General features: G+C 41.2%; 1 non-coding gene across 1 annotated transcript; it reads left to right on the top strand.

The window, feature by feature from the left end:
- The first annotated feature begins 39,569 nt into the window (after positions 1-39,569).
- LOC149834897 (small nucleolar RNA R71) lies at positions 39,570-39,672 on the top strand. Its single transcript, XR_016432863.1, has one exon. It is a non-coding gene; the product is annotated as a small nucleolar RNA R71 (small nucleolar RNA).
- The last annotated feature ends 32,417 nt before the right edge of the window (positions 39,673-72,089 follow it).

The following is a 72,089-nucleotide window of genomic DNA, read 5'->3' as shown; positions in this document are numbered from 1 at the left end:
TGAGGCCATCGTGGACTCTATCAGGTCCAAAGTAAAATACATGTCACTCAAGGCTGTACCATCACTGTCATTCCACAGTGAGCATAATTCCTGAAGGGGTCTGCCAGTCTTACAATTACTTGGACAGAATCTGCATGCCATTTAGGCAGCCCGTGCTTTCAGCACTACGGGAGTATGTACCCGACCCCATTCAGTCTTCCCCAACACAGTCATTACTGAGGGGGTACCCCTAACACGATCTTCAACCGCGGGGTATGTGCGACCTTAAGTCTTATTCATATGCATGCAGAACACCGCTCTTTGGCACTTCGGCCACCACGAGCATCACACCTCTTTGGGTGGAAACAACACACTCTGGTTCTTCGGCCCTTACGAGTCTGGTTGTGTAACCGTTCTCAATGAGCATGCATATGACTCGATCTTAATAGATCGGCTACTCGGCGTATTTTTACGCAACGAGTCCAAACCTAACCAAGGCGCAACCTCTACTCTGGCTCAGCGGCCCTTACGAGCAAGGTGCCCTTGTAGGCACAAGGATACGAGCCGATCTGGCATCGTTCCATCAACGGACATCATTATGCCGTTCCATTGGTTCCGGCAGCTCTTCTGCCGACCATTTTGTCAGCACCTCCCCTGCTCTACCGGCAGTGGTGCGACGAACCCTTCTACGTTGTAGAGGGCAAACCATGAACTGGGTAGCACTCTGCTATATGTCAGAGTATCCTGCTACGTTCTTTCTGAGCTATTCTTAGCTTCTTCAGAAATTTCAGCAGCACTTCCTCTCTTTTACGGAGAAAGCGTGCGTTTCTTTTATCCATTTCAGCGGCATCTCCCCTCTTTGGTAGGAAATCGCCACGCTTAATTCGGGGAAATGGATGCGCACCGTTGTGCGTACTTTGCATCCATCAAGGTTGCAGGAACCCTTGGCCATAGCCAGGCCATACGAAATTGACTTAGTCATTACGTAAAGAGCATTTTGCCAAAAACCGAAGCCTTTCCAATAGGGGCTTCATTCGTCAAGCAGAATCTTGAACGAGGAGCGGTCAAGGAATCACATGGGCGATTTGGAGTTTGATCTCCATTTGAACGCTCATTTATGCGCTATATATGTAGTATAAGCAGAAGCCTGTGCTTTATACAGCGGCGGCGTAAAGAAATGCATATACTATTGTTTAGGGTGTGTAACTGAACGAAATATTCTACATATATAACAAAGCAGAAGCCTTGGCATCGTTCGACGCGACAGCGTAAGTAAAGACATTGCAGAAAGCAGGAGCCTTGGCATCGTTCGACGCGACGGCGTAAGTAAATGCATAATCGGAAGTGCAGAAAACAGGGAGCCTTGGCATCATACGACGCGACGGCAAAGGTAAATTACATAGCCTGTGCGATATAAGACGCGTCGGCAGAATCAGCAGATATACACCTAGATCCGCATCCAACGATAGTTACGAGGCGAGTGGGTGAACACCGAAGTGTCCTAAAGGGCTCAACCAAGAACTAAAGCGAGATACCATTTTGAAGAACGCATATACTGCGTGTTTGAACATAGATATATCCGACGATAGTTACGAGACGAGCGGGTGAACACCGAAGTGTCCAAAAAGGGCTCAATCAAGAACTAAAGCAAGATACTGCTTCAGAAAGTATATTCTATATACAAACAGTCAAATACTTGAGAGAGATGGATCAACGAAGCGAACTTACTTCAAATCGTGGAAGAAACGGCTCCGGGTTGCTTCTTTGGCTTCGAGCCTTCCTTCGAGAGGTCAGACTAAGTCAGATGAAGCTGACTTAGTTGGGAAAGAGGTAGAGTAGGTCAAGCTACTCAACCTAAGTGGTTTGAACCAAACAGGGTTCGATCCAAGTCAACTGGGTTCAGCAGGTTCGAACTCAGCTCAAGTAGGCTAAGTCTGGGTTCAGAAATCCAAACCGGAATCTGGACCAAAAAGGACTTTGACTTTGACTTTAAACCCAACTAGGTTCAAGTCAAGTCAACTGGGTTTGGACCAGGTCAAGTGGGTTCAGACCCAGGTCAGGTGGGTTAGGACCAGGTCAGGCAGGCTCAGGCTAAGTCAGGCAGGCTCAGACCAGGTCAGGTGGGCTCAGGTGGGCTAGGCTAGGTAGGGGAGGTTTAGGAGAGAGAGAGAAGGCAAGAGAGAGAGGGGGGGTCGATTTTTATGAGAAGAGAGAGAGTGGGGAGGGCTATTTATAGCCCAAGTCCACCTCCTCTTGGGTTTTTTCCATGCCCATACTACCCCCTTGGCTTCTTTTTAATTCCAAGAGGTTCCTTGGTGTGGGGCCCACTTGGATATTCCATGGGATATTTTTGTGGGTCCCACCAGATATTTTCTGAGGAATATTTCTGTGGGTCCCACCAATATTTCCGTGGGTCCCGCAAGAATTTCGGGTTTCCGGCGATTTTTTCTGAAAAATTCTGAGTACGCCATTTTCTTCGTATTGACGTAACTAAGAAAGTTGGCTCGTACGAATCTATTGATTTCGTTTAGTTAGGAAGTTATGGCTTCCCGAGTATTTGAGCATATATTCGCAATTCGACGAATATCCTAAGTATAACTGGCTCGCAGGAATTGATTCGTTTCGCATTTCTGAGAAGAAATGTTATTTTTACCGGTAAATGCCTCATGAATTTTATTCAGATATTTTCTGAAAAATTGCGGGTCTTACAATGATCGAAGTATATAACCCGTTGGGTTCACGCACCAAATGTATCCGGTGTGTGAAAAATTTGGATATTGAGATAGCAGGGCAACACTTGCCTACTGACGCCATCCTGATCGATATGATACAGTACGATGTCATTCTGGGAATGAATTGGTTGGCTCAGAATAATGCCAAGATTCTGTGCCGCGAGGGTAGAGTGATTCTATCTCGACCCGGATTGCCTAAGATGGAGTACCGGTTATCCAAACCAGTTCCACAGAAAAGGCTCATATCAGCACTTAAGGTACAAAAATACCTTAGGAAGGGTTGTGTGGCCTTCCTGTTGAGTCTCTCGGTGGAAAAATCCAATGACCAACCCCTTGAGAGTTTGGAAGTGGTGCGGGAGTTTCCCGATGTGTTTCCTGAGGAATTGCCAGGACTTCCGCCACTTCGTGAGGTTGAATTTGGAATTCAATCCTTACCTGGAACAGCGCCGATATCCAAAGCCCCGTATCGAATGGCGTCAGCTGAACTCAGTGAGTTGAAGTGTCAGTTGGAAGAACTGATGGAACAAGGGTTCATCCGTCCGAGTGTGTCACCGTGGGGAGCCCCAGTGCTGTTTGTAAAGAAGAAGGATGGATCCCTTCGGTTATGCATCGATTATCGGATGCTTAACCAGGCAACTGTTAAAAATAAGTACCCGTTGCCTCGGATTGAGGACTTATTCGATCAACTCAGAACAGCGAGGGTGTTCTCCAAAATCGACCTCAGGTCTGGGTACCATCAACTCAGAGTAAAGGAAGAGGATATACCCAAGACAGCCTTCAGAACGAGATACGGCCATTATGAGTTCGTAGTAATGCCCTTCGGACTCACTAATGCGCCTGCTGCCTTTATGGATCTAATGAACCGGATATTCAAACCATATTTGGATAGCTTTGTCATCGTCTTTATTGATGACATTCTCATATATTCTGAGAACAAGGAACAACACGTGGAGCACTTGAAAATCATCTTGAAAACCCTTCAAGATAACCAACTCTATGCTAAGTTTTCAAAATGTGAATTCTGGCTAGACAAAGTGATGTTCCTTGGTCATGTGATCTCAAAAGATGGAATCGCAGTGGATCCTGCGAAGGTGGAAGCTGTGATGGACTGGAAGCAGCCAAAAAATATCACTGAGGTCCGTAGCTTCCTTGGACTTGCCGGATATTATCGGAAGTTCATACAAGACTTCTCCCGAATCGCCGTACCGATGACGAAATTGCTGAAAAAGGGAGTCAAGTTTGAATGGACTGACCAGTGTAAGGAGTGCTTTGAGGTTCTCAAACAGAGGCTTACCACTGCCCCTGTCCTTACCTTACCTTCTGGTCAGGGAGGCTTCGTGGCATATACCGATGCCTCAGGAACGGGTCTGGGTTGTGTGTTGATGCAGCATGGAAAAGTAATCGCCTATGCGTCACGACAGTTGAGAGTCCATGAGAAAAACTATCCAACCCACGACTTGGAGCTTGCCGCGGTAGTGTTCGCGCTTAAAATCTGGCGACACTACCTGTATGGAGAGAAATTTGAGGTCTTGTCGGACCATAAAAGCCTAAAATACCTCTTTTCTCAAAAAGAACTCAATATGCGGCAACGACGATGGCTGAAATTCCTCAAAGACTATGAATTCACGCTTTCCTATCACCCTGGAAAGGCGAATGTTGTAGCAGATGCCCTTAGTCGCAAGACTGTTGGCACTCTGGCCAGCCTAACCGGACAATGGAAGTTGATGGAGGATTTCGTCAAGTGGAAGCCATTTTTGGCTGATTCTGGCAGAATCCAAATGTCATGTTTGACGATCCACATTGAGTTCCTCGATCGCATCGTAGCCGAACAGTTCAAGGATCCCCAGTACTTGGAATTGAAAGCTCGTGCTGAAAAAGATGATACTTTCTTCCATTTGAAAGAAGATGGAGGAATATGGATGGAAGAAAGGATTTGGGTTCCAAATAACCCTGAGCTAAGACAGGAAGTACTCCAGGAGGCCCATAGTAGCAAATATACTATCCACCCTGGGGGTACGAAGATGTTCCGAGATTTGCAGAGAAAGTACTGGTGGAGGGGTATGAAACGTGATGTGGCTACGTTTGTCTCGAAGTGTTTGATCTGCTAGCAAGTTAAGATCGAACATCAGCGCCCTGGTGGAAAGATGCAACGGATCGAGATTCCAGAATGGAAATGGGAAGGCATTACGATGGATTTCATCGTTGGATTGCCTCGATCCAAGAGACAACATGATTCAATATGGGTGATCGTGGACAGACTCACCAAGTCTGCTCACTTCCTGCCAATCAACACTCGATACTCAACTGAACGATTGGCGGAGATCTACATTCGGGAAATCATTAGACTCCATGGAGTGCCGATTTCGATCATATCCGATCGTGACCCGAAGTTCACCTCTCACTTTTGGGAGCAGCTTCAGAAAGCCCTGGGGACGAAACTCAAGTTCAGTACAGCATTCCATCCCCAAACAGATGGGCAATCAGAACGAACCATACAGACTCTTGAAGATATGCTAAGAGCCTGTATGCTGGAATGGAAAGGTGATTGGGATTCCCACCTAGCGTTGGCTGAATTTGCTTATAATAATATCCACCACGCTAGCATTGGGATGGCGCCGTATGAAGCCTTGTATGGACGACCCTGTAGATCACCAATCCATTGGGGTGAAGTGGGTGAGCGAACCTTGGACTCGCCCATTGTGTTGCAGCATTATACTGAGCAAGTCCACATGATCAGAAAGAAGCTACTGACTGCTCAGAGTCGACAGAAGAGCTACGCCGATCAGCGGTGTAGGGAACTCACTTTTGCGGTTGAAGATAAGGTTTTTATCAAGGTCTCTCCAACCAAGAGTGTGTTTCGTTTTGGAAAGAAGGGGAAGCTCAGCCCCAGATTCGTTGGTCCCTTCGAAGTTTTGAGCCGAATCGGAGAGACTGCCTACCGAGTAGCATTGCCACCACAATACGCGCAAATACATGATGTATTTCACGTATCAATGCTTCGAAAGTACGTTCATGATCCTTCTCACGTCATTCAACATGAAGACATTGACATCCGAGAAGATATGACGGTAGAAGAAAGGCCAGTGGAGATCATGGACCGACGGGAGCAAGTGCTAAGAACAAAGGTCATTCCACTCGTTAAAGTGAGGTGGCAGCATCATGGAATCGATGATTGCACTTGGGAGCCCGAATCGGATATGCGGGATAAATATCCTGAACTCTTCACCTTGTACTCTTAGCTGAATTTCGCGAACGAAATTCCTTTAAGGGGGTAATGATGTAAGACCCGCAATTTTTCAGAAAATATCTGAATAAAATTCATGAGGCATTTACCGGTAAAAAAAATAGCATTTCTTCTCAGAATGCGAAACGAATCAATTCCTGCGAACCAGTTATACTTAGGATATTCGTCGAATCGCGAATATATGCTCAAACACTCTGGAAGCCATAACTTCCTACCTGAATGAAATCAAAGGATTCCTGCGAGCCAACTTTCTTAGTTACGTCAATACGAAGGGAATGGCGTACTTAGAATTTTTCGGAAAAAAATCGCCGGAAACCCAAAATTCTTGCGGAACCCACGGAAATATTGGTGGGACCCACAGAAATATTCCTCAGAAAATATCTGGTGGGACCCACAAAATATCCCATGGAAATATCTAGGTGGGCCCCACACCAAGGAACCTCTTGGAATTAAAAAGAAGCCAAGGGGGTAGAAGGGGCATGAGAAAATCCAAGAGGAGGTGGGCTTGGGCTATAAATAGCCCTCCCCACTCTCTCTCTTCTCATAAAAATCGACCCCCCCTCTCTCTCTTGCCTTCTCTCTCTCTCCTAAACCTCCCCTACCTAGCCTAGCCCACCTGAGCCCACCTGACCTGGTCTGAGCCTGCCTGACTTAGCCTGAGCCTGCCTGACCTGGTCCTAACCCACCTGACCTGGGTCTGAACCCACTTGACCTGGTCCAAACCCAGTTGACTTGACTTGAACCTAGTTGGGTTTAAAGTCAAAGTCAAAGTCCTTTTTAGTCCTGATTCCGGTTTGGGTTTCTGAACCCAGACTTAGCCTACTTGAGCTGAGTTCGAACCTGCTGAACCCAATTGACTTGGATTGAACCCTGTTTGGTTCAAACCACTTAGGTTGAGTAGCTTGACCTGCTCTACCTCTTTCTCAACTAAGTCAGCTTCATCTAACTTAGTCTGACCTCTCGAAGGAAGGATCGAAGCCAAAGAAGCAACCTGGAGCCGTTTCTTCCACGATTTGAAGTAAGTTCGCTTCGTTGATCCATCTCTCTCAAGTATTTGATTGTTTGTATATAGAATATACTTTCTGAAGTAGTATCTTGCTTTAGTTCTTGGTTGAGCCCTCTAGGACGCTTCGGTGTTCACGCGCTCGCCTCGTAACTATCGTCGGATATATATGTTCGAATGCGCAGTATATGCGTTCTTCAAAAATAGTATCTCACCCTAGTTCTTGGTTGAGCCCTCTAGGACACTTCGGTGTTCACTCGCTCGCCTCGTAACTATCGTTGGATACAGATCTAGGTGTATATCTGCTGATACTGCCGACGCGTCTTATATCGCACAGGCTATGTAATTTACCTTTGTCGTCGCGTCGTATGATGCCAAGGCTCCCTGCTTTCTGCACTTCCGATTACTGCACTTCCGATTATGCATTTACTTACGCCGTCGCGTCGAACGATGCCAAGGCTCCTGCTTTCTGCAATGTATTTACTTACACCGTCGCGTCGAACGATGCCAAGGCTTCTGCTTTGTTATATATGTAGAATATTTCGTTCAGTTACACACCCTGAACAATAGTATATGCATTTCTTTACGCCGCCGCTGTATAAAGCACAGGCTTCTGCTTATACTACATATATAGCGCATAAATGAGCGTTCAAATGGAGATCAACTCCAAATCGCCCATGCGATTCCTTGACCGCTCCTCGTTCAAGATTCTGCTTGACGAATGAATCCCCTATTGGAAAGGATTCGCTTTTTGGCAAAATGCTCTTTACGTAAAGACTAAGTTAATTACGTATGGCCTGGCTATGGCCAAGGGTTCCTGCAACCTTGATGGATGCAAAGTACGCACAACGGTGCGCATCCATTTCCCCGAATTAAGCGTGGCGATTTCCTACCAAAGAGGGGAGATGCCGCTGAAATGGATAAAAGAAACGCACGCTTTCTCCGTAAAAGAGAGGAAGTGCTGCTGAAATTTCTGAAGAAGCTAAGAATAGCTCAGAAAGAACGTAGCAGGATACTCTGACATATAGCAGAGTGCTACCCAGTTCATGGTTTGCCCTCTACAACGTAGAAGGGTTCGTCGCACCACTGCCGGTAGAGCAGGGGAGGTGCTGACAAAATGGTCGGCAGAAGAGCTGCCGGAACCAATGGAACGGCATAATGATGTCCGTTGATGGAACGATGCCAGATCGGCTCGTATCCTTGTGCCTACAAGGGCACCTTGCTCGTAAGGGCCGCTGAGCCAGAGTAGAGGTTGCGCCTTGGTTAGGTTTGGACTCGTTGCGTAAAAATACGCCGAGTAGCCGATCTATTAAGATCGAGTCATATGCATGCTCATTGAGAACGGTTACACAACCAGACTCGTAAGGGCCGAAGAGCCAGAGTGTGTTGTTTTCACCCAAAGAAGTGTGATGCTCGTGGTGGCCGAAGTGCCAAAGAGCGGTGTTCTGCATGCATATGAATAAGACTTAAGGTCGCACCTACCCCGCAGTTGAAGATCGTGTTAGGGGTACCCCCTCAGTAATGACTGTGTTGGGGAAGACTGAATGGGGTCGGGTACATACTCCCGTAGTGCTGAAAGCACGGGCTGCCTAAATGGCATGCAGATTCTGTCCAAGTAATTGTAAGACTGGCAGACCCCTTCAGGAATTATGCTCACTGTGGAATGACAGTGATGGTACAGCCTTGAGTGACATGTATTTTACTTTGGACCTGATAGAGTCCACGATGGCCTCAGTCACTCATGGGTTTTGGGGTCGTGGTTATCCTTAAGATCTAAGGATTGAACCCAACTACTGCAAGTAGAGGATGCATCTGAATATGGGCCTAGTAGGATTCTCCCAGTTGAAACACACTGCCCTACTATGGATAGGGTCAACAGGCCTCTGGGGTATCTAAAATACATAGAATAATCAACCCCCAGAACGTCGCGTTGATGCCCGGACAATAGCTCTACCTGCGTACCAAAGGCGGGAGCGGTTAATTATCAAACAATGCATTAGTTCTAGGTACAGCGATGCTTTGAATGTATGAGTGGATGACGTGTTGAGTCAGTCCTGCATAACCTTTGTGAAGGTGTCATGTTCGGTATACTACTGGACCGACTGGGCGAAGACCCGTGTTGTATCCGCACGACTAAGCGAAGCTCGAGGAGTTGTCCTTAGATGCGTGGGATACGGATGTGCCAAGTATGAAGACTTGAGCTAGACATCACTTTGAGACCCGAAAGAGGTCATGGCTAAGTCGTGGAGACTTATGCGGCTATTCAAATCACAGCCCTGAAAAGGCTTGCTCTAAGTCATGAAGACTCGAGCGGATGTTCAACTCATAGCCCTGAGGAGGCTCCTGCGATATACGCTAAGTCTTGGAGGCTTGAGCGTCGTTATTGCGCATTGCGACCCTGAGTGGTCATTATCGTACTTGAGTTGAATGGTTACATGATTGCATGCTTACCAGACCATCAGTGGTTCTGACCCCGTTTTATGGGGATTTCAGGTGTTGGACCTGCGTGGCGATATGCGGAGCAAGGCGGCATCGAGTTCCAGGGTTTCTCTAGACAGAGTTGTACTGCTTCCTTTTTATTGAACCTACACTGCTTTCCTAAGCAGTAGTGTTGTAATAAACATATGTTTTCGATAAAATAGAACACTTTGGTGGTCAATGAGTTGCTTGGCCACATACCTGCAACGTGCTCAGAGTTTTCTAAAACTGACGACTCATTATCGTCTGATTCCGCTGCTAAAAGCTTTTCTAAGTTCCGCTGCAAAGAAAAAAAAAAAATTCATGAAAATTTTAACTTAGCTTTGTTTTGGAAATCCGGGGCGTTACAAAACCTGAGCCTCCCATGATGAGGTATTTCATTTTCCGCCCAATCAGGATAAGGGTACAAACTTGAGCCTCCTTTGATGAGGTATTTCATTTTCCGCCCAATCAGGATAAGGGTACAAACCTGAGCCTCCTTTGATGAGGTATTTCATTTTCCGCCCAATCAGGATAAGGGTACAAACCTGAGCCTCCTTTGATGAGGTATTTCATTTTTCGCCCAATCAAGATAAGGGTACAAACCTGAGCCTCCTTTGATGAGGTATTTCATTTTCTGCCCAATCAGGATAAGGGTACAAACCTAAGCCTCCTTTGATGAGGTATTTCATTTTCCGCCCAATCAGGATAAGGGTACAAACCTGAGCCTCCTTTGATGAGGTATTTCATTTTCCGCCCAATCAGGATAAGGGTACAAACCTGAGCCTCCTTTGATGAGGTATTTCATTTTCTGCACAATCAGGATAAGGGTATAAACCTGAGCCTCCTTTGATGAGGTATTTTATTTTCCGCCCAATCAGGATAAGGGTACAAACATGAGCCTCCTTTGATGATGTATTTCATTCCCCGGTCAGGTTAAGGGTTAAACCTGAGCTTCGTTTCTACACGAGGTATTTTCTGTCCCATCCAGGTTAAGGGCAAAAACTTGAATCTCACTTCTTTTGAGGTAAAATTTTTCTTCTTTATTCTCCATTTCATATCTACCATTTTCATCAGGGCTAAATCTCTTCATATCCAGTCAGATCCTTCTAACTGGGGTATTTTTATAGCCCAAATTTGGTGTGTTTTCTTTGCCACTAAGCTCGTCTTCAAGCCGGCTTAGTAGCAAAGAGGGGCATCTGTAAACACCCCAAATTTTCCTCATCTATTCTTAAAAATCCCTCCTCGTGTAGTGCCAACCCTGTAGGTCAGTGTAGAAGTCAAACCCCGAGTCAGTTTCAAAAAATCAACATTTTACCCATTTTTATTAGGAAAATTACCATTTTACCCCTAGGTCATCCCGGACCCTAGTCAGTTGGAGTCAACTAAGCTCATTGGTCAGTTCAGGACAGTTAAAATATCAGTCATCTCAAGCTCATCTGAGCTCACAATGAACAGACCATTTTCATTTCTGACCATTCCTGCCAAAATGGGATCATTTCTTCAAAAATGAGCTCATTTCTCACTCGAATCCAAGCCAATTGTCTCCAAGTCAGTCATTCCCAGTCAGTCATGTTCCCCAGAGTCTAACTTGAGCTCACCAGGAGTTCAAGTGCTCCAATTTCAGTTCAAAACCATTTCTAAGTGTTCAGGAGCTCATTTTAGTCCATTTTAGCTCTTTCTGCTGAAATTGAGTTGAGTTCAGTTAATTGAGCTAGTGTTCAAGCTTTGATTTTAGTTCATATCAGTATTACTGACCTTCGTTTTAGCTCAAACCCAGCTCAGGTTCGTAATTCACTTCGCTGCAGTGATCATTCCGTACCGGTTCTCTAGAAATGGCAACTTTTCTTGAAAATTCAATCGGAAAGGTCAGTTGAGTCAGCATCATTGTCAGCTCATTGGAGTTCTGAAACTCTAAATCCCAGCTCAATCCAGCTCATTTCAGTTTAATTCAGCTCGAACCCCAATTTTCAGTGTCACTCTAACCCAATAGAGTCTCGAAAACCATTTCTTGAGCTATTTTGTAAATTTTATCAATTTTAATGCTTTTTAAACTGGTACAAGTGTCAATCGGGGTCTGACATCCAAAATTCTTTATTAAGGGTTGGCATTTCGCATAGCATTTCATGTCATTTCTCATCATTTCATATCATTTCTCAGCATTTCATAACATTTCATCACATTTCATTTCATTTTCGAAGTCCAGAACTCCAGCTTTATAAATTTCAATCCAGATTGAGTTTTAAAAGTTTTCAGAAATCAATTTCAAACCTCGGGTTTCCAAAATTGACATTTTCACCCCGGGAGTCTAAATTTGGATTTCTTTCAAAATCAAATTTTCAAGTTTTACACAGGATTTGCTTCGCAATGAGCTATTGAACTTCAAAATCTGAGCTCGTTTCAAAAACTGCCAAAAATAGCTCATTTCGTTTGGAAATATTTTCTCGAGAAAAACAATCTGGATTTCTTTCAAAATTACATTTTTAAATTCTACATTGGATTTTCTTTGCAACGGGGTATTGAACTTCAAAATCCGAGCTTGTTTCAAAAACTGCCAAAAATAGCTCGTTTTGTCTGAAAATAGATTTGGAAGCATTTTCTCAACAAAAACAATTTGGATTTCTTCCAAAATTAAATTTTTAAATTCTACATTAGATTTGCTTCGCAACGAGGTATTGAACTTCAAAATCCGAGCTCGTTTCAAAAACTGCCAAAAATAGCTCGTTTCATCTGGAAAGTTTCTGAAAAGATTATTTTACCCCTTTAATCGTCAAAATGAATTTCAAAAGTGGAATTTGGACCCGCTCTGAGATGGCCCATCCATTTGCATTTTCTGTTTTAATTTATAAAAAAAGAAAAAAAAATTTACCTTTTTCTTTATTTTTTTGTTTGTTTTATTTTTTTTTATTATTTTATTTTCCTAAGGTGGGACCCACAAGGGGTTCGACCACCCTAGCCCTCAATCCAGCCCATTTCCTTTCTTTCTTCCTCCATTTTCTTTTTTATTTTTATTTTTATTTTTTTTACTTTCCTTTTTTCTTTCTTTTCTTTCTTTTCTTTCTTTTCTTTCTTTCTTCTTTCTTTTTCTTTCTTTCTTTCTTTCCTCCTTTCCTTCCTCTCCCAGCCACTCACGTATACCCTATCCAGCCCCTTCTCTTCCTCTTTCCCTCTCCTTTTCCTCCCTTTCTTTCCTTTTCTTTCTCCCCTCTTCTTTCCTTTTCCTTTTCCTTCTTCCCTTCCTTACTCCTTTCTTCCTCCAAAGCCATACGGCTGTAGCCTTGGGCATTACACAGCCTTCTTCATTAATCAATGGTAACTTAGGGAAATATATCATCTTTCCTAAGTTACCAATCAAAAACAAAAGGAAAAAAAAGAACGGCTGGCCTCCCAAGCTCAATTCACGTCTCTCTCTTTCTCTCTCTCTCTCTCCCTTGAACTCTCTCCTTCTCTCTTGGCTGTTGCAGCCACAATAGCCATCCTTCTTGTAGCAGCTCCTCACCATTGCTGCAACATCCACAGCAACTTCTCCACCTCTCCTTCCTTGACAGCACCACCTACACTTGATGCAGCCCATCTTTCACCACAGCAGCAGCTAGGCCTCCAACAACAGCCCTCCTTCAGCAGCATCTGGCTTCACCTGCAACACCTCTAACACATATCCAGCCTTCCTTTTCACGCCCAACAGCCCTTGCCACCATTGCTACATCCCAACCGGTCCAGCCTTCACCTCCAACACAACAACCATCAACCATTGTTCCAGCCAATAGCCTCCATAGCAAACAACCTTGCAGCTCCACCTTTTCCAACGTTGAAGTATCTCCAGCGGGTGCCTACAACACCATTGAAGCAGTACCTCCAACCACTTCACTTGTTGCAGTTCATCTTCAACCATTGGCAGCCTCCAACAAGGATAAGTTGCTTCAGCCCAAGCAGCTGACTCCTCCGTTTGCATTCATTCCAACTGATGCTTAGAATACCATGTGAAACTAATTAAAACTGGATTTACGTTGTTTTGCAGGAACATTCAAAAAGAAGACTTAGCTTTTATTTTTTATTTCAATTCAATGTAACCTCAAATGTAATAATTTGGAATAAGAGTTACTTTTCTGCTTAGAATAGGGTTGCATTGCATATAGTTTAATTTATGCAAATTTCAATATGTGATGTATGATTCATGCACATTATTTCAAATTCACTATGGTTTACACGAATGGCACGTGCACAAGCTCTTATGGAGTTTATAAACTCGGTGGGATTCGTATTTATGGCCATAGTCAGAATACGAAGAAAACCAAGATTTATGATCTTTATATCAGCCACATTCAGCCTACACTCTTAGGCTAACTTCAAAAATGCACTGCATTTCTCAAAGTTTCAAAAGGATTTCCCAATTCCTCAATGAAATTCCCTTTTCAAATTCATATTCATTCATTCATATCATTCAAATTACATTATTTTCAAACTCATTTTCCAATTTCAATTTCAGAAAATTCAATTTTCTCAAGAATTTCCAAGTCTTTCTTAGGATCTGATTTTCTCAAAATCCCAAGTTTTCAGAAATCGATTTTCTCATATTTTCCAGTTTTCCTGAGAATTCATTTTCCATTTCAAAAGTCATTTTCCAATAAATTTCTTAGATTTTCTCAAGATTCTCAAATCCATTTTCTTATAAAAGCAATTCCAAGTTTCCAATCTCAAAACCAATTTTCTCAGATTTTCAAGTTTTCTTGAGAAATCACTTTTCAATGCAAATTTCTGATTTCCAATGAAATTCAATGATTTTCCCAAAAACTCCAATTTCAAGCACTTTTCCAATCATTTTCCAAATGCATTTCAATTTTCCAAAGCAAACATCATAGTTTCTCAAACTTGCATTTTTTAAAAATTTCATAGCACAAGCCTGATTCTTTGTGCATTCTAGTAAAAATAGAGCATAATTTAGCTATTTGAGTCAAATTAAAGCACGTAATTGATCCTTGGTTCAATTACCCCTGGTAAAGGCGCCAGGAATGGTTGAACCTCGTACCGACAGACGGATCCCATTCCATGGAATTTTCTCGCAAATTTTAAAAACGGAGGCGAGTAAATTTTTAAAACCATTTTCAAAACTTTGGTCGAGTTTGACTCGCGAAATTCGTTTCTCTCTCGCAAGGGAGGGGAAAAATTTTGCGATGATAACAGTAGGATCATCAACGGACTGATTCCTGAACTTATAAGCCAACCCCTGCCCCTGAGACGACTTTCTGAATTCTTGTCGAGTCTCATATTCTTTATCAGTATCATCTGTTGATTCTGCTTCATCAGATGTTTCTTCATGACGACTCTGCTTTTTAGTGATCTTTACGTTCTTGGTTGTATGACCTTTAGCCTTCTGTTTGACCTGAGTCTGCTCTGTACTGACTTCAGTCAATAACTTACTCAGCATTCTCTGGAACAATGAATACATTTATGGGTCGATGTCATCATTAGCTTGCTGCTTTCCATTTCCGGCAGATTGTGAAGAGGCCATTTCTTGCACTGAAACTGATGGGGAACTGGTAATCTGGACTGGCGCGGTTTTCTTTCCGGACCTCATCTGAACCATGTAAGGATGCGGGTGCTCTCTGTAGGGCAAACTGAGGATTAGCTGCTGAAAATGGTTTTGAATAGGAAATATTTGCTGAATATCTGGTAGACGAATTGATGGATGTCCCATTACTAGGGACTGAGTCGTCGCTGGAGTTACGACAATTGCGCTGCTATTCTTTGCAAAATAAATAACTGAAAATATGCCTTGTTACCTAGGCGAGGTCGTCAAACCAAGATAGGATGAAAATTAAGCGAATTTTATTTAGGGAAAAAGACAGGATTTTATTAATAATATACTTGACAAAGGGGAGGGGGACGAACAATTTTCCACCACTCCTGATAATCAGAGGACACTCGAGGACCAGGAAAAATAGTGAGAGTAACAAAAGAATCCCAGCCATGTCTGGCAGAATGGTATGCTCCGGACCACTCATCTGATGTGAGATCGAACTCTGGCAAGATCTTTGATAATAGACGAATTTCTATGTGCTTTTGTCTCTGAGAGAACTGCCTGACACACCGCTCTGGATGGTAGTATGCGCAGAAGAATGGACCTAGTAGCCTGAACCACTTGCCGTAGGCATAAGTATATCTAGAAGGTGATTCCTGACGATCAAAGTAGTCCCACACGACCTCTTCCTCCTGAAGGTTATCGATCAAGAACCTGTATCGAGCAACTGGAAGAAGTTTTTCACCATTGTATCTGAATGAGCTGGCACATGCCGAAGGAACCAAGATTGCAATGCATATGTGCACCCTTTGACTAGAATTGATTCTCCGAGTGTGAAACGGGTAAACCCTCGGTATAGAAAAGTGAGTGCGGCCATGGCTATGGAGAAGCGGCTGGTCTGTCGACTTCCCCACCTTCGCAGAAGTTGAACTATTCTGATATCCATGTAATTTCGTCTATCTGGAAAGAGAGCTAATCCCACAGTACATAAGACCATCGCATGTTGGATTCTCTCTCGAGATGTTCGAGATAAGGAACTGACTTCCACAAATGCTCCATACTGTCTGTAAATTTCGAGCAGGTCCACATATTCGTTTCCATTCTCCTTGATCAAGGGCCAAGACTTGCGTCCTGTCATGCGAGCTAAAGCGTCTCGGGGATCCAGACCCTTGACATTGATAAAAAACTGTTTCTTCAATGGATCTCCAGGCTGACCAACTGGTTCAGGTAATCCCATAATCTCTGAGAATTCGTCCATCAACAAATTCATTTCCCCCCATGGGAACCAGAAGGTACTAGTGCTCGAATACCACCGCTCTTCCAGTGCATGGATCAGATTGTCGTTAACTGTCTGCTTTCCCACTGCGGATGCCAGTTCTAATCCACAATCGTCCAAATGGTCCGAAAACATATGAGAGAAGTTCTTGAGCCATGAATAATACCACCGAGGAATGAAGGATCCAGTGTTGAAGACTCGATGTTCAGGAAGACCTTACCGCACCTCGTAGGAGATGTGACCCTCGAGAAAGACCGAATCAAGTTGACTGGATGCCATCAGATTGGAAAACATAGAGAATTTGAATAAGACTTGGGAAAATACAGGAATTTTGAAAAAAATGCAGGCAGGATAAAAATGAAGTAGAAAATTTGAGATCCAGAAGAACGAAAGGATGGAAAATTATCTGGAGTTTTGAAGGAAATATAGAAGAATTTGGAAAATCATCCAGGGTTTGGATCAAACAGGATTTTTAGATAGTATATGAAAAAAGATGGAAAAATTGGAGATTTTTGAAAATCATCCAGTATTTTAGAAAACTTATGGAAAAATGTAATAAAAGCAACTGACATTCAATCACATCTTGTACAGACAAGTATGCATATACAACATTCTCTAAAAGCTGACTCTAGATGCATAAGTTTTGAAATAGCTGTAGGACCTTAATCCTAACTCTAAGGTTCAGATCATTTGTGTCCAATCATGCTATGTCTATATACTCGAGTCGAGGCTCGATATACGTGGCATAAAATCAATTTCTCTGGTTCTAGGTTCAAGTTTTCCAACATCCTTGAGCACCTGCTGATATACATTGGACTATGGCCCTTGGTACGTGGCAGGGGGGTGTTAACCCAAATAGGTGGCCCAGTTGTGAGGCTCTGTCCCGAACTATGGTTCTGGAAGAGAGCCCAGCAACGTGAAGACTGGGTAAAAGTAGGTGGGGTGGTTTTTTGAAAACATGAGCACATGCAAGCAAACAGAGGGCTCTAAAACCTAAAGAGATAGAGATTTTAAAATTTTTGAAGAAGCAAATATTGTTTTCAATCAAGCCTAGATTGAGGAGGGTTGTATTAGACCTAAGTCTATGTGAGCATGAAAATTTCCTCCTCAATATAGTCCTACCAAACCATACTTAGTCTATATGCAATCCATGTCAGCTGGGTTCAAGTCTAGGCTCCTAGGTTCACATGATATCATGAAATAAAAGCTGACATTCCATGGAACACGATTTTGACAATTTAAACTAAGTTAAGCACACAATTGATCAGGCGAAGACAGGTCCCATCACGGTCGCCAAACCTGTATCACATATAAAAAAATCAGAAATTAACAGTGAATATTTCAATTTGAAACAACATGTTCTTTTCTGTTCTAAACTAAGAACACACAGAAATTTAATAAAGTCTAATAAAACATGCATTAACTAATAAAAACAATAAAAAAAATACTAAAACAGTAAAATAAATTTGATTTCTATGCTGGAAAATGTGTAATAAACATAAATAAGCAAAGAAATAAATAAAATACAGGGAATCCATGGCTGGAATTTGATTTTACCTTAAAAAGCATGGATTTGACCCATTTAACGGGTAAATCGCATGTTTTAATGGTTAAGAATATAAAAAATAATGCAATAAATGATTCTAATGGATTAGAATAATGAAAAACAGCATGGAATAGGGTTAGATCATCTTCTTGAATTGATTTTTGGGATCTTGGATGAAATCCATGGTTAAATTCATGAACACAAGAGTTTCCATGGTGAAATCTATTGAAAAATCATAAAAAACTAATAAAAATAATAAAATAATATCAAATAACTCACCTTGGGGCTGCAGCTGCAATGGAGGAAGGTGGAGGTGCTGGAGAGGAGAGAGAAGCCACAAAAATTTGAGAGAAAAAGAGCTCTCTTTGACCCCCTTTAGGTCCCCTATTTATAGATTTTCTTTTTTTTGGATTTGTTTAGGAAGAGTTTTGATTTTTTGGACTCTTTTTAATTGTTTTTGATAAACCACATGAGGAGGACAATTTTTTAGGGAATTCTAACCTAAATGGACTCTAATTAATCCCTAATTAACACCTAATTAAATCCTAGAAAGTCCAAATGTGGCACCACCTAGTATGGACCCACATTTGGTTTTAAAAACTTGAATTTAAAACCTTTATAAACCAATGGTTTAAAACTTAAATAAAATGGATTTTCAAAATTGATTTTGACTCCTCTAAACCCCTAACCTAACTAGGACAATGACTAACCCTAGTCTAACCTTGACTTCTTCAAATGTGGCACCACCCCGAGTGGGCCCCACTTGAATTTTCAAAAACGATTTTAAAACTTGAAAATGAGAGGTTTTTCAAAAGAGATTCAAAAGTAGACTTTGAGATTGAAAATTTTGAAATGGTACAGAGTCTTGACTGAGTCAAAACTCCTCTAGATACGGCGCCAACGGGGTGGGCCCCACATCGAAGTTTTGAAAAACTTGAAATAAATACTAAAAATGGCTTTAAAAAAGGGTTAAAATCAATAGTTAAAATTCAAAGTTTTGAAAGTAGAGTCTCAAGCGAACTGGAACTCCGGGTTAGAGTCCTGGATCTTTAGGACTCTGTGATATTGTTTTTTAAAAGCCAAATGAAGGAGTTTTTGAAAAGATTTAATCGAAAATGGTGAAACAAGTCAGAAAATACAGTCAGGGTTAGACTCCTAACACGATCAGAACTCTGAAATAGAGTCCTGGATCAACTGGACTCTACAAAATGACCTAATTTTTTAAAACAAATGGAAATAAATGAAAATGGAAGTAAAAACAGACTCTTGACTGGATTAGGATTCTGAGACAGAGTCCTGATCGGACTGAAACTCTAGATTTTTTGGTATTTTTCTGAAAAACAGATGAAAGAACTTATGAAAAGAGTGAAAGCAATAACAAATATTAAAATAAAACAGAGTTCTGACTCAACTGAGACTCTGGGGACAGAGTCCTAATTGAACTAGGACTCTCCAATTTTTGGATTTTTTGAGAAATCAAATGAGAGGATTTTGAAAAACAAGTGAAAATAGGATGAAATTAAAGTTTTGGTTCAAAGTCCTTATCTAATTAGGACTCTGAGAAAGAGTCCTGATTCAATCAGAACTCTAAGAATTTTGGTTTTTCTGGTAAGCAAATGATGAATTTTAAGCAAAGCTTTTGAAAACCAGTGAAAATGAAGTGAGAAAATCAATTTTGGATAGAGTCCTACTTCGATCAGGACTCTAGGGCAGAGTCCTGATTTGATCAGGACTCTGGGATAAAACCTCAGAATTTTGAAATTCTTTGATAAAAGCATAACAATTTTGATAGATGGAAAGATTTTTAAAAGATTATTTCAAAATTGAAATCAGGATCAGAGTCCTAATCCAACTAGGACTCTCTGAACAGAGTCCTGTTTTGACTAAAACTCTGAGTTTCTGACTCATTTTGAAAGATTTTGAAAGATTTGATTAAAAATAGATAAAATAGCTGTAAAAGATTATAGTCCTAATCCGATTAAAACTCTAAAGAAGAGTCTTGATCAGACTGGACTCTTGGAAAAAGAGTCCTGATCCATCTAAGACTCTAAAATTTTGGCCAAAACAGAAGATTTTTAAAGGTTTTCTCCGAAAACAGGTAAAAAGGTAGTGAAAAGTAGAGTTCTGATCCGACTAGACTCTGGAAAAAGAGTTCTGATCCAACTAGGACTCTGAAATTTTTGGAGATTTTTGTAAAGTAAAGAAATCTAGAAGCGACACCACCTAAATGGGTCTCATCTGAGAATTGAAATCGGTTGAAAATTGAGTTTAAACAAATCCAGATTGTTTTCTGAGAAAATATTTCAAAATATAAGGTCTTGGGGGTTGGAAAATGACAGAATGCTGATTAAAAACCCAGGTTTTAACAATTGATTTTGAAAGAAAAGTTTTAAAAACCCGAATCTGGATTGAATATTTTAAAAACAGGAGTTTTGGATCTCGAAGATGAGATATAATGACATGCAATGCCATGCAATGCAATGAAATGATATGTCAAATGGATGAAATGATATTGCGATGATATATGAAATGTAAACAATGGATGAGGGTGAAAATTTGGGGTGTTTACAACGACATAAAAACCTTGTCAGTGCATGGGAATTACGAGTTTTGGACCCGAAATCATAATACGCTTAGTTCTTGCAAACGAAAGGCAATTTTATTGAAAGGCCTTAACCATTTCGTATTATTTGAGAATAATTAGAGAACTGAATGATTTATGTGAATTTAATTAATATTTTAGTGCATTAATTAAGCATAGTTTTGAAGTTTAACAAGTGGCGATTTTTGGTTTTGGGGCGGATCAATTAGATGAGGACCCAAATCCATTGGGCGCCCTCTCTAGTGGACATCCTTAGTTTTGGTTAACCAGCTAGTCAAGGTTTGACCAGCTGGGTGGCACTTTTGTGACATTTTGCATGGCATTTGAAAAGTAAGCCACTATTGGCCATTGCTTTTTAAAAAAGGCTCATAATGAAGCATTATGAGGGGCACACCTTTCAAAGAGAGAGCATGGGGCTGGCGCCCCATGGCATTTCTGCAATATTTTTAAAGGATTTCAAATGCTAGAAACCCATTGGCTGATTCTTAGGGGCAGCCCTTGTAATTCTTTCAAGTTTTAATGGTTCTTCAAAGTGGCATTTTTGAAAGAGTTTGAAATGATTTCAAAAGAACAGCATGCATTGGGTGTAGACTCCTAGGAGAGGGGCGTGGAGCACCCCAGCCCTCCATCCTATCTAGGTTAATCCCAACTGTCCAATATTCTAAACCCTAGCTATTTAGTGTTGTGAAGAGAGAGAAAGATGAAGGCCTTGGGCGTTTTTCCTTAGAGCATCTCCCTCCTCCTCCCCTTTCTTCTCCAACGTGAGTGAGTGTAGAGAGGTTAGAGAGTGGTGTGTGCCTAGTTCCAGCCCCAATCGTGTACTCCACCCTCCTTCTCCAATAAAGCCTCGAAGGTGAGCTCTACCATCATGTACCGTTGTGGATTTCGTTTTGAGCAGGTTCCACATGTTTTGTATTTTCATAAATCTCCCTTTTTACATACCTTAAGGCGAGTTTTCGTTTTGAGAACACTTTGATATCTCTATTGGTTCTATGTTGATGGTTCCCTTTAAGCAAGTTTGCATGCAACATGTGGTAAGTTTCATTTGAGCACATATCTATGCATTTGTGCATTTTCGTGGGTTTTTCCTCTTTATCTAACCAAATATGGGTTTTCACCCAATGGTATTTAAGTTTTTGCTGCCCATTGTCGATCTCATTTAGAAAGCATGCATGCATTGAAGTTGGGTTTTGATTTAGCTATGTATGGATGTGTTTTGCACGTTGTGAGCCTCCACTACATGGTTTATTTCAGTTATGTAGATTTAACGGATGTGTTGGCAAGCGTTGTGACTGCCCTTCCGATTTAGCGTGCATGTGTGTGTTTCCTTGAGTAAACCATGGTAGAACGTTTTTCCATTTCTTGTGTCATTTTATTTTAATGTTGCTTCTTTCCTCGTTTCTATTGCAGTTGCATAATGGCTGGAAGCCATTTTCAGGTTCAAACGTTTTCTTTTGGTTGTCTATGCGTTCGGTTCACATGTTGTGATTCATGTCAGCCGGGCCTTGTCAAGACATTGTTCGTTTTCTAGTGTGAATTTTGAAAACAGCTTTTTAAAACAATAGTTTTAATGAAAATCCAGTGAAAGCCAGACACCAAAAATATAAAAACCGACTCGCACGAGTGGTGGAGTCCGGGTCGAACTCAGGGAACGGGAAATACTCTTATTCAAACACACAACTACACTACTCTTTATTGCCAAAATAAAGAAAAAAGAATTAAATAAATAAATGAATATCTCAAGAGTACTATCCTACGTTGAGGGCTTAAACAAATAATTAAAGTGCCTTATTACAACCCCAAATGAATTGAATTAAATGAAATAAAATCCTAATCTAGAATGAAAAGCAAGTCTCCAGTGCTTGAGGCTTTCTATCCCTTCTTGAGGTAATGTATGTTTTCTTTGAACTTTGGCTTTTCTGAGGGACCCTTTCTGAGGGACTGAGGGTCTTCAGAGGCTTGAGAGCACTTCTCTCGCACATCCAAATGCTTTCCTGCAAACCAAAAATACAAAACACGCCGCAGAAACGAGAAATCTACAAGAAAATCAACTGGAAATATGATGAAAAAAAAACCCAGGAATTAAGTAACATGAACTACAGTAAACTAATAACACACTACGCAAATCAGTACTTAATTATGAAACAATAATTAACATGCAACATTAACTAACACAAAGGGCCAAAATATGCTAACCGTACAAAAGAATCGAACTTAACTAATGCTATATATAAAAAAATTGTGAATGCAAGAACTAAAGTGGCTAATGAATACTTTAACAAACTTAGATCTATTCTAACTAATTATGAATTAACTATTTAAATAATCAAGAATAAGAAAACAACACTAACCGACTTCAATTTCCCAAGAAAGTATTAATTCTAGTAGAATACTAACTAACTCAAAGTGCTAACTCACTGTATGAACTCCACTCTGACCAATAAATAGCAAACTTAATATGATACTAACTTAGATCTAATTAACAAGAATCAGTTTCAACTATTCACAAACTAATGCAAAAAGACAAGATTACTATCTAAAAGAAAATTCAGGAATTAAACTAATCGAGAAGCAAGAGAGAAATTAAAATGAACACATGAATTAAGCATTTAAAGTAACTACTAAGGTCTATGTTACTGAATCAAAAAAGAAAGAAAAAAAAGAAAGAAAAGGACTAAGGCTAACCTATTAGCAATATATTTGAAAAAAACAAACAAACAAACAATACCATCCTAACTAAGTCATGTAATTAAGCTAACTTATCTAATATACTATATACTATAAAAGGATTCAATCAAACAACAAATAGAGACACGTGAACATCCTGTGTCAACAATGCTGATAAGAAAATAACAGACACAATGTAATATTGTAACAAAACGTGATGCTATGACAACAATGCAATAGAGAAAGTAAAAAACGCTGAAGGCAATGGATAACAGGCGTTAAATGCAAACTACTAGTAACCAAATGACACTTGTTGACACAAACAAAACTAACCTAATTAAATAGCACACACTAACCTAGGTAAAAATGAGACTGCTGACCAGAACAGTTAACACATATAAAAGCTAAACCTCACTAGAGGAAAACACTGATGCTATTGGCAGCGTCAAACACGCTGTAACAAAACCAAAACAACATATATTTTTGTTCTTTTTTATTTTCTGATTTTTATTTTCGTTTTGTTTTCAGATGATGCTAGATCTATATGCACGATGAAGAGATGTATGAAATGAAATACAGTTATGGAATGTAAAGCTATAACTACGTGAAAAGGAAGAAGAAAGAAACAACCTGTTGCAGCTTGTTTCCGATGGACGGTTGAGGAAGAGAATGGTCTCTCCCAATGAGATCGTCACGCTTCACCCTTTGATGAAGAAAGACGAAACTGCTGGGGGGAAAGAAGGGTAGAGGAAGAAAAGAAAGAGAGGAAACGAAGTAGAATAAAGAAGAAGAAGAAGAAGGGAGGAGAATAAGAAACCAGCTGGGAAGAGAGAGAGAGAGAGCTTCAAAGTGTGAGGCATGAATTCCCAAGAGAGAGAGACGGCTCTTCCTTCTCAACTTCCCTTTTTATAATAGTTTAATTAGGTTTTGGAAATTTTTTTCAAAAAGAGCCTGTATATTTTTCAAATATTTCAAACAACTCAATTTTTTTAAAAGTATTTCCCAAAAACTTAATTAATTTCTCAAAAAAGGCTCAGAAAGGGTTCACATTGCTTAATTTAAAATTTGATAAAAACTTTGAAAACCTTCGCAAACAAGCATTTTTTTAAGCAATTATTGACATGATGATGCATGAAAAATATATGAATTTATGTGTAAAATTATGCATGATCAAATACCCCCATGCTTATCGTTTGCTAGTCCTTGAGCAAACTGAAGCAAAAACAAAAATGATAAACTAATCAAAACAAAAACCTAACTCACTTTTGTAGGAATCACGATTGCATTTAGCATATGCAACAAGCCCTTTCAACCCCTAGGTTACCCCAGTGAACGAGTAAGGTCTTGTGAGGGTTTGCAGTGATGCTACCCACAAACATCTGTGTCAAGTATGCATAAGAATTTTAAAACACAAAGCATTAGGCAGTTAAGGAGTTCGTTTCCACAAATATTTCATGTCATTGCATCATCAAAACATGATTACAGTCTTCTACTTGCCACCACAAAATAAAATATTTTCTTTCACTTTTCTAAATAGCATAATCATTTATGTTTCATCCTCAGAAATTCAAATACATACATATCATTATTTACTTATCCTCACTCAGATGTGTTCTGCACAGGTTTTCTCAATATTTGCTTTTAAGCAATGAACTTTTCTCTTTTACGCTCTTTTCTCTTTCTTGATTTTCAATTTTCCACATTTTTCAACATTTTTTTTCCAAGTACTATACCCAATTTCCAGTTTTTGTGACCCGTGTAACGAGCTTTGGGTCAGTGACTCCCAGACCAGACGACCTTAGGGCACCAGATACAAAGTATCCCTCAGACTTAATTGCTCGAGTCACTAGACCTTTAATTTTCTATAGTTTATGTATAGTCTACTTCTCTGTCATGTGCAATGTCAGTATCTATTAGGCTCTCTATAAAGTCCATGTAATGAGCTTTCGGGCCGATGACTCCCAAATCAGATGGCTTTAGGGCACCAGGTGTAAACACCCCTCAGGCTCTACTTGCTCGAACAAAATAGGCCACCGATATCAATGTAGACAAAGAATTTACTTCCTTCGTTATCCTTTTCACCCTGGACTCAAACACTTCAACTTGTGTCTAAGCCCAACTACTAGGGAGTACGAAGATATCAAACAACTAAACGTATGCTCGTTTCACTTTTTGAGCTCTTAAATGCAATATTGTTCATTTGCTTAGTTTTTCAAAAAAAATAAAACTGTGCATGTCCATACTTCTGATTTAAAATAAACTCTAACATGCATCTATAATCATTTCTTTGAAATCCACATAAATAACCATGGTTTTCTAGATTCGTGTTAGAAAAAGTTTTTCATGGGGCTTAAAAATTCTCTAAAAACGTTAGATGTTGCAAAGCAGTCATATAAGTTCAAACTCATTCCCTAAAAGCCTAATTTTAATGAATTGACAAAAAAATGTAAGTACAAAGACATGAAAAGTTTAGGTGTGCAAACTACACCCTCCCCCATGCTTGAATGACACTGTCCTCAGTGGCACTCCCCCATGCTTATATGAAACTAAGGGACTGCATATGAAAACAAGATAATCGGGAGAAAAGAGTAGAAGTCACCTGACATGTAAATGCATGTCCTACGAATGCACAAGAATGGATACCTGATCTAACAATATACTCATGAGATACAAGAAAGCAAAGCAAAATAACGAAAAACCATCTATGATATTTACTAGATCCTACTAAAAATACAACATACAAACCTGTGCACCCCCTCATGTATCCATGAGGTTAATTGCCTCAATGTCTTGTTGCACCACCATATCAGAAATGTAGGGCTTCAGTCGCTGCCTATTAACTTTGAAAATGCTACCCGTTCGAGGGTCCAAAAGATCTACCGCTCCATGTGGAAAAACTCTATGGACTATGAATGGTCCATCCCATCTGGACTTCAGCTTCCCTGGAAAAAGATGGAGACGTGAATGATAAAGCCACACCTTTTGACCAGGCTCGAACTGCTTCCTCACAATATGTTGATCATGGAAATGCTTGGTTCGAGCCTTGTATATTTTGGCACTCTCATAGGCTTCATTGCGCAACTCCTCAAGCTCACTCAACTGCAACTTCCTCTCAGCGCCAGCTTGGGCCATATCAAAATTAAACTTCTTGATAGCCCAATATGCCCTATGCTCCAATTCAACAAGAAGGTGACATGGTTTCCCAAAAACCAATCGGTATGGGAACATGTCAATCGGAGTCTTGAAAGCAGTCCTATAGGCCCAAAGGGCATCATCAAGGCACTGAGACCAGTCCTTGCGGTCTGGTCGGACTGTCTTTTCAAGAATCCGCTTGATCTCTCTGTTAGAGACCTCAACTTGGCCACTGGTCTGCGGGTGGTAAGGTGTAGCAATCCGATGATGCACATAATATTTCCTAAGTAAGGAAGCTACTTGCACATTACGAAAGTGCGTACCACCATCACTAATGATCGCTCTAGGGACTCCGAACCGGCTAAAAATGTTGTGCTTGATAAATCGAAGCACCTCCTTATGATCATTGGTTCGGGTGGCTATGGCCTCGACCCATTTTGAAACATAATCAACTGCCACTAAAATGTATACAAATCCAAACGATGGCAAAAAAGGACCCATAAAATCAATGCCCCACACATCAAAAATCTCAACAATCAAAATAGGAAGAAGGGGCATCATGTCACGCTTGGCAATGCGTCCTGTCTGCTGACAGCGCAAGCACCTCCTACAAAAATCATGGGCATCTCTATGCAGTGTCGGCCACCAAAATCCTGACTGGAGGACCTTCGCGACGGTCTTTCGACTAGAAAAATGGCCTCCACAAGCCAAGGAATGACAAAATGATAGAATGGAGTCATACTCCTCCTCAGGAACACACCTCTGAATCATCTGATTTGGGCATAATCGAAACAACTCTGGTTCCTCCCAAAAATAGTGCTTTACCTGCGAGAAAAATCAATCTCTCTCATTGCGGTTCCAGTGCGAGGGTACTCTCCAGTCACCAAAAAGTTGATGATATGCGCAAACCAAGGCAGATGCTTGACATGAAAGAGTTGCTCATCCGGAAATGAATCATCAATCTGCCCCTGATCAGTGGATGTCTCCACTGTCAGTCTGGATAAATGATCTGCTACAAGATTCTCACATCCACTCTTATCTCGAATCTCGAGATCAAATTCTTGTAACAGAAGGATCCATCGAATGAGACGCGATTTGGCATCCTTTTTACTCATCAAATATCACAATGCTGCATGATCTGAGTAAATGATGACCTTGGAGCCTAACAAATATGAACGAAACTTCTCAAGAGCAAAAACTACGGCTAGTAATTCCTTCTCTGTGGTGGTATAATGCATTTGCGCATCAGAGAGGGTCCTACTAGCATAATAAATCACATGAGATTGTCGCTCAATCTTCTGACCGAGAATCGCTCCAACCGCGTAATCTAACGCGTCACACATAATCTCAAATGGCACTGACCACTCAGGAGATCGAAGAATAGGAGCAGTAGTCAGTGCCTCCTTCAGGGCCAAGAATGTCTTCAGACAGGCATCATCAAACAAAAACGGCTGATGTTTCGTTAGCAGGTTGCACATTGGTCTAGAAATCTGGCTAAAGTCCTTAATGAACCTTCTATAAAAACTTGCGTGCCCTAGAAATGATCGCACCTGCCGCACAGAGGTCGGTGGATCTAATCTCGCAATGGTCTCCACTTTGGCCTTATCAACCTCGATTCTTTTCTCAGACACAATATGTCCAAGAACAATCCCCAGTCTCACCATGAAATGACTCTTTTCCCAACTAAGAACCAGATTTGTCTCCCTACAACGCTGAAGCACACGAGATAACTTTTGGAGACAATTGTCAAATGAAGAGCCATAGACCGAAAAATCATCCATGAAAATCTCAAGGACATCATCTATCATATGTGAGAAGATCGCCATCATGCACCGCTGAAATGTTGTCGGGGCATTGCAGAGCCCAAACGACATTCTCCTATAAGCAAAAGTGCCATATGGATAGGTGAACGTCGTCTTCTCCTGGTCCTCGGGATGAACGGCCACCTGGTTGTATCCTGAATAACCATCCAGGAAACAAAAATACTGCTGACCCGCGAGTTTCTCCAAGATCTGGTCGATGAACGGCAGAGGGAAGTGATCCTTCCTAGTTGCACTGTTCAACTTTCTATAATCTATGCATACTCGCCATCCCGTGGTAGTCCTCATGGGGACACTTTCTCCTTTTTCATTTATCTCTACAGTGAGCCCAGACTTCTTGGGGACAACTGGTTGATATTTTGGAATGCTCTTTTTTTTAAAACAATTATTTTCAATAAAACTTTGGAAAATCGTCAACCAAAAATATAAAAACCGACTTTCCACAAAGTGGTAAGTACGGGTCGATCCTCAGGGAACAGGAATTAATAACTACAATTCTAGAAAATTTAATTTATTAATATCAAATGGCAATCTACAATTATAAAGTGAATACAACTACAATTAAGCACTAAAAGAACACTAAACAAGCATTCAGTCTTCTGCTCCACACCAAGGATATTTCTGTCTTTTCGCCATTTAGAGAATCTTCTCACTTGTATAATAACCCTGGAAACTAAATATGCTTTTCAACCTAAAAATGCAGAAAAGTACAAAGTTAGTTTTCTATTTTAATTATGCAAACAACAACTAAAACTATATCTAATTCTACGAAAATAATAAACAAATGCTACTTATCAAACAAAAATTAAATAAAATACTAAATTAATTCTAAAATTAACCAAATTACTTCTACTAATGCTGTATGATGATTATGCAACTTCTAAAATACAGAAACTACTGAAAACAAACCTAAAATGCCGAAATTAAGAAAATTACGAAACTGCCCCTAACTAGTGTAAACTAGCAATCTGACAGGTTATCGGAAAACCACTGTTTGACAGGGCAAACGAGGTCCGATTTTCCCGAAATTTGTTCTGTTCTGCAACTGACAGATTAAACAAATTGACAGTTTTTACAGAATTGAAAAACAGTATCTGGAACTCCAGATATAAGCGTTTCAAATCTGGGAAAAATCAGGATATCGTCAGTCCTGTAATTTAAAATCCAGAAAAAGCGGTTTTCACAAAACGCTTAAAAATCAGACCAAATCAACTCCGAATGAACTGAAATTTGGTCTGCAGTTAAATAACACATTAATAAAGTGAATAGAAGAAAAAAATTTGGAAAACACAGAATTTTTGCTCAGAAAATAATTCTGTTGCGACAGGGCAAAAATCTGGTTTTTATTTGAGTGCACTATTCACTTTATGAACCTATTTACCCCCTATCAAATGTAATCTACACCTAATGCAATCTAAATGACACTGTATAACAGTGTATATGCAGATGAATATTAGGAAAACACTAAATGCACGACGAACAAAACACTACAAGCAGTTTATGACTAGAACGAAGTTAACTAACAATGGAAATGCAACTATGCTCAATAATAAAATACAATCTAACTACTAAGTTAACTAATATCTAACTATCATTCAAACCACAATGAAACACATTTCATACATACTAAATAAATACGCTATACGTACACACACTTCTACACTAAAACTAAATTAGATAAATAAACTAATTAATATAGAAATCAAAAGAAATAATAAGAAATGACTTACTTAACTAAAGAACGAAGGCTAAGGTTAGGTTTCACTTGGTTGACTCGACTAGGATCGGTTTCGACTTGAGTAGGTTCAGTTTGGGTTTGGATGCACTCGGATGGGATTAGGTAGGTTCGATTTGACTAGGTTGAAAGAGATAGGTTCGAGCTAAGGTTGACTCACTAATTGGATTCGGTTTTGAGTTACCTTAATCAACTAGGTTCGGTTGACTTAGGTGGACTCGGTTTGACCTTAGTTAAGGTTGGGTTGGGTTTGGCTAAGGTTGACTCGATCTCGGATTGGTCTTGACTTGGACTTAGGCTAGGCTAGGGTTTGAACTTGGTTTAGGATAGACTTAGTCAACTAGATTCGGGTTGACTTAGACTCAACTAAGTTGGACTCAACTTAGGTTCGACTAGGCTCGAATGGGCTAAGGTAAGCTCGGTTTGACTCACTAGGTTTAGACTAAGTTTTTACCCGAGTTAGGTCTTTGACTAGGTTTGACCAAGGTTGGGTTTTGGATTTAGGTCTAGCAAGACTAGGATGAACTCGGTTTAGGTAGGCTTGAACTAAGTGGAATCAACTAGGTTTGACTTAGATAGGTTAGGTAGACTAGGTTGACCTAACTTAGGTTAGGGTTGACTCCACTAAGCTTGACTAAGGTTGGGCTTTGGTCTTAGACTCGACCTAAATGCGGTTTAGGCTTTGACTTGGGCTAGGCTAGGTTTTGACTAGGCTCAAAGGGGGTGTAGACTAGGGGTTGACTCGACCTAGGCTCGGTTTGACTAGGTTAGGTCTAGACTAAAGTAGTAACCTCCTAATTAAGCTACAATTAATCCAAAGTTCACGATTTTAATGGAAGAGGTTGAAAAAGGAATGTAATAATTGCCAATGTTCAAACTTTGAAATGCTTTGGATTCTCAAAAATCGCCCCATTTAAAGAGGGAGTTACACTCCTTAATTGCCTTTAATGCCTTTTTGGAAATCTGAAAAGGCCAATCTAGAAATCCACGATTTTTGCTTTTCAAGATGGAATTAAAATGCTTTTAATGCTCTATGGAAATCGTGTAACCTAGATTGGAATTTTGGTTTAATTGCAAAACACTTTCCAAAGTTAAGGAGTAACTCCTTCTTTAATACACATTCAAAATTCAAATTTTCCTTAAATGCCTCACACGATTTTTGAAGAATATCCTTTTTCCAAAAGCTTTCCAATTTTCAATTACTTTAATTACCTCCCTTCTCCAAAAATCGCCAACTTCAATAATGGATGCTACTTTCTAAACTAATAGACTTAATTATACCTAGGGAACAAAAGAACTTAAATGGAAAATCGATTTCCTAGGAGTTAATGCTAACCTAATTCCAAAACTTACCTAAATGCCACCCTAAAAACGGCCAAAACAATAAACCCTAATACATTGAACCTAGACACCTTCCTAACTCAACTAATGACCATTAAGACTTTCTAAAAATCGACCAAGAGCTCAAGGAGAGCTCTAATGGCTGCCGCCCACCTCGGGGAAGAAGAAGAACTACACGAAAATAAAAAAAATAAAAAAAATATATAAAATTATAAACTAACGAAAAGCAATAAAACCAAGTAACTACTATTTTGATAAAACTAAGTTAGAAAATATTAAAAATGACTCCTAATTACACAAAGGCTAACAATAACATCACTATGCTGGACTTAAAATCATAAAAAAAATTAAAGAAAACTTGATTTTTATAATTTTCAATAATACACTCAAACACCAAAACGAAAAATGATTAAAACAATTAAGTAAATCAATCCTAAAACAATGGAACGACTAACACCAATTTATGCTACTGTTAACACACTAAACACACAGCAAGCAACACAACTTACCACTCTAAACCCCCTTTTAACAAAAATATAAAGATCGGCTAGAATATCCCTAGCCGAATTTTTTTTTTTCTTTTTTCAAAAATAAAATCAAAACGAACCACACGCACAACCCACGACTTAGAATAAACTAAAATGAAATTTCCAAATGAGATTTTCAGCAACACAATACAAGACACAAGCTGGACAAAACAAAAATAGCAAAACAGAAAAATATTTTTGTAGAAATCAAGAATCAGCTAGAAAAAGTCTAGCCGATTTTTCTTCTTTTCAAGCAAAAACAACACACAAACAAACCTAACGACTAAGATGAATCAAAATGAAATTTGTGTCTGAGATTTTCTAAAAAGAAAACACCTATAACACGCTGGAAACAAAAACCCAAATCGACTAGAAAAGCCTCTTGCCGATTTGCACGTTTTAGATAAAAACGATGGAAAAACACAAATCGAATACACAACCAATGAAAGAAAACCTAATCTAACGTGCTGGTCTGTGCACGCATGCTATTCTAAGGTTGAAATAAAAAGAAAAACAAGAAACATACAGAAAATAACAAAACAAAAACCACACACACAAATCGGTTTTATCTAAAAGAGAAGGAAGAAGAAGACCTACCTTTTGGAAGATCCGACGACCGGGGGGTGAAGAAGAGCGGACCGTGGCTGGATGTGGACGTCTTCTACAGTTCAAGGATGCTGTACTTCACCAAAAACGGCACCTATTGCAGCTGCTACACGTTGGAGATCCACCGATGATGGCATGTGAGCCGATTCGCGATCGGAGGGTGTAGAAAGCCGGATGGAGGTAGGGCCGGCTCACCTTGGTGGTGTGTTGCGCACTCCCGCCCAAGGTTAATGGTCTCCACCTCTGCTACACCTGCAAAAGTACAGAAAAATGGTGAAAAGACAGCAAGGAATAAGAAAGAAAGGAAAAGAAACCAAAGAAAGCTTGAAAATATGCTTGAAAATCAAGCATAGGTCGATCTTCAATGGCCAACACTTGGGGAAGATGGAGAGGAAGGAGCTGCTGCTGTAGAGTCACTGTAGGGGGCGTCCAAACACAGCCAAAGATGCCTAGGGTTCTTGAAAAAAAACTATTTATAGTTTTGACATTTTTCAGAAAGAGTGTTAAAAAATAAAATATTGCTAGGCGCCACTTTCTGGGGGGTTTTTAGAAAAACTTTTTGAAATGAGTATGGATAGGTGTGTGGGTTGGGTTTTGGGCTTTCTAAGAGTTGATCCAAGGTCCAATTGACCTAATTGGGTCGGATATGGATCCGATCCACCTTGAAATCCGTGCCCAAACACTGAAATAGCCATAACTCTCTCATTTTAACTCCGATTTTTCTGAAATTCGAACCATAGCCCCTTACTATCAAAACACATCTAAACATGGGTTTAAAACCTTGAACTTGATACAAAACGCATGAAAAACTTGTTTACATGATGTGCATTTCATGCATCATCAAATACCCCCATGCTTGAATGTTTGTTAGTCCCTTAACAAACCCTAATCATGATATGCACTGAAGACAAGAAATGCTAAGCATGAATGCATAATACTACCTCACTTTCGTAGGAATCACGGTTGCATTTAGCGTATGCAACAAGCCCTTTAAACCCCTGGCTTACACTAGTGGACGAGTAAGGTCTCGTGAGGGTTTGCAGCGATGCTACCCACAAACATCAATAAAATGCAAGGATGATCTTTCAAAAATATTAGGCTCTTAAGAATGCAGTTGTAACAAATATTTCATGTAATTGACATTCTCAAAACAAGTTTAAAAATCTCATGCCTCCACAGTAAAAATTCTTTTCCTTCACTTTTCTAATATTGTAGCTAGTTCATGATTTTTCTCCGAAAGTCAAGTATTCTCATGTTTTACTCATTTATTCTCACTTGTATATTTTCTGCACAGTAATGCACATATATACTTAAGCAATGAAAATTTTCTCATTCAGCACATTCTTTTTCTTTCATTTTCAACTTTTGATCTCTTGCGCATTCTTCTCATATGAGCACTATTTCGAATAGTCAGTTTTCGTGACCCGTGTAGCGAGCTTTGGGTCAGTGACTCCCAAGTCGGCCGACCTTAGGGCACTAGATACAGAGTATCCCTCAGACTTAATTGCTCGAGTCACTAGACCTTCTATTCTAATAGTTTACGTATAGTCTTCCTCTTGTCATGTGCAATGTCTCTATCTCTTAGGCTTTCTATGCAGTCCATGTAACAAGCTTTCGAACCGGTGGCTCCCAAACCAGCTGGCTTTGGGGCACCAGATGTAAAACACCCTTCAGATTCTACTTACTCGAACTACAAAGGCCACAGATATCGACTTAGACAAGAGATGATCTCCTTCGTTATCCTTTTCGTTAAGATACTCAAACACTTCATCTCGTGTCTGAGTTCTACTACTAGGATTCACAAAGACATCAACAACTAAACGTAACTCTATTCTTTTAAACTCATTTTTCAAACCCATCTTTTCATTGCTTATTTCTTTCACAAAACATACTGTGCATACTTATACAAAAGTGATTCAAAATTTTCTAACAATCAAATACTATCTTTTCTTTGAATTATCTCATAAACAACTACTATATTTGATTCAGTTCAGAAAAAAAAAAATTATGGGGCTTAAAAAATTTTTAAACTGTTAGATTATGCCAAAAACAATCATATATGCTACACTTTGTTCTTAAATGCCTACTTTGATTACCAGTCATACAAAAAAAAAATTTGTGTATTTTTGTGTGCATGCATCTAAACCACCCCCCCATGCTTGAATGACACTGTCTCTAGTGGCATACAAAATGAATAAAAATGTAATGCAAATGCACATTAAAAGACACTAACAAAAATATGGGAGAAAGGATAGATACAACCTGATTTGCTCTGAGCTTTTGAAGTTGATTTTCCTCTGATTCTTGAATTCTTTGAAAACTCTTCTCTGTACCTGGTAATTGATACACTAATTGTTAAGTTCATCCTGCATACATCAAAACACAAATTAGCACATGTGAAATGAAATACTAAATAAATAAAAACTCTGAAATGAAAAATAAATAATGTACATATGATACATCCCTCTGGTCGAATCTTCATGCCTTCGTGAGATGCACTATCTCACACTCACCATCCTGTAAGGCATCTGAAATGAATGGCTTCAGTCTTTGCCCATTTACTTTGAATGTACCTTGGGTCATAGGATCGAATAATGTCACTGCTCCATGGGGAAATACTTCTTTTACAATGTATGGACCTGTCCATCTCGATCTTAACTTCCCTGGGAATAAATGTAAACGAGAATTGTATAGCCACACTTTTTGATCTGGCTCAAACACTTTTCTGACAATATGCTTATCATGAAATGCTTTTGTGCGAGCCTTGTATAATTTGGCATTCTCATATGCATCATTCCTGAGTTCCTCTAATTCTGAGAGCTGCAGTGCTCTCTCTTTGCCAGCCTGGGTGAGGTCAAAATTTAATTTCTTGATAGCCCAGTACGCTCTATGTTCTAACTCGACAGGAAGATGACATGCTTTCCCGAATACAAGGCGATACGGGGACATGCCAATGGGAGTCTTAAATGCAGTTCTATATGCCCAAAGTGCATCATCTAAGCGCTGGGACCAATCCTTGCGGTCCGGACGAACTGTCTTTTCTAAAATTCGCTTAATCTCCCTATTGGACACTTCAACCTGTCCACTAGTCTGCGGATGATATGGAGTGGTGAATCTATGATTGACAGAATATCTTCTCAGCAGAGAAGCTATCTGAACATTCCTAAAATGCTTGCCACCGTCGCTAATCATCGCACGTGGCACTCCAAAACGACTGAAAATGTTGTGCTTAATGAACTTAAGCACTACTCTGTGATCATTGGTCTTGGTGGCCACAGCCTCGACCCACTTGGACACATAATCAACCGCCACCAGAATATATAAATTTCCGAATGAGGGCGGAAATGGTCCCATGAAATCAATGCCCCAAACATCAAAAATTTCGACTATCAAAATCGGTAGCAAGGGCATCATGTCCCTCTTGGACATGTTTCCAATCTGCTGACATCGCAGGCATCGCCTACAGAACTCATGAGCGTCCCTGTGGAGTGTGGGCCAATAAAATCCTGACTGCAAAACCTTTGCAGCCGTCTTCCTACTACTAAAATGCCCTCCACAGGCTAACGAATGGGAAAAATTCAAAATGGATTGGTATTCCTCCTCCGGAACGCATCTCCTAATGATCTGATCTGCACAGTATTTGAACAACTCCGGTTCATCCCAATAATAGTGCCTCACCTGAGATAGGAACCTCTCACGCTCATTCTTGTTCCAATGCTCAGGTATCTGCCTCGAAACCAGATAGTTCACAATATCTGCAAACCAGGGTAACTGCGATGTACTGACTGACATGATCTGCTCATCGGGGAAAGAATCACTGATCGGTCTCTGATCCTGCGTAGTCTCCACGATCAGTCTGGAAAGATGGTCTGCTACTACATTCTCGCTTCCCTTCTTATCTCGAATCTCGAGATCAAACTCCTGTAGTAGTAGGACCCAACGAATTAATCTCGGTTTGGTGTCTTTCTTATTCAACAAATATTTCAATGCAGAATGATCAGAATAGACAACCACCTTCGAACCGAGTAAATAGGACCTAAATTTATCCAATGCGAAAACTACCGCAAGTAGTTCCTTCTCTGTCGTAGTATAATTCATCTGTGCATCAGACAGAGTTTTACTCGCATAGTAGATCACATAGGGCTTCCTATCAATGCGTTGTCCTAGAATGGCCCCCATAGCATAATCAGAAGCATCGCACATAATCTCAAATGGGAGAGTCCAATCTGGAGGTCTCAAAATAGGTGCAGTAATCAAGGCCTCTTTGAGAATCTCAAAGGCCTTCATACAATCCTCACCGAAAACAAAGGGCTGGTCTTTCTCCAATAACGTGCAAAGCGGTCGAGAGATTTTGCTGAAATCTTTTATGAACCGCCTGTAAAATCCCGCATGCCCTAAAAATGATCGAATCTGCCTCACAGAGGTGGGTGGAGTCAAACGAGAAATGGATTCCACCTTCGCTCTGTCAACCTCAATACCACGCTTGGACACAATGTGTCCAAGTACAATCCCCTCCTGGACCATAAAATGGCTCTTTTCCCAACTCAGGACGAGATTGGTCTCCACACACCTACTCAGTACTCGAGCAAGTTTGTGGAGGCAATCTTCAAAAGAAGAGCCATACACAGAAAAGTCGTCCATAAAAACTTCCATCACATCATCAATCATGTCCGAGAAGATAGCAAGCATGCACCTCTGAAAAGTAGCCGGGGCATTACAAAGCCCAAAAGGCATACGTCTAAATGCGAAGGTGCCATAAGGACATGTAAACGTGGTCTTCTCTTGGTCGTCAGGATGGACAGCTACCTGATTGTATCCTGAATATCCGTCTAGAAAGCAGTAGTAGCTCTGTCCTGCGAGTCGCTCTAAGATCTGATCAATGAATGGCAATGGGAAATGATCTTTCCTAGTTGCCACATTCAACTTCCTATAATCGATGCATACTCGCCATCCTGTAGTGGTCCTCATCGGAATTCTCTCACCCTTCTCATTCTCAACCACAGTGAGTCCTGACTTCTTCGGCACAACTTGAATCGGACTGACCCACTGACTATCAGAAATAGGGTAAATGATTCCGGCATCCAACCACTTCACCACCTCTTTCTTCACCACTTCCTTCATGTTGGGATTTAGCCTTCTCTGCATATCCCTAAATGGCTTGATTTCCTCATTACAATGGATCCTATGCATGCAGAATGAAGGATCAATCCCCTTTAGATCCGCTACTCCCCATCCAATCGCTGCCTTGTGCTCTCGAAGAATAGTCAGCAATCTCTGTTCCTGTTCCTCAGTGAGCAAGGACGAGATGATCACAGGCAGAGTCTCATCATCTCCGAGGTATGCATACTTGAGTGAATCCGGTAAGGGTTTCAACTCAAGTTTCGGAGGCGACTCGATCGACGATTTGGCGGGGGTCTCCGCAAGTGGTGGAAGAGGTTCCCTGACTGCTCCCCAAGGTGGTCTCTCCGACGACACTCTAGACACATCTACACTATCTAAACCGCTATTCTTCTCTATATGGTACAAATCTAAAGAATCCTCAGTAATGTACAACTCGGGCTGCTCCTCCACTAACTCCTGTGCAATGTCTACATGAAAGCAGTCCATGTCTCCTGCTGGTCCCATCGCGGCATTGAAAATATTCAGCTTTACCTTCCTATTGCCAAATGAGAGATCCATGGCTCCAGTTCTACAATTGATGCACGCATTGGCAGTCGCCAAGAATGGTCTGCCTAAAATAATCGGAGTCTGGTGCTGGCTGTCTACTCCTTCCATATCAAGGATAATGAAATCGACTGGAAAATAAAAGTCATCCACTTTAACTAGCACGTCCTTCAAGACACCTCTCGGTACCTTGACGGAACAATCTGCCAGTTGAAGTGTAATCGGAGTCGATCTCATCTCCCCTAACCCGAAAGAATCAAAGAAATATCCGGGCAGAATGTTCACGCTTGCTCCAAGATCGAGCAATGCGCGTTCTATCCGGATGTTCCCTATAGTACAAGCAATGATAGGTGCTCCAGGGTCCTTGAGCTTGGGTGGTGTCTGATGCTGAAGTACTGAACTCACCTGCTCAGTCAGATGGACCCTGTTAGGAACTCGCTCTCTGGATTTCCTCTTTTGCGTACATAGCTCCTTCAGGAATTTGGCATAAGCCGGCACCTGCTGAATAGCATCGAGCAAAGGTAGGTTGATCTGCACATGCTTGAAGATATCAAGCATGTCCTGGATCTTCGCACCTTGCTTCCCTCTATAACCAGGAGACTCTAATGCTTTGGGATAGGGTGGTGGGGGAATATACTCTGCTGGCTCCTCCTCTTTGCGAGAAGGCTCACTCCTATCCTTCTTCTTCTCTGAGGATAAAGATGATGAAGGTGATGATGGGGATGGGGATGATGATTGAGCCGACGTAGGTGAAACAATGGTCTCTGGCTCCTCTATCTTCTCTCTACTCTCAACGTGATACTCACGTCCACTTCTCAAGGCCATAACTGATTTAGCCTGCTGCTGTGTCTCAGTATGAAATAGGCCTCCAGTCATCTGGTCCTTACCCTTCGGGTTCATGACAGCCCGACTCGGCAATGTACCCTCGGGTCTCCTACTAATAGCCTCAGCTAACTGTCCCATTTGCGACTCTAACTTCGCAATGGACTGCGTATGTGAGCTCAAAATCTGGCTACACTTCTCGAAGGCGTTCTGATTAGAGGTTTTCACCTCTTGGAATGCCTGGAGAAGTCTCTCCTCAAAAGATGTCTGCGGGGCAGACTCCTACTGAATCGGGGAAGGAACTGAAGAAGAAGAAGACTGAGCATAGTTCGGTCTTTGAAATGGCTGAGTAAAAGATGGCTGCCGAACTGGCTGAGAGGAAGAAGGCATCTGTATAGAAGACTGTGGATTCTTCCATGAAAAATTGGGATGGTTACGCCAACCCGGATTATATGTTGATGAAAATGGGTTATTTGGCGGTCTGACGTAACCCTGAGCTGCCTGAACTTGTTCTTGAACAAATTCAGGGTACTGAGCTGCTGAAGGGCACTCAGTGATCTCGTGTGCCGGACTGGCACAAAGAGTACACACCTGCTATGTAGTGGATGGTCCTGAGAGAAGCTGGTCCAGCTTCTGAGCAATCATGTCTACTTTACACTGTAGTGCAGTAGATGGACCAATCTCAAGAACGCCAGCTTTCTTCTGAATGCTGGGTGTGGCTCTATCAGAATGAGAGCTCGAAGCATGGTGGAGTGAATTCTCAGCCAATGTATCAAATAGCCTCCATGCTTCGTCCTCGCTCTTCAGCATGAATGTCCCACCGCATGAAGAGTCGATCATCTGACGATTCTTGTCAGACAATCCATCATAGAAACTCTGCACCAGTTGCCATTTCGGTACCTGATGATGGGGGCATTTCCTGAGGAGATCCTTCATTCTCTCCCAGGTCTCATGAAAGCGCTCACCATCTAGCTCTGAAAAGCTAGTGATGGCTCTACGATATTGGTTCGTGCGACCAATGGGAAAGTATTTCCGAAGAAACTCCTGTTGCAACTGATCCCAGGACTCTATTTCTACAGAATCTAAGGACTTTAGCCAATACTTGGCTTTGTCCTTCAATGAAAAAGGGAATAGAGTCAACCTCAACGCATCATCATCGAAATTCTGTATCTTAACAGTAGAACAGATTTCGAGGAATTCATCTAAGTGTCGGTAGGGATCCTCATGACTAAGGCCATAAAAGGATGGAAGCATTTGAATAATGCTGGCCTTAATCTCATAATGTGGCGCTCCTACATCGGGTATCCGAATGCAGGATGCCTGAACATAGTCTGTGGGAATGAAGTATTCCCGCAGAGGGCGTGAAAGAACTGGGGATGGAGGTGGAGGATTCATGTCAGCCATTGTTGCCGAACTTCGATGAGAATGTAAAATTCTCTCTGGGTTGTCAACAAATGGGTGTAATGGGGTTCCTAGACCTCGTCGACCCTGCATACACTGGTACTAAGACCAGATGTAAGCAAACGACCTAACTAAAAAAAATTAAACTAGCACAGATACTAAAATGTAAATAAGCAAATAACAGTAACTAAAAACAAGCAAATATGCTATATAGCTATGTCAGAATTCTATACTAAATAATTAAATAACAAAGTAAACTATTCTAAAATGCTAAAACAAATAAATACAGGAAATCACAAACTATGTTTTTCTAAAACCCACCTGTGTAATCGCTCCTTGCAGAATGATAATTAAGTGAATCCTAAAAAGAACAATATGTGAATCCTATATTTACTAACTAGGTTAATCCTATATTCACTTACTAATCCTACTAACTAAAAAGAAAACAACTAATTAACTAACTAAAACAAAATAATAATAAATTAAACTCTAAGAAATAAAGTAATTAATTCGCCGTTCCCCGGCAACGGCGCCAAAATTTGGTTGATATTTTGGAATGCTCTTTTTTTTAAAACAATTATTTTCAATAAAACTTTGGAAAATCGTCAACCAAAAATATAAAAACCGACTTTCCACAAAGTGGTAAGTACGGGTCGATCCTCAGGGAACAGGAATTAATAACTACAATTCTAGAAAATTTAATTTATTAATATCAAATGGCAATCTACAATTATAAAGTGAATACAACTACAATTAAGCACTAAAAGAACACTAAACAAGCATTCAGTCTTCTGCTCCACACCAAGGATATTTCTGTCTTTTCGCCATTTAGAGAATCTTCTCACTTGTATAATAACCCTGGAAACTAAATATGCTTTTCAACCTAAAAATGCAGAAAAGTACAAAGTTAGTTTTCTATTTTAATTATGCAAACAACAACTAAAACTATATCTAATTCTACGAAAATAATAAACAAATGCTACTTATCAAACAAAAATTAAATAAAATACTAAATTAATTCTAAAATTAACCAAATTACTTCTACTAATGCTGTATGATGATTATGCAACTTCTAAAATACAGAAACTACTGAAAACAAACCTAAAATGCCGAAATTAAGAAAATTACGAAACTGCCCCTAACTAGTGTAAACTAGCAATCTGACAGGTTATCGGAAAACCACTGTTTGACAGGGCAAACGAGGTCCGATTTTCCCGAAATTTGTTCTGTTCTGCAACTGACAGATTAAACAAATTGACAGTTTTTACAGAATTGAAAAACAGTATCTGGAACTCCAGATATAAGCGTTTCAAATCTGGGAAAAATCAGGATATCGTCAGTCCTGTAATTTAAAATCCAGAAAAAGCGGTTTTCACAAAACGCTTAAAAATCAGACCAAATCAACTCCGAATGAACTGAAATTTGGTCTGCAGTTAAATAACACATTAATAAAGTGAATAGAAGAAAAAAATTTGGAAAACACAGAATTTTTGCTCAGAAAATAATTCTGTTGCGACAGGGCAAAAATCTGGTTTTTATTTGAGTGCACTATTCACTTTATGAACCTATTTACCCCCTATCAAATGTAATCTACACCTAATGCAATCTAAATGACACTGTATAACAGTGTATATGCAGATGAATATTAGGAAAACACTAAATGCACGACGAACAAAATACTACAAGCAGTTTATGACTAGAACGAAGTTAACTAACAATGGAAATGCAACTATGCTCAATAATAAAATACAATCTAACTACTAAGTTAACTAATATCTAACTATCATTCAAACCACAATGAAACACATTTCATACATACTAAATAAATACGCTATACGTACACACACTTCTACACTAAAACTAAATTAGATAAATAAACTAATTAATATAGAAATCAAAAGAAATAATAAGAAATGACTTACTTAACTAAAGAACGAAGGCTAAGGTTAGGTTTCACTTGGTTGACTCGACTAGGATCGGTTTCGACTTGAGTAGGTTCAGTTTGGGTTTGGATGCACTCGGATGGGATTAGGTAGGTTCGATTTGACTAGGTTGAAAGAGATAGGTTCGAGCTAAGGTTGACTCACTAATTGGATTCGGTTTTGAGTTACCTTAATCAACTAGGTTCGGTTGACTTAGGTGGACTCGGTTTGACCTTAGTTAAGGTTGGGTTGGGTTTGGCTAAGGTTGACTCGATCTCGGATTGGTCTTGACTTGGACTTAGGCTAGGCTAGGGTTTGAACTTGGTTTAGGATAGAATTAGTCAACTAGATTCGGGTTGACTTAGACTCAACTAAGTTGGACTCAACTTAGGTTCGACTAGGCTCGAATGGGCTAAGGTAAGCTCGGTTTGACTCACTAGGTTTAGACTAAGTTTTTACCCGAGTTAGGTCTTTGACTAGGTTTGACCAAGGTTGGGTTTTGGATTTAGGTCTAGCAAGACTAGGATGAACTCGGTTTAGGTAGGCTTGAACTAAGTGGAATCAACTAGGTTTGACTTAGATAGGTTAGGTAGACTAGGTTGACCTAACTTAGGTTAGGGTTGACTCCACTAAGCTTGACTAAGGTTGGGCTTTGGTCTTAGACTCGACCTAAATGCGGTTTAGGCTTTGACTTGGGCTAGGCTAGGTTTTGACTAGGCTCAAAGGGGGTGTAGACTAGGGGTTGACTCGACCTAGGCTCGGTTTGACTAGGTTAGGTCTAGACTAAAGTAGTAACCTCCTAATTAAGCTACAATTAATCCAAAGTTCACGATTTTAATGGAAGAGGTTGAAAAAGGAATGTAATAATTGCCAATGTTCAAACTTTGAAATGCTTTGGATTCTCAAAAATCGCCCCATTTAAAGAGGGAGTTACACTCCTTAATTGCCTTTAATGCCTTTTTGGAAATCTGAAAAGGCCAATCTAGAAATCCACGATTTTTGCTTTTCAAGATGGAATTAAAATGCTTTTAATGCTCTATGGAAATCGTGTAACCTAGATTGGAATTTTGGTTTAATTGCAAAACACTTTCCAAAGTTAAGGAGTAACTCCTTCTTTAATACACATTCAAAATTCAAATTTTCCTTAAATGCCTCACACGATTTTTGAAGAATATCCTTTTTCCAAAAGCTTTCCAATTTTCAATTACTTTAATTACCTCCCTTCTCCAAAAATCGCCAACTTCAATAATGGATGCTACTTTCTAAACTAATAGACTTAATTATACCTAGGGAACAAAAGAACTTAAATGGAAAATCGATTTCCTAGGAGTTAATGCTAACCTAATTCCAAAACTTACCTAAATGCCACCCTAAAAACGGCCAAAACAATAAACCCTAATACATTGAACCTAGACACCTTCCTAACTCAACTAATGACCATTAAGACTTTCTAAAAATCGACCAAGAGCTCAAGGAGAGCTCTAATGGCTGCCGCCCACCTCGGGGAAGAAGAAGAACTACACGAAAATAAAAAAAATAAAAAAAATATATAAAATTATAAACTAACGAAAAGCAATAAAACCAAGTAACTACTATTTTGATAAAACTAAGTTAGAAAATATTAAAAATGACTCCTAATTACACAAAGGCTAACAATAACATCACTATGCTGGACTTAAAATCATAAAAAAAATTAAAGAAAACTTGATTTTTATAATTTTCAATAATACACTCAAACACCAAAACGAAAAATGATTAAAACAATTAAGTAAATCAATCCTAAAACAATGGAACGACTAACACCAATTTATGCTACTGTTAACACACTAAACACATAGCAAGCAACACAACTTACCACTCTAAACCCCCTTTTAACAAAAATATAAAGATCGGCTAGAATATCCCTAGCCGAATTTTTTTTTTTCTTTTTTCAAAAATAAAATCAAAACGAACCACACGCACAACCCACGACTTAGAATAAACTAAAATGAAATTTCCAAATGAGATTTTCAGCAACACAATACAAGACACAAGCTGGACAAAACAAAAATAGCAAAACAGAAAAATATTTTTGTAGAAATCAAGAATCGGCTAGAAAAAGTCTAGCCGATTTTTCTTCTTTTCAAGCAAAAACAACACACAAACAAACCTAACGACTAAGATGAATCAAAATGAAATTTGTGTCTGAGATTTTCTAAAAAGAAAACACCTATAACACGCTGGAAACAAAAACCCAAATCGACTAGAAAAGCCTCTTGCCGATTTGCACGTTTTAGATAAAAACGATGGAAAAACACAAATCGAATACACAACCAATGAAAGAAAACCTAATCTAACGTGCTGGTCTGTGCACGCATGCTATTCTAAGGTTGAAATAAAAAGAAAAACAAGAAACATACAGAAAATAACAAAACAAAAACCACACACACAAATCGGTTTTATCTAAAAGAGAAGGAAGAAGAAGACCTACCTTTTGGAAGATCCGACGACCGGGGGGGTGAAGAAGAGCGGACCGTGGCTGGATGTAGACGTCTTCTACAGTTCAAGGATGCTGTACTTCACCAAAAATGGCACCTATTGCAGCTGCTACACGTTGGAGATCCACCGATGATGGCATGTGAGCCGATTCGCGATCGGAGGGTGTAGAAAGCCGGATGGAGGTAGGGCCGGCTCACCTTGGTGGTGTGTTGCGCACTCCCGCCCAAGGTTAATGGTCTCCACCTCTGCTACACCTGCAAAAGTACAGAAAAATGGTGAAAAGACAGCAAGGAATAAGAAAGAAAGGAAAAGAAACCAAAGAAAGCTTGAAAATATGCTTGAAAATCAAGCATAGGTCGATCTTCAATGGCCAACACTTGGGGAAGATGGAGAGGAAGGAGCTGCTGCTGTAGAGTCACTGTAGGGGGCGTCCAAACACAGCCAAAGATGCCTAGGGTTCTTGAAAAAAAACTATTTATAGTTTTGACATTTTTCAGAAAGAGTGTTAAAAAATAAAATATTGCTAGGCGCCACTTTCTGGGGGGTTTTTAGAAAAACTTTTTGAAATGAGTATGGATAGGTGTGTGGGTTGGGTTTTGGGCTTTCTAAGAGTTGATCCAAGGTCCAATTGACCTAATTGGGTCGGATATGGATCCGATCCACCTTGAAATCCGTGCCCAAACACTAAAATAGCCATAACTCTCTCATTTTAACTCCGATTTTTCTGAAATTCGAACCATAGCCCCTTACTATCAAAACACATCTAAACATGGGTTTAAAACCTTGAACTTGATACAAAACGCATGAAAAACTTGTTTACATGATGTGCATTTCATGCATCATCAACAACCTGGGTAGGGCTCACCCACTGACTGTCGGAGATGGGATAAATGATCCCAGCATCCAACCATTTGACTACCTCCTTCTTTACCACCTCCTTCATATGGGGATTTAGTCTCCTTTGCGCCTCTCTTGAGGGTTTAGCCCCCTCATACATGATAATCCGATGCATGCAAAAAGAGGGGTCTATCCCCTTCAGATCTGCCACCGACCATCCAATCGCCTCTTTATGCTCGTGCAAGACATGTAAAAGCTGACACTCTTGTGTGTCAGTCAGGTCTGCGGAAATAATGACGGGGAGAGCCTGATCCTTGCCTAGGAAGGCATACTTGAGTGAGAACGGTAAGGGATTCAACTCAAGCTCAGGCGGACTCTCTATGGATGGTCGGGCCGGATTTTCTGCCAATTCGGGAAGCGGCTTGAAGTGCCAGGTCCAACTCAGATCACCTGTCTGACTCTCTATCGACCCATGGCAATCTTCTTCGAGTGATTCATCAACCTCCTCTTGAGGTGGATCACTCAATAACCAGGTATGCTCTGCTTCTACCAGGTCCTGAATGAAGTCAACCTCGAAAGAAGCCTCATCGCCGGCAGGTCCCATCGCCGCATGAAAAATGTTCAGCCTTATCTTCCTGTTGCCAAATGAGACATCCATCGTGCCTGTGCGACAATTAATGCACGCATTGGCAGTGGCCAGAAAGGGGCGTCCAAGAATGATGGGGGTCTGTCGCATATCATTAACTCCCGCCATATCTAAAATGATGAAGTCGACAGGGAAGTAGAAGTCCTCTACCTTGACTAGAACATCTTCCAAAATCCCTCACGGGACCTTGATTGATCTATCTGCAAGCTACAGGGTCATAGGTGTTGGCTTCATCTCCTTTAATCCAAATTTGTCATAAAAGAAACCCGGCAAGATATTGACACTTGCCCCAAGGTCGAGCAATGCACGCTCGATAGTGATGTCTCCTATGACACACGAAATAATTGGAGTCCCTGGGTCCTTAAGCTTTGGTGGGATTTGATGTTGCAACACCGCACTCACCTGCTCAGTCAAGTATATCTTCTTTGGCACTTGTGACTTCAACTTTCTTTTCTGCGTACAAAGCTCCTTTAGAAACTTTGCGTATGCAGGGACTTGCTGAATGGCATCAAGCAAGGGGAGGTTTATCTGGACGTGCTTGAATATCTCAAGCATCTCTTGCATGTTCACTCCATGCTTGCCTAATGACTTCGGTCTCTCTAGCGCCTCAGGAAAGGGGGCTTTGGGAGTATAGGACTTTGAAGGCTGAGTTGGTAGAGCCCTCTCGCTTTCTTGAAGTGGGACGGTAGGGACAGACTGCTTCTCACTCGTTCTCTCTCTTTCTTCTGCAGCCTCCCTCGCCTGGTATTGCTTCCCATTCCTAAGGGTGATTACTGCTTGAGCCTGCTCTTGATGGGCATCTGTCATGTGCAGGCCATGCATCGGCTCCTTACCCCTAGGGTTCACCACCGGTTGGCTAGGTAAAGCCCCCTCACTCCACCTGCTAAGCGCCTCGGCGAGTTGTCCCATTTGCGTCTCAAGCTTCTCAATAGAATGTGTATGGGAGCTCAGATTTGCCTTGATATCCGAGAAGGCTTGCAACATCTTGTCCTCAAAGGACTGGCTGGATGAAGGCTCCTGAGACTGGGGTTGATTATATGTAGGCTGAGCTAAAGGGTAGCTAGTTCTCTGAAATCCAGGTGCATAACTGCCTTTCCTGGGTTGGCTTTGGGACGGGTTGGGAGGTTGGGCTTGTGGATTTCTCCATGAAAAATTGGGATGGTTCCGCCAGCCCGGGTTATATGTACTGGAATATGGATTGGGTGTGGGCCTAGCGAAACTCTGCGCCATCTGAGCTTGCTCCTGGACAAACTCAGGGTACTGTGGCGCAACGGGGCAATCAGCAACATGGTGTGCAAGGCTAGCACACAACGCACACACCTGTAGGACTGGAGAGGGACCCGACAACAGCTGATCCAATTTCTGGGACAGTTGGTTGACCTTGTTTTGCAACTCAAGGTGCTTCCTTATCTCGAATATACCAGCCTTCTTCGCGCCATCTTGCACAAGTGTGGCCCTTTCAGATTGTGAAGCAAAAGCATGGTGCATGGAGTTCTCGCTCAAGGTCTCAAAAAGGGCCCATGCTTCATCTTCACTTTTGAGCATAAAAGTACCCCCACAGGCAGCGTCAACCATTTGACGGTTCTTCTCAGTGAGACCATCATAAAAATATTGCACCAGTTGCCAGCGGGGCACCTGGTGGTGGGGACACTTACGGAGAAGATCTTTCATCCTCTCCCACGTTTCATGAAACATTTCTCCCTCGATCTGTGAAAAGCTAGTGATGGCTTTTCGATACTGGTTCGTCTTACCAATTGGGAAGTATTTCTTTAAAAACTCCCTTTGCATATGTTCCCAAGTGGTAATTTGAACTGTATCGAGGGCCTTCAACCAATGCTTAGCTTTATCCTTAAGGGAGAAGGGGAATAACGTCAACCTTAACGCGTCATCTCCAAAATTGTTGATCTGCACCGTAGAGCAGATCTCGAGAAATTCGTCGAGATGACGGTATGGGTCTTCGTTGCTAAGGCCATAAAAGGAGGGTAACATCTGGATGACACTGGCCTTGATTTCAAAATGGTTCGCTCCTACATCAGGTCTTGTGATGCAGGAGGCAGGAGTGTATGTGTTGGGCATGAAGTACTCCCTAAGAGGACAGATCAACTGCTGATCTTCAGCCATGGGGCTGGATTGATGGGCTCTCCTAAAGAAAGATTTGAGATCCTCAACAAATTCGGCAAGCTCAGATTCAAGCGAACGTCGCCCGTGCATGCACCAAAGGGTAGACCGGTGCAGCAACCGTCCTAAATTGGGTTTTTCTACCTAACTAACGCGCTAGCGGCCAAACCACACAAACCACAAAGCGAGTAACAAAAACAATTACTGAAAACAAGAAATAAACAAGCACCACGCAGTTGCACTCAGTAGAGAATTTACGGAAATGAAATCTATGTGCACGGTACCAATCGTACACAGTCACTTCTAAGGGGATCCTAATGGGTGAGTTGTGCAGAAAAGTAAGCTTGTCTCTACGGTATGCACACACGTGGTTCTAAGCCTAAATGCGAAAAGCAAACTAAACAATCCTAATTAAAGAACTGAATTAAACTAACAACCTATAAATACGAGAACAAACACAAGGCAATAAAGTGAATACTAGTATTTCGCCGTTCCCCGGCAACGGCGCCAAAATTTGGTGTGAATTTTGAAAACTGCTTTTTAAAATAATAGTATTAATGAAAATCCAGTGAAAGCCAGACACCAAAAATATAAAAACCGGCTCTGACGAGTGGTGGAGTCCAGGTCGAACTCAGGGAACGGGAAATACTCTTATTCAAACACACAACTACACTACTTTTTATTGCCAAAATAAAGAAAAAAAATTAAATAAATAAATGAATATCTCAAGAGTACTATCCTACGCACAGGGCTTAAACAAATAATTAAAGTGCCTTATTACAACCCCAAATGAATTGAATTAAATGAAATAAAATTCTAATCTAGAAAAAAAAGCAAGTCTTTAGTGCTTGAGGCTTTCTATCCCTTCTTGAGGTAATGTATGTTTTCTTTGAACTTTGGCTTTTCTGAGGGACCCTTCCTGAGGGACTGAGGGTCTTCAGAGGCTTGAGAGCACTTCTCTTGCACATCCAAATGCTTTCCTGCAAACCAAAAATACAAAACACGCCGCAGAAACGAGAAATCTACAAGAAAATCAACTGGAAATATGATGAAAAAAAACCCCAGGAATTAAGTAACATGAACTACAGTAAACTAATAACACACTACGCAAATCAGTACTTAATTATAAAACAAGAATTAACATGCAACATTAACTAACACAAAGGGCCAAAATATGCTAACCGTACAAACGAATCGAACTTAACTAATGCTATATATAAAAAAATTGTGAATGCAAGAACTAAAGTGGCTAATGAATACTTTAACAAACTTAGATCTATTCTAACTAATTATGAATTAACTAATTAAATAATCAAGAATAAGAAAACAACACTAACCGACTTCAATTTCCCAAGAAAGCATTAATTCTAGTAGATTACTAACTAACTCAAAGTGCTAACTCATTGTATGAACTCCACTCTGACCAATAAATAGCAAACTTAATATGATACTAACTTAGATCTAATTAACAAGAATCAGTTTCAACTATTCACAGACTAATGCGAAAAGACAAGATTACTATCTAAAAGAAAATTCAGGAATTAAACTAACCGAGAAGCAAGAGAGAAATTAAAATGAACACATGAATTAAGCATTTAAAGTAACTACTAAGGTCTATGTTACTGAATCAAAAAAGAAAGAAAAGGACTAAGGCTAACCTATTAGCAATATATTTGAAAAAAACAAACAAACAATACCATCCTAACTAAGTCATGTAATTAAGCTAACTTATCTAATATACTATATACTATAAAAGGATTCAATCAAACAACAAATAGAGACACGTGAACATGTTGTGTCAACAATGCTGATCAGAAAATAACAGACACAATGTAATGCTGTAACAAAACGTGATGCGTTGACAACAATGCAATAGAGAAAGTAAAAAACGCTGAAGGCAATGGATAACAGGCGTTAAATGCAAACTACTAGTAACCAAATGGCACTTGTTGACACAAACAAAACTAACCTAATTAAACGACACACACTAACCTAGGTAAAAATGAGACTACGGACCAGAAAAGTTAACACATAAAAGCTAAACCTCACTAGAGGAAAACGCTGATGCTATTGGCAGCGTCAAACACGCTGTAACAAAACCAAAACAACATATATTTTTGTTCTTTTTTATTTTCTGATTTTTATTTTTGTTTTGTTTTCAGATGATGCTAGATCTATATGCACGATGAAGAGATGTATGAAATGAAATACAGTTATGGAATGCAATGCTATAACTACGTGAAAAGGAAGAAGAAAGAAACAACCTATTGTGGTGATCCTAAAGGCTGAGAAAATGGGGCTTTATGAATATGTGATGATAATGCACGTTGTGTGCCTAGCCCCTTCTGCTGAGGTATCATGGAGATCGACTCGTCAGTAGAAATGATATGGGGCTCATGAGTTGATTCCTGAGTGGAGTGACACGCCTTCCCATACTGAAGGGATGTAACAGATTTAACCTGCTCATGATGTGAATTGGTGGGTTGTAAGTCAAATGACATGGAATCCTCTCCCTTTGATGTGACAACAGACTGACTATGAAGGTTCCTCTGACTTTGCCTACTGAAGGTCTCAACCAACTGTCCCATTTGAGTCTCTAGCTTGGCTATTGACTGTGTATGGGAGCTCAAAACTTGTAATATCCTATCTTGGAAGGATTGACTAGGTGAAGGCTCATGAGAATGGGGTTGAGTATAAGCAGGTTGGGCTGGGGGATGAACCTGTGGAAAAATGGGATGCGAGTAACCTTGTGAAGGGTTACTGTGTCTATACTGTGTCTGAGAGGGCTGATGGGATGGGGAAATGGACTGGTTTCGCCAACCTGGGTTATATGATGATATAAATGAATCAGGCATGGGTTTAGCAAAACCTTGGACAACATTCACCTACTCCTAAACAAATTCAGGATATAATGGCGCTGCCGGACAATCTGAAACACAGTGTGCAGGGCTAGCACATAGCTTGCACACTCTTTTTACTGGACTTCTCGAGGAATTGACTAGGAATTGATCTAACTTTCTAGTCAACTGGTCAACCTTGGTACACAATTCTAACTCGGACCCAACTTTGGAAATCCCAACTTTTCTAGGGCCACTAGACAGAGATGTAGTCCTATCGAGCCGTGAAGACAAAGCATGATGCATCGTGTTTTCACTCAAGGTCTCGAATAGAGACCACGCCTCATCCTCACTCTTGAGCATAAAAGTGCCCCCACAAGACGAATCAACCATTTGACGATTCTTCTCAGTAAGCCCGTCATAGAAATACTGCACCAACTGCCAACGAGGCACCTGGTGATGGGGACACTTGCGGAGAAGATCTTTCAATCTCTCCCAAGACTCGTGAAATTGTTCTCCCTCAATTTGAGAAAAACTGGTTATAGCTTTATGAAACTAATTCGTTTTACCAATTGGGAAGTACTTTTTGAGAAATTCGCACTGCATTCCTTCCCAAGTAGTAATACAAACTGTAAGACCCGCAATTTTTCAGAAAAATCTGAATAAAATTCATGAGGCATTTACCGGTAAAAATAGCATTTCTTCTCAGAATGCGAAACGAATCAATTCCTGCGAGCCAGTTATACTTAGGATATTCGTCGAATTGCGAATATATGCTCAAACACTCTGGAAGCCATAACTTCCTAACTAAACAAAATCAATAGATTCGTACGAGCCAACTTTCTTAGTTACGTCAATACGAAGAAAATGGCGTACTCAGAATTTTTCGGAAAAAAATCGCCGGAAACCCGAAATTCTTGCGGGACCCACGGAAATATTGGTGGGACCCACAGAAATATTCCTCAGAAAATATCTTGTGGGACCCACAAAATATCCTATGGAAATATCTTGTGGGCCCCACCTCAAAAGGAACCTCCAGGAATTTAAAAGAAGCCAAGGGGTAAAAGGGGCATGGAAAAACCCAAGAGGAGGTGGGCTTGGGCTATAAATAGCCCTCCCCACTCTCTCTCTTCTCATAATTTCGACCCCCCTCTCTCTCTTGCCTTCTCTCTCTCCTAAACCTCCCCTACCTAGCCTAGCCCACCTGAGCCCACCTGACCTGGTCTGAGCCTGCCTGACTTAGCCTGAGCCTGCCTGACCTGGTCCTAACCCACCTGACCTGGGTCTAAACCCACTTGACCTGGTCTAAACCCAGTTGACTTGACTTGAACCTAGTTGGGTTTAAAGTCAAAGTCAAAGTCCTTTTTGGTCCAGATTCCGGTTTGGATTTCTGAACCCAGACTTAGCCTACTTGAGCTGAGTTCGAACCTGCTGAACCCAGTTGACTTGGATCGAACCCTGTTTGGTTCAAACCACTTAGGTTGAGTAGCTTGACCTACTCTACCTCTTTCTCAACTAAGTCAGCTTCATCTGACTTAGTCTGACCCCTCGAAGGAAGGCTCGAAGCCAAAGAAGCAACCCGGAGCCGTTCCTTCCACGATTTGAAGTAAGTTCGCTTCGTTGATCCATCTCTCTCAAGTATTTGATTGTTTGTATATAGAATATACTTTCTGAAGTAGTATCTTGCTTTAGTTCTTGATTGAGCCCTTTTTGGACACTTCGGTGTTCACCCGCTCGTCTCGTAACTATCGTCGGATATATCTATGTTCAAACACGCAGTATATGCGTTTTTAAAATGGTATCTCGCCCTAGTTCTTGGTTGAGCCCCTTCAGAACACTTCGGTGTTCACCCGCTCGCCTCGTAACTATCGTTGGATATGGATCTAGGTGTATATCTGCTGATTCTGCCGACGCGTTTTATATCGCACAGGCTATGTAATTTACCTTTGCCGTCGCGTCGTATGATGCCAAGGCTCCCTGTTTTCTGCACTTCCGATTACTGCACTTCCGATTATGCATTTACTTACGCCGTCGCGTCGAACGATGCCAAGGCTCCTGCTTTCTGCAATGTATTTACTTACGCCGTCGCGTCGAACGATGCCAAGGCTTCTGCTTTGTTATATATGTAGAATATTTCGTTCAGTTACACACCCTGAACAATAGTATATGCATTTCTTTACGCCGCCGCTGTATAAAGCACAGGCTTCTGCTTATACTACATATATAGCGCATAAATGAGCGTTCAAATGAAGATCAAACTCCAAATCGCCCATGCGATTCCTTGACCGCTCCTCGTTCAAGATTCTGTTTGACGAATGAAGCCCCTATTGGAAAGGCTTCGCTTTTTGGCAAAATGCTCTTTACGTAAAGACTAAGTCAATTACGTATGGCCTGGCTATGGCCAAGGGTTCCTGCAACCTTGATGGATGCAAAGTACGCACAACGGTGCGCATCCATTTCCCGAATTAAGCGTGGCGATTTCCTACCAAAGAGGGGAGATGCCGCTGAAATGGATAAAAGAAACGCACGCTTTCTCCGTAAAAGAGAGGAAATGCTGCTGAAATTTCTGAAGAAGCTAAGAATAGCTCAGAAAGAACGTAGCAGGATACTCTGACATATAGCAGAGTGCTACCCAGTTCATGGTTTGCCCTCTACAATGTAGAAGGGTTCGTCGCACCACTGCCGGTAGAGCAGGGGAGGTGCTGACGAAATGGTCGGCAGAAGAGCTGCCGGAACCAATGGAACGGCATAATGATGTTCGTTGATGGAACGAGGCCAGATCGGCTCGTATCCTTGTGCCTGCAAGGGCACCTTGCTCGTAAGGGCCGCTGAGCCGGAGTAGAGGTTGCGCCTTGGCTAGGTTTGGACTCGTTGCGTAAAAATACGCCGAGTAGCCGATCTATTTAGATCGAGTCATATGCATGCTCATTGAGAACGGTTACACAACCAGACTCGTAAGGGCCTAAGAGCCAGAGTGTGTTGTTTCCACCCAAAGAGGTGTGATGCTCGTGGTGGCCGAAGTGCCAAAGAGCGGTGTTCTGCATGCATATGAATAAGACTTAAGGTCGCACATACCCCGCGGTTAAAGATCGTGTTAGGGGTACCCCCTCAGTAATGAATGTGTTGGGGAAGACTGAATGGGGTCGGGTACATACTCCCGTAGTGCTGAAAGCACGGGCTGCCTAAATGGCATGCAGATTCTGTCCAAGTAATTGTAAGACTGGCAGACCCCTTCAGGAATTATGCTCACTGTGGAATGACAGTGATGGTACAGCCTTGAGTGACATGTATTTTACTTTGGACCTGATAGAGTCCACGATGGCCTCACTCACTCATGGGTTTTGGGGTCGTGGTTATCCTTAAGATCTAAGGATTGAACCCAACTACTGCAAGTAGAGGATGCATCCGAATATGGGCCTAGTAGGGTTCTCCCAGTTGAAACACACTGCCCTACTATGGATAGGGTCAACAGGCCTCTGGGGTATCTAAAATACATAGAATAATCAACCCCCAGAACGTCGCGTTGATGCCCGGACAATAGCTCTACATGCGTACCAAAGGCGGGAGCGGTTAATTATCAAACAATGCATTAGTTCTAGGTACAGCGATGCTTTGAATGTATTTGTGGATGACGTGTTGAGTCAGTCCTGCATAACCTTTATGAAGGTGTCATGTTCGGTATACTACTGGACCGACTGGGCAAAGACCCGTGTTGTATCCGCACGACTAAGCGAAGCTCGAAGAGTTGTCCTTAGATGCGTGGGATACGGATGTGCCAAGTATGAAGACTTGAGCTAGACATCACTTTGAGACCCGGAAGAGGTCATGGCTAAGTCGTGGGGACTTAAGCGGCTATTCAAATCACAGCCCTGAAAAGGCTTGCTCTAAGTCATGAGGACTCGAGCGGATGTTCAACTCATAGCCCTACGGAGGCTCTTGCGATATACGCTAAGTCTTGGAGGCTTGAGCGTCGTTATTGCGCATTGCGACCCTGAGTGGTCATTATCGTACTTGAGTTGAATGGATGTATGACTGCATGCTTACCAGACCATCAGTGGTTCTGACCCCGTTTTATGGGGATTTCAGGTGTTGGACCTGCGTGACGATATGCGGAGCAAGGCGGCATCGAGTTCCAGGGTTTCTCTAGACAGAGTTGTACTGCTTCCTTTTATTGAACCTACACTGCTTTTCTAAGCAGTGATGTTGTAATAAACAAGTGGTTTTCGATAAATTGGAACACTTTGGTGGTCAATGAGTTGCTTGGCCACATACCTGCAACGTGCTCGGGGTTTTCTAAAACTGACGACTCATTATCGTCTTATTCCGCTGCTAAAAGCTTTTCTAAGTTCCGCTGCAATGAAAAAAAAAAAAAAGAAATTCATGAAAATTTTAACTTAGCTTTGTTTTGGAAATCTGGGGCGTTACAGAATTGGTATCAAAGCATGTGTCTGAGAAACCTGGTTCAAGATCCGTCATAGTCCCGATATCGCACTGTAAGTATATGTTTTTATACTTTTGTTCTGATCTGGGTGCATCTTTGTATAGATGGCAACTCATGACTCGCGTGGATACTGCTATCGCTGCAAGGTCATGCACGATGAGTTGATATGCCCGTATGAAGTCCAAGACTGCCAATACTGTGGCGAAGATGGGCATTCCGCCAACGAATGCCAAAGGAAATATACCGCCGATATGGGTCGGCGGGCTTCAAAGGGTCTCAGGGATGAGACTTCGCGTGTCAGTGAACCGCATCACTCTAGTGTTGGGAGCAACCATACCCCAACATCTTTTGATGAATTACCAAGGCTGAGGGATTTTGATTTGAACTTCCCTGCGGAGGTCTATCACTCGCCAAGCTACCATCCGGCATCACATATGCCGAGCTTAAATGGCAGGAACAAAAGAGGGGATTCTTTCTGTTCGCCAATCATTATTCCAAACTCCCAGAGTCTTGATCTTGCTGACTGGGAAAGTGGACTGGAGTCCCTCATATATCCCCAATATTCGCTTGCTAGTGCGGAAGTGCCGCCCAAGCCAAAGCTAGTAGTGCCTGCTCCAAGGTCATGTGGCAATAGATGGACCTTTTGGAGTTCGTCATCATCAAAGAAATCCAAGTCTTAAAGAGACTGGTGATGCTTTGGAGTCAGTAGACTCATATATATAGTTTCTCAACGCCTAAAGTCTGCCAGTGTGGCATGACGTTTTGTTTAAGGCGATGTTTGTGTAAATGTGATGTATATTAAGTAAATAAAGCTTTTACTTCCTTATATACATCGAGAAACTAAAAACAAGTGCTTGTGTGTGCATAGATAAATGACTCCTACGACGAGGAGAACCATACCAAGCGAGGAGTCCCATACGCAAGGATTCCTGTTAGAGACACTCAACAACCTGGTTACAGCCATCCGTGAAACGAGGCCAGAACCAGTCTTACCACGAAACGAGCACCTGGGAGGAGTGACTTATGAGAAGTTCCTCAAGCTTGACCCGCCAGTTTTCATTGGCAGAGCCGATCCTGAGCTCGCGGAGAGTTGGATCAAAGAGACAGAACGTGCCTTCTTAGTACTGGGAGTACCAGAGGAAAAGAAGACTAACTTTGGCATGTATCGGTTGAAAGACAATGCACGGAAGTGGTGGGATACCACTAAACTTATCCAGTTCTCACAAGTCGAAGTCATTCCTTGGACTGACTTTCGGAGGACTTTTATGGATAACTACTTCCCGTTGCATTCCAGAAACAAGAAAAAGATGGAGTTTCTGGAGTTGGAACAGGGCGGTATGAGTCTAATGGACTATACCACTAAATTTCAGAATCTAGAGCGCTACTGCTCTCGATTGTTCGAAACAGACCAAGAAAGGGCCGACAAATATGTGAATGGTCTGTGCGAAGGGCTGCGATCTCGAGTGATAACAAGCATGCCTTCGACTTTTCAGGCTGCGGTAGCAGCGGCTTCAAAAATCCAAGAGGATTGGGCGCGATCTAAAGTGATCATAGCAAAGAAGCCCATAGTGAATGGTGGGAATCGTAAAAGGACGTTCCCAAGTGGCTAGGGCACGACAACCCTTTCAAAAGAAGAAGTTCCAAGGAGGGAACAACACTCAACAAGTCGTGAGGTCAAGACAGAACACAACTCCGAATGGTCAGCAGTCCAACTTCAGCTGCCCAAGGTGTCGTATGAACCACCCTGGAAAGCCATGTCCTCGTGACATTGGTGGGTGCTTATATTGTGGCAAGATGGGCCACTTTATAAGGGATTGCGCCAAGAAGGCTGCAGATGAACAAAGGAGTAATGCCGGATCTGCCAGACCCTCTCGACCAGCACCACAACGTTCTTAGTTTCAACGACCTCCACCTAGAATAGAACAAAGGCCTGCTGCAGGTCGTGTATACGCTGTAACGACTAAACAAGTCAAAAATGGTGACCTGATTGAAGGCACCGTACCTGTTAATGGACATGCAGCTTACGTCTTGTTTGATTGTGGTGCTACTCATACGTTTATCTCTGACGATTTCACCAAACAACTCCACGCTTCGGTGCAACCGATTGATAAAATGATCGAAGTGTATAACCCGTTGGGTTCACGCACCAAATGTATCCGGTGTGTGAAAAATTTGGATATTGAGATAGCAGGGCAACACTTGCCTACTGATGCCATCCTGATCGATATGATACAGTACGATGTCATTCTGGGAATGAATTGGTTGGCTCAGAATAATGCCAAGATTCTGTGCCGCGAGGGCAGGGTAATTCTATCTCGACCCGGATTGCCTAAGATGGAATACCGGTTATCCAAACCTGTTCCACAGAAAAGGCTCATATCAGCACTTAAGGTACAAAAATACCTTAGGAAGTGTTGTGTGGCCTTCCTGTTAAGTCTCTCGGTGGAAAAATCCAACGACCAACCCCTTGAGAGTTTGGAAGTGGTACGGGAGTTTCCCAATGTATTTCCTGAGGAATTGCCAGGACTTCCGCCACTTCGTGAGGTTGAATTTGGAATTCAATCCTTACCTGGAACAGCACCGATATCCAAAGCCCTGTATCGAATGGCGCCAGCTGAACTCTGTGAGTTAAAGTGTCAGTTGAAAGAACTGATGGAACAAGGGTTCATCTGACCAAGTGTGTCACCGTGGGGAGCCCCGGTACTATTTGTAAAGAAGAAGGATGGATCCCTTCGGTTATACATCGATTATCGGATGCTTAACCAGGCAACTGTTAAAAATAAGTACCCGTTGACTCGGATTGAGGACTTATTCGATCAACTCAGAACAGCGAGGGTGTTCTCCAAGATCGACCTCAGGTCTGGGTACCATCAGCTCAGAGTAAAGGAAGAGGATATACCTAAGACTGCCTTCAGAACGAGATATGGCCATTATGAGTTCGTAGTAATGCCCTTCGGACTCACTAATGCGCCTGCTGCCTTTATGAATCTAATGAACCGGATATTCAGACCATATTTGGATAGCTTTGTCATCGTCTTTATTGATGACATTCTCGTATATCCTGAGAACAAGGAACAACACATGGAGCACTTGAAAATCGTCTTGAAAACCCTTCAAGATAACCAACTCTATGCTAAGTTTTCAAAATGTGAATTCTGGCTAGACAAAGTGATGTTCCTTGGTCATGTGATCTCAAAAGATGGAATCGCAGTGGATCCTGCGAAGGTGGAAGCTGTGATGGACTGGAAGCAGCTAGAAAATATCACTGAGGTCCGTAGCTTCCTTGGACTTGCCGGATATTATCGGAAGTTCATACAAGACTTCTCCCGAATCGCCGTACCGATGACGAAATTGCTTAAAAAGGGAGTCAAGTTTGAATGGACTGACCAGTGTAAGGAGTGCTTTGAGGTTCTCAAACAGAGGCTTACCACTGCCCCTGTCCTTACCTTACCTTCTGGTCAGGGAGGCTTCGTTGCTTATACCGATGCCTCGGGAACAGGTCTGGGTTGTGTGTTGATGCAGCATGGCAAAGTAATCGCCTATGCGTCACGACAGTTGAGAGTCCATGAGAAAAATTATCCAACCCACGATCTTGAGCTTGCCGCGGTAGTGTTCGCACTTAAAATTTGGCGACACTACCTTTATGGAGAGAAATTTGAGGTCATGTCGGACCATAAAAGCCTAAAATACCTCTTTTCTCAAAAAGAACTCAATATGCGGCAACGGCGATGGCTGGAATTCCTCAAAGACTGTGAATTTACGCTTTCCTATCACCCTGGAAAGGCGAATGTTGTAGCGGATGCCCTTAGTCGCAAGACTGTTGGCACTCTGGCCAGCCTAACCGGACAATGGAAGTTGATGGAGGATTTCGTCAACTGGAAGCCATTTTTGGCTGATTCTGGCAGAATCCAAATGTCATGTTTGACGATCCACATTGAGTTCCTCGATCGCATCGTAGCCGAACAGTTCAAGGATCCCCAGTACTTGGAATTGAAAGCTCGTGCTGAAAAAGATGATACTTTCTTCCATTTGAAAGAAGATGGAGGAATATGGATGGAAGAAAGGATTTGGGTTCCAAATAACCCTGAGCTAAGACAGGAAGTACTCCAGGAGGCTCATAATAGCAAGTACACCATTCACCCTGGAGGTACAAAGATGTTCCGAGATTTGCAGAGGAAGTACTGGTGGAGGGGTATGAAACGTGATGTGGCTACGTTTGTCTCGAAGTGTTTGATCTGCCAGCAAGTTAAGATCGAACATCAGCGACCTGGTGGAAAGATGCAACGGATCGAGATTCCAGAATGGAAATGGGAAGGCATTACGATGGATTTCATCGTTGGATTGCCTCGATCCAAGAGACAACATGACTCAATATGGGTGATCGTGGACAGACTCACCAAGTCTGCTCACTTCCTGCCAATCAACACTCGATACTCAACTGAACGATTGGCAGGGATCTATATTCGGGAAATCGTTAGACTCCATGGAGTGCCGATTTCGATCATATCTGATCGTGACCCGAAGTTCACCTCTCACTTTTGGGAGCAGCTTCAGAAAGCCCTGGGGACGAAACTCAAGTTCAGTACAGCATTCCATCCCCAAACAGATGGGCAATCAGAACGAACCATACAGACTCTTGAAGATATGCTAAGAGCCTGTATGCTGGAATGGAAAGGTGATTGGGATTCCCACCTAGCGTTGGCTGAATTTGCTTATAATAATAGCCACCACGCTAGCATTGGGATGGCGCCGTATGAAGCCTTGTATGGACGACCCTGTAGATCACCAATCCATTGGGGTGAAGTGGGTGAGCGAACCTTGGACTCGCCCATTGTGTTGCAGCATTATACTGAGCAAGTCCCCATGATCAGAAAGAAGCTACTGACTGCTTAGAGTCGACAGAAGAGTTACGCCGATCAACGGCGTAGGGAACTCACTTTTGCGGTTGGAGATAAGGTTTTTATCAAGGTCTCTCCAACCAATAGTGTGTTTCGTTTTGGAAAGAAGGGGAAGCTCATCCCCAGATTCGTTGGTCCCTTCGAGGTTTTGAGCCGAATCGGAGAGACTGCCTACCGTGTAGCATTGCCACCGCAATACGCGCAAATACATGATGTATTTCACGTGTCAATGCTTAGAAAGTACGTTCATGATCCTTCTCACGTCATTCAACATGAAGATATTGACATTCGAGAAGACATGACGGTGGAAGAAAGGCCAGTAGAGATCATGGACCGCCGGGAGCAAGTGCTAAGGACGAAGGTCATTCCACTTGTTAAAGTGAGATGGCAGCATCATGGAATCGATGATTGCACTTGGGAGCCCGAATCGGATATGCGGGATAAATATCCTGAACTCTTCACCTTGTACTCTTAGCTGAATTTCGCGGACGAAATTCCTTTAAGGGGGTAATGATGTAAGACCCGCAATTTTTCAGAAAAATCTGAATAAAATTCATAAGGCATTTACCGGTAAAAATAGCATTTCTTCTCAGAATGCGAAACGAATCAATTCCTGCGAGCCAGTTATACTTAGGATATTCGTCGAATTGCGAATATATGCTCAAACACTCTGGAAGCCATAACTTCCTAACTAAACGAAATCAATAGATTCTTACGAGCCAACTTTCTTAGTTACGTCAATACGAAGAAAATGGCGTACTCAGAATTTTTCGAAAAAAAATCGCCGGAAACCCGAAATTCTTGCGGGACCCACGGAAATATTGGTGGGACCCACAAAAATATTCCTCAGAAAATATCTTGTGGGACCCACAAAATATCCTATGGAAATATCTTGTGGGCCCCACCTCAAAAGGAACCTCCAGGAATTTAAAGAAGCCAAGGGGTAAAAGGGGCATGGAAAAACCCAAGAGGAGGTGGGCTTGGGCTATAAATAGCCCTCCCCACTCTCTCTCTTCTCATAATTTCGACCCCCCCTCTCTCTCTTGCCTTCTCTCTCTCTCCTAAACCTCCCCTACCTAGCCTAGCCCACCTGAGCCCACCTGACCTGGTCTGAGCCTGCCTGACTTAGCCTGAGCTTGCCTGACCTGGTCCTAACCCACCTGACCTGGGTCTGAACCCACTTGACCTGGTCCAAACCCAGTTGACTTGACTTGAACCTAGTTGGGTTTAAAGTCAAAGTCAAAGTCCTTTTTGGTCCAAATTCCGGTTTGGATTTCTGAACCCAGACTTAGCCTACTTGAGCTGAGTTCGAACCTGCTGAACCCAGTTGACTTGGATCGAACCCTGTTTGGTTCAAACCACTTAGGTTGAGTAGCTTGACCTACTCTACCTCTTTCTCAACTAAGTCAGCTTCATCTGACTTAGTCTGACCTCTCGAAGGAAGGCTCAAAGCCAAAGAAGCAACCCGGAGCCGTTCCTTCCACGATTTGAAGTAAGTTCGTTTCGTTGATCCATCTCTCTCAAGTATTTGATTGTTTGTATATAGAATATACTTTCTGAAGTAGTATCTTGCTTTAGTTCTTGATTGAGCCCTTTTTGGACACTTCGGTGTTCACCCGCTCGTCTCGTAACTATCGTCGGATATATCTATGTTCAAACACGCAGTATATGCGTTTTTAAAATGGTATCTCGCCCTAGTTCTTGGTTGAGCCTCTTCAGAACACTTCGGTGTTCACCCGCAAGCCTCGTAACTATCGTTGGATACGGATCTAGGTGTATATCTGCTGATTCTGCCGACGCGTCTTATATCGCACAGGCTATGTAATTTACCTTTGCCGTCGCGTCGTATGATGCCAAGGCTCCCTGTTTTCTGCACTTCCGATTACTGCACTTCCGATTATGCATTTACTTACGCCGTCGCGTCGAACGATGCCAAGGCTCCTGCTTTCTGCAATGTATTTACTTACGCCGTCGCGTCGAACGATGCCAAGGCTTCTGCTTTGTTATATATGTAGAATATTTCGTTCAGTTACACACCCTGAACAATAGTATATGCATTTCTTTACGCCGCCGCTGTATAAAGCACAGGCTTCTGCTTATACTACATATATAGCGCATAAATGAGCGTTCAAATGAAGATCAAACTCCAAATCGCCCATGCGATTTCTTGACCGCTCCTCGTTCAAGATTCTGTTTGACGAATGAAGCCCCTATTGGAAAGGCTTCGCTTTTTGGCAAAATGCTCTTTACGTAAAGACTAAGTCAATTACGTATGGCCTGGCTATGGCCAAGGGTTCCTGCAACCTTGATGGATGCAAAGTACGCACAACGGTGAGCATCCATTTCCCGAATTAAGCGTGGCGATTTCCTACCAAATAGGGGAGATGCCGCTGAAATGGATAAAAGAAACGCACGCTTTCTCCGTAAAAGAGAGGAAATGCTGCTGAAATTTCTGAAGAAGCTAAGAATAGCTCAGAAAGAACGTAGCAGGATACTCTGACATATAGCAGAGTGCTACCCAGTTCATGGTTTGCCCTCTACAACGTAGAAGGGTTCGTCGCACCACTGCCGGTAGAGCAGGGGAGGTGCTGACGAAATGGTTGGCAGAAGAGCTGCCGAAACCAATGGAACGGCATAATGATGTTCGTTGATGGAACGAGGCCAGATCGGCTCGTATCCTTGTGCCTGCAAGGGCACATTGCTCGTAAGGGCCGCTGAGCCGGAGTAGAGGTTGCGCCTTGGCTAGGTTTGGACTCGTTGCGTAAAAATACGTCGAGTAGCCGATCTATTTAGATCGAGTCATATGCATGCTCATTGAGAACGGTTACACAACCAGACTCGTAAGGGCCGAAGAGCCAGAGTGTGTTGTTTCCACCCAAAGAGGTGTGATGCTCGTGGTGGCCGAAGTGCCAAAGAGCGGTGTTCTGCATGCATATGAATAAGACTTAAGGTCGCACATACCCCGCGCTTGAAGATCGTGTTAGGGGTACCCCCTCAGTAATGACTGTGTTGGGGAAGACTGAATGGGGTCGGGTACATACTCCCGTAGTGCTGAAAGCACGGGCTGCATAAATGGCATGCAGATTCTGTCCAAGTAATTGTAAGACTGGCAGACCCCTTCAGGAATTATGCTCACTATAGAATGACAGTGATGGTACAGCCTTGAGTGACATGTATTTTACTTTGGACCTGATAGAGTCCACGATGGCCTCAGTCACTCATGGGTTTTGGGGTCGTGGTTATCCTTAAGATCTAAGGATTGAACCCAACTACTGCAAGTAGAGGATGCATCCGAATATGGGCCTAGTAGGGTTCTCCCAGTTGAAACACACTGCCCTACTATGGATAGGGTCAACAGGCCTCTGGGGTATCTAAAATACATAGAATAATCAACCCCCAGAACGTCGCGTTGATGCCCGGACAATAGCTCTACCTGCGTACCAAAGGCGGGAGCGGTTAATTATCAAACAATGCATTAGTTCTAGGTACAGCGATGCTTTGAATGTATGAGTGGATGACGTGTTGAGTCAGTCTTGCATAACCTTTGTGAAGGTGTCATGTTCGGTATACTACTGGACCGACTGGGCAAAGACCCGTGTTGTATCCGCACGACTAAGCGAAGCTCGAAGAGTTGTCCTTAGATGCGTGGGATACGGATGTGCCAAGTATGAAGACTTGAGCTAGACATCACTTTGAGACCCGGAAGAGGTCATGGCTAAGTCGTGGGGACTTAAGCGGCTATTCAAATCACAGCCCTGAAAAGGCTTGCTCTAAGTCATGAGGACTCGAGCGGATGTTCAACTCATAGCCCTACGGAGGCTCTTGCGATATACGCTAAGTCTTGGAGGCTTGAGCGTCGTTATTGCGCATTGCGACCCTGAGTGGTCATTATCGTACTTGAGTTGAATGGATGTATGACTGCATGCTTACCAGACCATCAGTGGTTCTGACCCCGTTTTATGGGGATTTCAGGTGTTGGACCTGCGTGACGATATGCGGAGCAAGGCGGCATCGAGTTCCAGGGTTTCTCTAGACAGAGTTGTACTGCTTCCTTTTATTGAACCTACACTGCTTTTCTAAGCAGTGATGTTGTAATAAACAAGTGGTTTTTGATAAAATGAAACACTTTGGTGGTCAATGAGTTGCTTGGCCACATACCTGCAACGTGCTCGGGGTTTTCTAAAACTGACGACTCATTATCGTCTTATTCCGCTGCTAAAAGCTTTTCTAAGTTCCGCTGCAATGAAAAAAAAAAAAAAAAAAAGAAATTCATGAAAATTTTAACTTAGCTTTGTTTTGGAAATCCGGGGCGTTACACGAACTGTCTTAAGAGATTTTAGCCAGTGCTTGGCTTTATCTTTGAGATAAAACGGAAACAAAGTCAACCTCATAGCGTCGTCTCCAAAGTTATTGATTCGCACAGTCGAGCAAATCTCAAGGAAGTCATCGAGATGACGATATGGGTCCTCATTGCTAAGGCCATAAAACGAAGGTAGCATTTGAATCACACTGGCCTTAATCTCAAAATGGCTCGCTCCTACATCAGGTCTCGTGATGCAGAAGGCGGGAGTATACGTATTTGGCATGAAGTACTCCCTCAAAGGAAGGATCAAATGTTGATCATCAGCCATTGCGTACACCTTGGAGTAGACCGGTGTAGCACACGTCCTAACTTTGGGTTTTCTACCTAACTAACGCACTAAGCGGTCAAACCACGCAAACCACAAAGCGAGTAAACTAAAAACAACAAAAACTAAACAAACACCACGCAATTACACATAACAGAGATTCAGAGATTATGCATTCGAAATATGAAATCTATGTGTACGGTACCAATCGTACACAGTCACCTCTAAGGGGATCCTAGTAGGTGGGCTGTGCAGAAAAGTAAGCTCGTCTCTACGATATGCACATACGTGGTTCAAAACCTAAATGCAAACAAACACTAGGCAATAAAGTGAATACTAATATTACGCTGTTCCCCGGCAACGGCGCCAAAAATTTGATGTCTTCTTTATAATCGTTGTAATTTTGAAAAGATTTTTATATGTAAAACATGTGAAAACCAGATATCAAATAATAAAAACCGGTTCTCACTAGTGGATGAGACCGGGTCGAACTCAGGGAACGGGAATATTTCGTAATCAAATACACAAATCTAAACTAATCTTTATTGCCGAATTATTAAAATGTAAAATGTTCAAGAAAGGTAAAAACAACTAACTATTACAACAAATGAATACCCTTCGCAGAGGGCGTAAAGTGCAATATTTACAAACCCAATTAAATTCCTAATTCTAGACTGAAAAGTAAAAAGAAGCTTCTACTCTTCGTACTTCGTGTCACGTAATCGCTTCAGGTCCACTCCTGTGCTATCCTGCACAAATCAAACGAACACGAGCAATACCAGAGATAGAAATAACACGTATACTAAAAAAACTACTAATTAAATGCTAGAAATATGAAAGAAATCTAACTAACTTATTACAAAGCACTTAACTAACAGTTTACTTAACTAACAGTTTACTTAACTAAAACAGGAAAATGAAGAAAAAATTAAAAGCAGGGAAATGACTTGTAAAATAAAGAAAAATGGAAATCGTAATGTAAAGCAACACAGGATTACAAGAAATCAAGGAGTTGAAATGAATGTTGAAAGCTGAAAAATGAGATAAAAAAAATATTATCTAGAATTGAAATGATGAAAACAGGAATTGAGTTGTAAACAGGAAATAAAATGTAAAAAAAAATCAGAACATCAGAATGTAAAAAGAACAAGAAATTGAATATGAAAACTAAGCTATATGAATGTATCCAAAACATGAATTGAATTGTTTACAAACAGGAAATGACAAATATGAAATGAATGTTAAAAACAAGAAAATTAAGATCAACACACAGGTAATTAAAAATCAGATTGAATTAAGCAAAACATAAAAACAATTAACAGGTAAGTAAAAGAAATAGAACGAAACCAAAATTCATACTTGAAATGAAAGCAAACAAAACATTGCTGAATTGAAAACAGTGAAACTCGTAAATGAAAACAGAAAAAAAAAATAAAAAAAATGACAGTAAACAAGAGATTAAAAATCAAAATCAGATCTATGCTAAAGATGAAAACAGGATTTAAAAAAAAAATAAGAAATCAAATAAAAAACAACTAATGAATCGAAGTGAAACAGAAAAATTAGAAAATCAAAGATCAAAACATTCAGCATTACGAATTACACACAGAAAATCAAAATTACGAAGTGAAAGAAAACTAATGAATCAAGAAATCAGACACACACAAAAAACTAAATAAAAATCAAGAAATCAGAAAATCAAAACAGGAAAATAACAAAATGTCAAACAAAAAAGATGAATGAAATTATAGTAAACAGGATTACGAATGAATGAATCGATTAAACAACTAAAAACTTCAGAAACAACAATGATCGGGAGTCTTTTTTTTTTTTTTTCGTTTTCGTTTTTTTCCTCTTTTTGTTTTTCGTTTTACAGAAATAGCAACAACATGAAGAAAAAGCTGAAGAAGAAGAAGAAGAGGAAGATGCAGATCGGAAGAAGAAGAAAAAGAAGAGGAATAAGATGCAGAGCTTACCGTGACTGTAGCTGGAAGGGTTAGAGGAGAAATTGGACTCCTCCCGTACGCCGCCTCCGACTGAAGTAGAACCACCGACTGAAGAAAGAGAAAAATAGGGAGAAAGGGAAGAAGAGGTAAGGAAGAGCCGGTGGTGGAGAAGAGGAAGAAGAGAGAGAAGAAAGGGAAAAGAGGGGAAAATAAATCTGTTAGGCGCACAGGGGAAGACGCCTTTTTTTTTTTGTTTTTTGGGTTTTGAAAACAAGCAAACCGGTTTGAACCGGTTTGTAACAGATTTTTTTCAGTTTTTTTTTAAAATCACAAACCGTGTAACAGTTTGTTTTATTTTATTTTTTTTTTAAAATCTAAAAAAAACTATTTAAAGAGTTTTTATTTGCTAAAAAACTCAAAACCTCATTTGATTATTTTTTTCTAAAAAAATATAACTATTCTAATCTATATATTTAATAATAATTTTTTTTTTCTTTTCTATAAAGAAAACCAAAATTATTTTATTAACTAAATTTCAAAATAAAGCTACTTCTTCAAGCATTTACTAATTTTCAATCCTTTTAGCTCATTTACTGAAAACTAACATAAAATTGGGTTTTTGAAATATTTTTTCATAAAATCATGCATATTTTAATATTAATTAACCCTGAAATATATGCATGATCAGTCTCCTCCGAAACTTGAGTTGAAACCCTTACCGGATTCACTCAAGTATGCATATCTCAGAGATGATAAGACTCTGCCTGTGATCATCTCATCCTTGCTCACTAAGGAGCAGAAGCAGAGATTGTTGACTATTCTACGAGAGCACAAGGCAACGATTGGATGGGGAGTTGCTGATTTGAAGAGGATTGATTTTTCATTCTGCATGCATAGAATCCATTGCGATGAGGAAGTCAAGCTAGTGAGAGATATGCAAAGAAGGTTAAATCCCAATATGAAGGAGGTGGTGAAGAATGAGGTGGTGAAGTGGTTGGATGCCAGGATTATCTACCCTATTTCTGATAGCCAGTGGGTCAGTCTGATTCAGGTTGTTCCAAAGAAGTTAGGACTCACTGTTGTGGAGAACAAGAAGGGTGAAAGAATTTCAATAAGGACCACTACAGGATGGCGAGTCTGCATCGATTATAGGAAGTTGAACGTGGCAACTAGGAAAGATCATTTCCCGTTGTCGTTCATCGATCAGATATTAGAGAGACTCACAGGACAGAGCTACTATTGCTTTCTAGACAGGTATTCAGGATACAATCAGGTAGTTGTTCATCCTGACGACCAGGAGAAGATGACATTTACATGTCCTTATGACACCTTCACATTCAGACCTATGTCATTCGGGCTCTGCAATGCCCCGACAACTTTTCAGAGGTGCATGCTTGCTATCTTCTCTGATATGATAGATGATGTCATGGAGGTGTTCATGGATGACTTTTCGGTGTATGGCTCTTTATTTAAAGATTGCCTCTAAAAACTTACTCGAGTACTGAGTAGGTGTGCGGAGACAAATCTTGTCCTGAGTTGGGAAAAGAGCCATTTTATGGTCCAGGAGGGGATTGTGCTTGGACACATTGTGTCCAAGAGTGGCATTGAGGTTGATAGAGCGAAGGTGGAATCCATTTCTCGTTTGACTCCACCAACCATTGTGAGGCAGATTAGGTCATTTTTAGGGCATGCGGGATTTTATAGGCGGTTCATAAAGGATTTCAGCAAAATATCTCGACCGCTTTGTACTTTATTGGAGAAGGACCAGCCCTTTGTTTTTAGTAGGGATTGCATGAAGGCCTTTGAGATTCTCCAAGAGGCCTTAATCACTGCGCCCATTTTGAGACCTCCGGATTGGACGCTCCCGTTTGAGATTATGTGTGATGCTTCTGACTATGCTATGGGGGCTATTCTAGGACAGCGGATTGACAGGAAGCCCTATGTGATTTACTACGCAAGTAGAACTCTATCTGATGCTCAGATGAATTATACCACAACAGAGAAGGAGCTACTTGTTGTAGTATTCGCATTGGACAAGTTTAGATCCTACTTGCTCGGTTCGAAGGTGGTTGTCTATTCTGACCATGCTGCATTGAAATGTCTGTTGAATAAGAAAGACACCAAACTGAGACTCATTCATTGGGTTCTACTACTACAGGAGTTTGATCTCGAGATTTGAGATAAGAAGGGAAGCAAGAATATAGTAGCAGACCATCTTTCTAGACTGATTGTGGAGACCACGCAGGATCAGAGGCCGATCATTGATTCTTTCCCCGACGAGCAGATCATGTCAGTCAGGACATCGCAGTTACCCTGGTTTGCTGATATTGTGAACTATCTGGTTTTGAGACAGATACCTAAGCATTGGAATAAGAATGAGCGAGAGAGATTCCTATCTCAGGTGAGGCACTATTATTGGGATGAACCAGAACTGTTCAGATATTGCACAGATCAGATCATCAAGAGATGTGTTCTGGAGGAGGAGTACGAGTCCGTTTTGAGTTTTTCCCATTCTTTAGCCTGTGGAGGGCATTTTAGCAGTAGGAAGACGACTGTAAAGGTTTTGCAGTCTAGATTTTATTGGCGTACACTCCACAGGGATGCGCATGAGTCCTGTAGGCGATGCATTAGATGTCAGCAGATTGGGAACATGTCCAAGAGGGACATGATGCCCTTGCTTCCGTATTTGATTGTTGAGATTTTTTATGTTTGGGGAATTGATTTCATGGAACCATTTCCGCCTTCATTCGGAAATTTATACATTCTTGTGGCGGTTGATTATGTGTCCAAGTGGGTCGAGGTTGTGGCAACCAAAACCAATGATCATAGAGTGGTGCTTAAGTTCATTAAGCACAACATTTCCAGTCGTTTTGGTGTGCCACGTGCGATGATTAGCGATGGTGGCAAGCATTTTAGGAATGTACAGATAGCTTCTCTGCTGAGAAGATATTCTGTCAATCATAGATTCACCACGCTGTATCATCCGCAGACCAGTGGACAGGTAGAGGTGTCGAATAGGGAGATTAAGCGGATTTTAGAGAAGACAGTTTGCCCGGACCGTAGGGATTGGTCCCAGCGCTTAGATGATGCACTTTGGGCATATAGGACTGCATTTAAGACTCCCATTGGCATGTCCCTGTATCGCCTTGTATTCGGGAAAGCATGCCATCTTTCTGTCGAGCTGGAGCATAGAGCATATTGGGCCATCAAGAAGTTGAATTTTGACCTCACCCAGGCTGGCAAAGCGAGAGCACTGCAGCTCTCAGAATTAGAGGAACTCAGGAATGATGCATATGAGAATGCCAAATTATACAAAGCTCGCACTAAAGCATTTCATGATAAGTACATTGTCAGAAAAGTGTTTGAGCCGGAGCAAAAAGTTTGGCTATACAATTCTCGTTTGCATTTATTCCAAGGGAAGATGAGATCGAGATGGACAGGACCGTACATCGTGAAAAAAGTGTTTCCACATGGAACAATTACCTTATTTGATCCTATGACTCAAGGTACATTCAAGGTTAATGGGCAAAGACTGAAGCCCTACATTTCAGATTCCTTGCAGAATGGTGAGTGTGAGATAGTGAATCTCACGAAGGCATGAGGATTTGACCAGAGGGATGTATCATATGTACATTAGTTTTGTTGTTCATTTTAGTATTTTTCTTTATTTCAGTATTTCATTTCATATGTGCTGACATTTGTTTTTGATTTATGCAGGATGAATCTAACACTTAGTGCATGAGAATGAGTTACCAGGTACAAGGCAAAGTTTTCAGAGCAAATATTGACCAGATGAGCAGAAAATTATACAATCAGATATGCATAAGATGTTGCAAAGTCAAGTCAATCAAATTCAGAAGCCCAACACAGATTAGGTTGTATCTATCCTTACTCCTATATTCATTTTCCTGTCTTTTAGTGTGCATTTGCATTGCATTTTTATATATTTTGTATGCCACTAGGGACAGTGTCATTCAAGCATGGGGGGTGGTTTAGATGCACACTAATTTTTTTTTTATGTCTGGTAGCTAAAGTAGGCATTTGAGAACAAGTTTGTAGCATATATGATTGTTTTTGGCATCATCTAACTGTTTAGAAATTTTTAAGCCCGATGTAAATTTTTTTTTCTGAACTGATTCAAATAGAGTAGTGATTTATGAGAAAATTCAAAGAAAAGATAGTATTTGATTGTTAGAAAAATTTGAATCACTTTAGTATAAGTATGCACAGTATGTTTTGTGAAAGAAATAAGCAATGGAAAGATGTTTTTGAAAAATGAGTTTAAAAGAATAGAGCTACGTTTAGTTGTTGATGTCTTCATGAATCCTAGTAGTGGAACTCAGACACAAGATGAAGTGTTTGAGTCTCTTGACGAAAAGGATAACGAAGGAGATCATCCTCTTGTCTAGTCGATATCTGTGGCCTTTGTAGTTCGAGTAAGTAGAATCTGAAGGGTGTTTTACACCTGGTGCCCCAAAGCCAACTGGTTTGGGAGCCATCGGTTCGAAAGCTTGTTACATGGATTGCATAGAAAGCCTAAGAGATAGAGACATTGCACATGACGAGAGGAAGACTATATGTAAACTATTAGAATAGAAGGTCTAGTGACTCAAGCAATTAAGTCTGAGGGATACTTTGTATCTAGTGCCCTAAGGTCGCCTGGTCTGGGAGTCACTAACCTAAAGCTCGCTACACGGGTCATGAAAACTGGATATTCGAAATAGTGCTAATGTGAGAAGAATGCTCAAGAGGAAATTGAAAAAGGGTGAAAAAATTGAAAATCAGAAGAAAAAGAATGTGCTGAATGAAAATTTTCATTGCTTAGGAATATGTGTGAATTACTGTGCAGAAAATATACAGGTGAGGATGAATGAGTAAAACATGATAATACTTGACTTTTTGAGAAAAATCATAGATACCTACAATTTTAGAAAAGTGAAGGAAAAAGATTTTTACTGTGGTGGCATGAGATTTCTGAATGTGTTTTGAGAATGTCCATTACATGAAATATTTGTTCCAACTATTTTCTCAACTACATAATATTTTTGAAGTCATTCCTGCATTTCATTAATGTTTGTGGGTAGCATCTCTGTAAACCCTCACGAGACCTTACTCGTCCACTGGGGTAACCCAGGGGTTTAAAGGGGTTGTTGCATACGCTAAATGCAATCGTGATTCCTACGAAAGTGAGTTAATTTTTATGCATTCATGTCTAGCATTTCTTGTTCTGTTGCATAGCATAGTTAGTGGTTTGTTAAGGGACTAA

The sequence above is a fragment of the Nuphar pumila genome, chromosome 6, assembly GCF_984573655.1.
Source record: "Nuphar pumila chromosome 6, dmNupPumi1.hap1.1, whole genome shotgun sequence".
Classification (NCBI taxonomy): domain Eukaryota; kingdom Viridiplantae; phylum Streptophyta; class Magnoliopsida; order Nymphaeales; family Nymphaeaceae; genus Nuphar; species Nuphar pumila.
This window is presented reverse-complemented; position numbering and strand designations above follow the sequence as displayed.